Source organism: Ochotona princeps, chromosome 9, assembly GCF_030435755.1.
Source record: "Ochotona princeps isolate mOchPri1 chromosome 9, mOchPri1.hap1, whole genome shotgun sequence".
In the NCBI taxonomy this organism is placed as follows: Eukaryota; Metazoa; Chordata; class Mammalia; order Lagomorpha; family Ochotonidae; genus Ochotona; species Ochotona princeps.
In genome coordinates, this window is record NC_080840.1 from 1,786,649 (window position 1) to 1,857,178 (window position 70,530).

Genomic DNA, 70,530 nt, shown 5'->3' on the forward strand with positions numbered 1-70,530 from the left:
CCCTCCCTCGTGGCCACTCCCCGCAGTGGGTCGGGTCACCTCTCTGTCCCTCTGGAGGCTGCAGCTGCCCCTGTACTCTGACCTCCTCGGAGGTCCTGCTCTCATGGCCGGGCCAGGCAGGGGGGCCACCCCCATGGGCCTGTCGGCTCCCTCTCTGCTCCTGCTCTTGCAGGCTTCCTCTGCCATTCATGACCTGAGCTTCTGGCAGAGCCCTCATGGGCTGTGGCACCAATGCTGCAGGCAGGTGCTGTGGGAGGACCCCAGGCCAGACAGACAGAAAGAAACCCACGGCTCTCCCAGTGCCTCCTTGCCACTTGGGTGGGGCCCCGGCGACCTCTGCCTGGACTCTGTGTGGGGAACATACATTCACTAAGTAGGAAAGGGAGGTTGGGGGTGGGCACATCTGCGGCCCCACCGCCACCCTCCGAGCGGCAGGGAACGGGGCAAAAAGCTCTTGGGTTAAGCCTTGACGTCCTTGTACGTGCATCAGGTCCAGTACTCACAGCTGCTGTGGCACAGGTGCAGTGGGGAGAGGAGGGGCCAGGGCGGTGTAGGCGCCTCCTCGTGAGAGTGCCCTAGCTCAAGGTCAGGAGACAGCTCGCAGCTAGGGCCCCAGCATCACCCCTTCCTTTCCCATGCAAAGTGCTTGGGTCCCAGCAGCCCCTGCACCCACAGGTTCAGGTTTCCTGACAGGACCCACACGGGGTGCTCTGGGTGGCCTCTACCTGCTGACAGGCTCATGTACCTGTGTCCTTGCTCCTCGGCCACCTATGGCCCTGGGAGCAGGCTGACCCTGCCATCCCAGGGGCTGCTCCTCCCTTGTGTATAGGTGTCTCTGGTCTGGCAGGTGTGGGCCTTGCCACCGTGGAGCTGGGACACACGGGAGCACGTGGCCTCCTGGGCCTCTGCAATCTGTCCTGCAGGACCTACAGCAGCTGGGGCAGAGTCAACTGATGCTGGCTCGAACCCGCTTACCCACAGGGTATAGACCAGGCTGTCCCCTGGTCCCAGCTACTGCTGACAGCCTTTGCTGAGAGAGGGGCCCGCGATGTGAGGCTGCCTTCTTTGCATTCTAGGATGGAATGCAGCTGACTTGGCCCAGGGTCAGAGAATAGACCCATCCAGCCCTCCTCCTGATGGATTCCCCATTTGTGATCACAGTGCCTGCTGACTCCACGCTGTGCATAGCACAACCCTGAGCCACTGGCCTGGGTCCCAAACAGCAGCCTGGCCTTCTACATGGGCCATGGGACGGTCAGCCTTGTTCCTGGCTATTTGGGGATAGCAGGTGGGAGCATGACCCTTCTTGGAGAACACCGAGTCGTCCCCTGCCTGAGCTGCCTCTGGGGACTGGGATGGGTCCTTCCCGTTGGTTCTCTGGCCCAAGGCACTGTGTATATACATCTAGTGGCTTAACAGCTGCCCTCCTGAGCACCCTCACACCCTGTCTGGGTCCTTGCCCGAGTCCTTCATCCGGGCAACAACCCCTGACTCACGCAGAACCTTGGGCTGCAGCTCCAGCCTTCAAGCCCATCCCTGCCTCTCTTCACTTGGGGAGAGTAGGGATTGTGGGTCACCCTTCTGCGGATAGCAGCTGTAGAGGGAAGCCTTAGGGGCTGAGCGGCCACGTGCCTGCCGCTTGTGTGTCCCTGCAGACGTGCTGGTGGACGGACAACTGTGCGACTCGGAGGCAGCGGCCTGCCAAGTGGGCGACCCCGTACGTCTGGAGGTGCGGCTGACCAACCGGAGCCCGCACAGCGTGGGGCCGTTCGCGCTCACCGTGGTCCCGTTCCAGGACCACCAGAACGGCGTGCGCAACTACGACCTGCACAGCACCGTCTCCTTCGTGGGTTCCAGCACCTTCCACCTGGACGCGGTGAGTGTTTCCTCTGCCCCCTGCCTGTCCCCGGGCACCAGGAAGTGGGGGACAACGCAGCCTCCCATGAGGTCATGGGGCTGGGCAGCGGGACCTGTGGCGTCAGTCCCCACCTTGTTGCCCAGCCTCACTGCTCGTGCAAACTCCACCCATGCCCCCCAGTCGGGTCTCCCTGAGCCCCAGGACAGTTCAGGGAGGGGAGTGGCAGGGGGTTTCTCCTGTCAGAGAGGCAAACAGGCACAGAGAGGCCTGTGGGGGCAGCACAGGAGGGGCACAGATGCCACCCAGGTCCCCTGCTGGGCTGCGCTGAGGCCTCCTCTCCCCCCACCAGGTGCAGCCATCGGGCCAGTCTGCCTGCCTCGGGGCGCTCCTCTTCCTCTACACGGGCGACTTCTTCCTGCACATCCGCTTCCAGGAGGACAGCAAGAGCAAGGAGCTGCCGTCATCCTGGTTTTGCCTGCCCAGTGTGCACGTGCGCGCCATGGAGGCCCCGGCCTGAGCCGCCCTGCACCGCCCGCGGCCCCCTGCTGCAGTGACCAGGGTGTCCCTGATGGCTCCCGGCTCCTCCTCTTGATCCTCCTCCTCTTGGTCCTCCTCCCCCGACTCCCGCAGCCCGCAGCTTCTTCAGCCCCCCCACAGGCAGCCCCACCCTCCCCCCAAGCTGATGCTGGGGTCCCACCCCTGTAGCAGATGACTCCAGCTGCACCCAGGCCCAGGGTCCCCACTGCCTGCCCCCCTCACTCCCTTCCATTGGCCTCCCCTTGGCTCTGCCCTGTGGGGCTGGGGCGCCTTCCTCCTTGTCTTCCACTCACTCCTTTAGCCCTTGGCATCCCCCAAGGGCCAGTGGGCATTGTCAAGAGGACCCCGTCTCCCCCACCCCCTTACCCCTGCTGCCCATGGCAGGCAAACGTCCCATGTTCTGCTGCTGAGCTGGGCTCTGGATGCTGAGCTCGTGCGTGTGTCTGTGACGAGTTCCCCAATAAAGGGCCTGCCTCACCCTCAGCCACTCTGCTGTCTGCTGGCAACAGTCGGTGCCACGCCACCAGGGGCCGGCAGGGTAGGCCTGTTGTGTCTGTGCCTGAGAGTGCCCCACCTTCAGCTGCCTTGCCCCTTCACACCCACCTTCCTGCTAGAGGCTGTCTGGGCCTGCACCCTCCACATGAGACCCCACACCACGTCCTCTCCCCTCCGGCTCACACATCTGGGACTCTTGCATCCTTTCAGGTGGTCCACGGGCTGCGCTCTTACCTGCGCCCCACACAGGTGCTCACGGCGATGGCCAATACAGTGGCAGGTATCCAGGAAATCCAGCCCAGGTGTCCCCGGGTCTAGAACAGGCGACCCCAGCCTTGCTCCCTGCCGCATTCCTCTTGGAGTGCCCCTGCAGTTGCCACATCCCTTTCCTAGCCTGAGGGTACAGAGTGGTTCCGAAGGACCCATCACTCCCTGTGGAAGGGGGTGTGATGGGCACGGAATGGCACTGTGCCAGCATGTGCCTCATGTGGCAAGGCAGAACAGAGCTGTACCCACCTCAAGAGGCTGTGGGCCAAGGGAGCTGCCCAGGTACTTGCAACCTCAGACCTGAGCTTCCTGGCTGGAGCAGGGCAGTCCCGCAGCCCCAGGTGCGGCAGACCTGGGAGCGGGGAGTATACAGGTGCCCCAGCCTGAGGCCCCACAGGAAAACAGCAGGGGCAGGGCTGCCTGCGTTGGGCTCCTGAGGCCACTGGCGCCGCTGTACACCCACAACCCGCTGCAGAGTGGGTCAGCATTCCCACCTGCGGGCAGCCCCTCCACCTCATGATGTGTGTCCATGGGCCACCTGCTGCCACTCAGGACAGCACAGGTGACACTTCACCGTGTGAGGGAGTGAGGATGCATGTCCTGGACACTTAGTGATGCCACACTTTGTTTTTGAGAGGGACAGGTTGTGAAGACAAGCTAGCCCAGAAAACCCTGCAGCATGTGTGTCTGTGTGGGGAGCACGCAGACCCTCCTTCTGCACGGGGAGTACACTGGGCTTTCTTCTGAGAAGTCTCTGTGTTCAGTTTCCAAAAGCAAAGTGAGGAGAGGTTGAAGGCCACATGAGAGACGTGGATCTCGGAGATGAAGTTGCCTTCTCGGAGGAGAGGGTGTTAGAGCTGAGCCCTGGTGTGTGGGGAGAAGCCCGACTAAGGCCAGGCTGTCACGGGAGATGACCCTGAGCGTGCTCTGGCAGTGGGAGCCTGTGGGAGGGCTCTGGGGAGCCAGGGACCATTTCGGGCAGGGCTACTGTTTCTTGGGGTACATGAGGCTCTGTCATCCTGGCTGGGGATCTGTGACTGCACTGGTGGCCCCAAGATGGCTCAGTACCTTCCTGGCCCCCTTCCGGGGCTCCAGGCTCTATGCTGCTTAGTGATGGGGTCACATGGAGCTCTGGCCTGAGTCAGCTCAGGAGTCTACCCTGCCCAGGGTGGAAGAGGCAGAGGTGGACCCTGTCTGTTTCTCTTTGCCCACTGAGTGGGCTGGTTTGGCCCTTCACATTCCCTGTTCCTGTCGGCAGGACAGGCATGCCGTGGCCCATTGTCACTTGGCATTCACATCTCAGCTCTGTGGCCATGGACAGGCCTCTTCAGTAGGCTTTGGCTCGGTGTGTGCTGATCGGTCTCCTTGCTGTGTTTAGTGCCTGGTAAACACTGACCACCTGCTGCCCGGGATTCTCAGCAGGTGAGGCGGCTGTGTTCCCTTGGCCTGCCCAGGAGCTGGTCATTAGGCAGCTTGAAACCTCGCAAGGCCGAGCTCTCCAACAGAAATGCTTCTGTGGGGAAAGGAGTGAGCCCCAGGTCACCAGACGGATGCAGGCAAAGGCCTGCAGGTGGCTTCCAACACTGTGGCCATAGTATGGGGGCCTCCGAGCCTGTGGCTGCAGGAAACCACTGTGGGCGTGAGGCAGCCTGGCTTGCGACAACATTACCAAAGGCTTTCAGCGTGAGGGATAGGGACCCAGCTTCCTACTGCTAATAAGGACAGTCATGGTCATACGCAAGCAGCGTCTGAGAGGAAATACTTGGGGGGCCTGGGGATGGAGCCAACACACGAGCACCCATTTGCATGGGGACCCCCGAGAGCCTGCTCCCCACTGGTTATACAGCCGAAGGATTACAGCTCCAGCCAAAGGGGAAATCGCGGGATCTTCCTCCCACTCAGGAGACAGGGTGTACGGCTTCCCAGTGTGGCCCTCCCTTGAAGGCACAGGCCTCCTGACCACACTCCCTGGACACCTCCCTCAAACCTCTGGCTGCCAGTTAACTTCAGGTGGTCCTGGGTAGGTAACATCCACCCATGGATGGACAGACAGATGGACGCACACACACCCCTTGCAAGAGCAACATGTGCTCTCCAGAGGAGACCTGCAGGGAGGATGAATGACAAAACATCACAAATAAAGCCACTGAATATTAACGCAGGTGGCAGTGCCTCAAATTTGACAACCAGAAAAAAAAAATCAGCAGGTGCCAACTTGCAGAAGAATCAGTTACAGAACTTATCAGACACAGTTCATCCCAGCGAAAGTATGCTTAAACATTGTTAAAAGTGAAAGAGTATCAAAATGGGTCAAGAATTAGAATGTTGGCATCCCTTAGGGGTGCCAGCTTAAGTCCTGGCTACTCCACTTCCAGTCTAGCTCCCTGCTAATAGCCTGCGTGGCGGCAGACGACCCAAGTGGCTGGACCCCCATGTCTGCTTTGAAGAAGCTGTTGCCCCCTGGCTTTGGCTTTGGCCTGGCCCAGTCCCAGCCATTGTCGTCATTTAGGGAGTCAACCCTAGCAGGTAGAAGATCATTTGTGTCTCTCTCTGTCTCTCTAACTCTGCCTTTCAAATAATAAGCAAATTCTTAAGAAATAATGAGAATATCACAACAGAATCACACTCAAACTGGAAAACAGATTGGAAATAAACGATTTAATGAGTAAGTTGGACAGCCAATTAAACCCAGTCCAGAAAGAACAGTGAATGAAAGATAGAGGTTAAGGTTATCAAAATGTTATCAAAATATTAATCTCCCCTCACTGTCTTGCAAGTAAAACTAACATTTAATAATAATAATAATAATAATAATAATAATAAATGAGGCCTAGAAACCAGAGACTTGAGAGCGGTGGAGGACAGTGTGGGACACTCACACATGCGTATTTCCCTCGGTTCCTGGAGGAGAAGGTGAGGAAAAGCATTTAGGAAATCCTTGGCCGTGTTTCAGTACTAGCAACAAGTGAAAAGCAGGAAGCATCTGAACATCTTGGAAATCTCAAGGGTGAGAGTTCACGGACTGAAGAAACCGGGCAACTCCAGAACGCCATCCCATTTAGAACATACCCTTGGCCATCGTAACCCGGTCTCAGAGGGCCACATGCGAAGGCTACCATCCAAAAAGCATGAGGAAGACAAGCCACATTTGGGACCAGCAGCAGTGGGAGCCTATGTGGTGACTACAGTAGTTACCAGGGGCAACATTCGTGACACTTGCCTAGCGACACCATGAAACCTGATGAGAGGGATTTGAGAGAAGGAACTACAGCCAGAAGAAAACTAATGCCACATGAAATAAAGTGCATCTGGAGATAAGCTGAACGTATAAACAATTACGCCAAGTTATGGAGTCAAATATGGTAGGATTAACATGGAGAAATAGCGTAGATGCTGATGCAGGGACAGCTGGAACCAACGTGGGACCCTTTAATCTCTAAGATTCATAAGGTGGGTAAAGGCTTTGACTAGTTTGGACTTGGACTTCAATGCTGCAATTCAGGAAGCTTTGGTGACACATGGAACATGAACAATTTGTAAATGAACGAATCCCAAAATTAAAATAAGGAAAACATTCCTGCCGAAATGAGGCAAGCAAGGAAGGTACAACTAAAAGAAGAAATATAAATGCTAGGAAAAAATAAAGCCACAAACATAATGGTTTTACATACTAATAGTAAAATGTGTTAGGCATTATTCTAAGACTTTATAAAGTGTGTATAACTTCCTTAAAAGGTCTTTAAAGTGGATATTATTTTCCCTGGTTGCAGTTGAGGAAAGGGAAGCAGAGAACAATGAAGCGACAGACGGCCAGTCCTTGGAGTGGGTCAGCACTGGCAGTGACTGAAAACAGACTGAGGAGTCTGAAAAGGCTACAAAGCTAGCTTCCAGAGGTTCCCCGCTGATCTGAAAAGTTGGCAGAAAGTTTAAATAAAATGGTAAGAAAACGTGCACCAGAAAAACACTAATAAAGAGAATTCTAGGACAAAGCATAAGTTACACCGTGAGGATGGAGTTGACAACTCAGCAGGAAGTAGTGGTAATTCCAAATACGTGCACCACTGACATTACAGTGTCAGACACAGAGGGCAGAGCTGACGGAGAGCCCCAAGGGAGACAGCCAAGCATGGGTTGACAACGTCCTTCTCACAGCCAGCAAAAGGATTGATCTGGGATGTTTTTAAAATGCAGTGAATTTGGACTTAGTGGATATATATGAAGGGATCTTTGAATAGTTCCAGAAAAATGTGTGTTGTGAACAAGCTGTCCAGTGATTTTCAAATTGTTTGCATGAAAATAAACTTTGATTTTTAATTTCATTGTTCTCTGGGCTCCTTGAAGTCCTCTTGTGTAAAAGAGTACTTGCTGTTCAACAACTGAGGAAAAGACATTTTTTTTTTTTTATCAAGCACATAGGGTATAATTTTCACATTCTCTAAACACAATATGATTAAGTTGAAATCAGACATTAATTGGTAATTATAAGTCTTGCGTATTTTCAAACTAGAAGACTTCTCTACACAACTGATAGTTGAAAGCAGGAATCACCACGGAAAACAGAAAATGCTGAAAATGGATAACAATATGAGCGCACATAAAACCATGCATGGTGCATGTAAATCAGTTTCTTTGCGGAGGAAATTTATAGACGTCAATACGTATAATCAAACGATGAACGTTAATGAGTGAGGCTCCCTCCCTGGAACTGGATGTGATAACCTAAGAGAGCAAAGAAAGTAAGAGGATGCTATGAAGTAATATCATAAATTAGTAAAATCGAAAAGAAACACAAGAGCAAAAAGCCAAAGGTTATTTCTTGAAAAAAGCTAATAGCACAGGAAACCTCTGACTGGCTGAATTCAGAAGAGGACGAATAGCCACATTATAAATTACAGAGGGCACACTGGATACTGCTGACAGTAATAACAGGATATTATAAACATGAGAAGAGCTTATTAGGAAGAAGTTTGTGCCAATGCACTTGAAAACACAAATGAAATACACATTTTATGGAAAAAAATTAACAAAATTTTGTGATAACATCCAGGAAGACTGAGGAAGCCTAAGCTCATTAAAAAAGTAAAATCAGCAGTTGAAAGTCTTTTTTAAAAAAGAACTGCAAGCCCAGAAGATTTTTAACAGTGCATTCTAATAAGCACTCAAGGATTAAATAATTATAATGATACATGAAGTATTTCTAAATGTAGGAAAAGAATAAACACTGAAGTGTTTTTATGAAGCTAACACAAGCGTACTATACTAACCCAGCAAACAGCAAAGGAGACTGTCGCCTGTCAGGCACAAGTGCAGAACTGCTAATCTAAATGTTAGCAAACATGCAGTAAGGGTTGAAGGATGTGGGTGAGCATGGCTTCATACAAGAAAAGCTATTAATGCAGCCGTCAATGCAACCAAGAACAAACTCCTTTGATGGCACTTATAGATTTTTTTGGGGGGGATCCTTGATAAAAATCAATATTCATTCATGAATAGATAGCCCCCAAACCTGATAGAAATTCTCAGCAAGCAAGCTATATCTACAATTTTGTTCACTAATGACTAGTGTTTTTAAAGAGAAGCCAACAAAGCAAACCTTATCTCATTGTTGAAGTTTTGTAAATACTCTCAAGATTAGTAATACAAGAAGGGTGCAGTTTTTTTCCACTTCTATTCAACATTATATAAATGTCTATACCAGCACATAACGATAAAATAACAAAAGGTATGAGGTTTAGAAAGGAAGAAGCAAAATAATCATTATTTGTTTCTCATCAGTAACATAAAAATCCTGAAGCATCTTCAGGTTTATTAGAATTAGTAAAGGTTTAGAAAGTCCATTGTATACAAAAATCAACAAGCGAAATTGCACAGCATTTCTGTATCAGAGAAGCAAAAATTTTAAAACAGTAGCATGACACTACAAAAACATGAAGTTACAAAAACATGAACAGTTTGTAAAAAAAAAAAAAAATCATGGCACCCCAAGATGGCTTAGTCCTAGATCCGGTGAATATATTGGGCTATGTGGCAAAAGAAATTATGTGTACAGAAAAGATTAAGGTTGCTGATGACTTAACGTTCAGATAGGAACCCAATGTAATCGCTCCTGGTTGGGAGCATGCCTAGGCCTCAACCTGGCTTTGAAGAGGGAGGAGGGGACCTTGAGCCAAGGAATTTTCAACTCCGGAGTACATAAGAACCAAGGAAGCAGATGCTGTCTTGGAGACTCCACATGGAGCATCCTGCTGGTGTCTGGACACTCACTGCAGACTCTAGAGTTCTAGCTCTGTCAGATGATGAATTTATTTTGCCTTCTGCCACCATGTTGGTGGTAACTTGTTAGAGCATCCACAAGAGACTCATATAGAACCCAACAATATGTCTTTTATAGGGAAAGTTATTAAAAGTTATTGCTGGACATTGAAGAAGATCTTAATAAATAGTTTGGCAGACTGTCTCATAAATATGTAAATTTGCACCAAACTTGATCTATAGATTCAATACAATCACACTAAAAGTCTTAAACAATTTTTGGTGGAACTTGGCAAAATGATTCATGTTTATATAGAAATCCAAAGGATCAATTATAACCAACATCCTCTTGAAGAATAAGTGTAAATGTAACATCATGCCAAAGCAGTTAGACAACCTGAGTCGCCAGATGGGGATTCAAGACTTGACCATACAGACATGGACACTTGATGTGTGAAATATTACTGCTGCATCAGTAGGGCAAGAATGCATTTTCTCTCAGGAGGAGTGATGGAAGCAACTGTAGGGAAAGAGAGATGTTGTACCCTACCTCGATCATACACAAAAATCTACTGCAGGCAAAGACCAAAGCACGCATGTGGAAAACAATTTGAACACTTTACAGATATAATGATCTTGGCACAGGGTATGGATGCTCTAAATAAAGCACAAAGGCCATAAGTCGTAAAAATGATAACTCAACCTTATGAAAAATTTAAGACTTTCGTCATTCAAATTATGCCATAAAAATGGGGAAAGATAAAAAACGAGGAGCAATATGAGGAGAGTCTGACACGGTAATGAGATTATTCCACCTGGAACACTGCTAGCCACTTGTGTTCATTTTCTATGCATACCCCTCCTGGCTCACATGGGGCATGTCTGCCGTTGGAAGAAAGGGAGAATGGTGTGGTGGTGTGGAACTGTCTACCACTCCTAGGAAGGTTGAAGTGCTCATGTGATTACGTGCTGTGACCCAGCAGACGCATTTAATGCAACTGAAGGTCTTATGCAACGTGAGATATGTTCCAGAATTTTATTCCAGAACTGCTCATCGTTAATGTTATGAGAAAGGACAAAACTGAAATGCCATACTGAGAGGAGAATGGATAAATACATTGCAGCATATTCATATAGAATATTACACAATGGCAAATACACAGCCACCCGGATACATTTCACAAACATCATGTGGGAGGAATAAAGCAGGGTGCAGAAGAATATGTTCAGTATGATTCCAATTACAAGAAACACCAAAAGTGAATCAGTGTATTTATGAAGGACACACACACATGTCGTTTTTTTAAAGTATAAAGAGTCACGAGTGATTGACAAGGATTTCATATGCTGAATCTCTCTGGGGAAAGCAGCTTGTGAGGAGCAAATGGGGGCTTTGAAATTAGCTGATGCTTCATTTCTCCACCTGATCTATGCAAACTTAATTCTGTGTGCAAAACTGAGATGTCTAACTCAGGTGATGAGAAGTGTCAAAGACATGGCTTTTGGGGGGAAATGGAAAATCCTTTGGCATTGACTCAGAAAGCCAATAAAGAATTCTTCCTCCCTTCCCCTTTAGAATTGCGTTTGCCATTTCAAACTGCTGATTAATCACAGTATGCTCCTTGGCAGGCTCCCAAGCCAGCGTCTCTGAAAATGGGTAAAGCTCCAGTCCTTCGGCAGGATCATTGTCAGCACCGCGGACAGCTCCACTCAGCCCACCCTACCAGAGCAAGCCCTAGGAGGACCTTGTGGGCTTCTAAAACGCAGAGAGTCAGAGCCCAGCTCCCAAAAAAGCTGGCACCAGAACATGAAATAAAGCCAGGCCTCCTGACACCTAAGTTACTGCTCAGTCCGTTGCTCGTGGCTTTGGATAAAGGCACTGGAACTTCTCCATGATCTGGGAAGTCATCAGGGCCCTGCAAGACTTCCTTGTGTGCCTTGCAGAAACCAGAGCTTTACATCCAGATTCTGCCCTCACCCTCTGCACACTCCTCAAGTCCTGCACCCCTACTCTCCCCTCCCCAAGCCTCAGTGCCAGTGTATCAGAGTTGCTGAGAGAACTCAGTGACACTCGGTATGCTAAATGCTGGGTCCGACCATTGTGCAATTAAAACCCTGGAAAATTCCCCTAGCCTTTCTCTCAGTGCATTTTAAATGAGAAAGGAATTGGTTTTACCGAATGTTTAGATGCTAAAACAATGTTATCTTTTAGAGCCTGCTCTGGAAATAAACCCAGTAAAATTTCCATACAAAATCATGACAGTTCCTAGCATATATTCAGGCTCTTTTGGATGTCTCAATCCAATCCTTGCTCATTTGGGGTCCTTGCTGCTCTAAGACCATTACCTAGCCTGCTCTGACCTCTGTCATGGCAAGGCATGTGGGGAAAAGGGGGACATCGATATGCCTACAGAGTGCACTCAACTGCAAATTCCCAGAATAAATATGACCAGGGTCATGCACTGTTCTTTTGACATGTTTCTAATTTGTATTTATGTTTTGGAGGCCTATGTTCATAAATGTCATTGGGCTGTACTTCCAATGATTTTGTATCATTTGCATTAAAATATTCTAGAGTCTTAGAATTTATAAAGGGAAGCTTCTCTAACATCTTTTTGTATGGCTCAAAATAGTTGAAACAGCATCAAAATGATTAGTTCTTTAGAAGCTACATAAAACTCATTCGTCAGCCTGTCAGATTCCAGGATCTTGTCACTGATAGATCGCCAACAACCTGCCAGTATCTTCTATGGTAATTGGTCTATTAAAATTTTCCATTTTTCTTGGATTGATTTTGGTAATTTACTTTTTACTAGGAAGCCATCCATTTCCTTGAGGTTTTCATTTTGTTATCACAGAGTCGCATATAATATTCTCTCATAATGATTTTTATCTCCCCCGTATCTGTAGTTATATTGGTTATGTCTGCTGTCCCATCTCTAATCTTGTCTAATTTTATTCTCTCTCTTTCTTCACTCTCCATAATTGTACTCACGAGGGTTTTTTCTATTTTATTAGCCATTTCAAAAAGCCAGCTTTTGCATTTACTTATTCTTTCTTCATTTTTAAAAAACCAATTTTCCCTTTCATCCCTCGCATTTCTTGTCCTCACGAACTCCCTGTTTGTCTCTTTTGTTGTCTCTCTCTCTTGCTTCTCTAGACAAGTAGTAAATAGCAATAGCTCAGTCTCTCCTCATTTCTAACGGATGCGTAGGTGACAGGCTCAACTTAGCTCTCTGCTGTTAATAAAAAAGCCTTTCCCGAGCTCCTATTTTCCCAGATAGTATGTAAGTCCTCCTTTGGCTTTCTCTTTGATCCAACAGTCAGTTTGCAATCTTGTAAGAACTTTCAGACAAAACAGGGGTTTTTTTGGTCTCTCTTCCTACTATTGGTTTCCTCCCTGCATAGGGCATGCCCAGAGGATGTAGCCTGTGCAACATGCTGCTCTTGAATCTGATCAAATCACATCCTATTGTAGTCTGATTCTCACCAGCAGCCTTTACACACGTGAAAACATCTATTCGCTATTGTTTATACACATTTGGTTTTGCATTTTCCAGGTATGGTGTCATGACTGGGGATTTCTGCTTTTCTATTTTTGAAAATTCCACTTGTGTAAAAACAAAGCAGTGAGAGAGACGTTCAAGAACGTTATTAAAAATAAAATTAAAACCTAGATATATTTTTGTGCAAAAATGAAATCCCTTCACAGTTTTTTTTTTTCCTAAAATACACACTTTTCAGGGCTAGAGTTGTGGCCCAGTGGGTCAAGCTACCACTGGTGAGACGAATCATCCCAGATGGGCTCCAGTGCTCTGCTGCTCCGTCTCTACTGCTGATCCAGCTCCCTTCTAATGACTAGCCTGAAAAAAGCAGCAGAAGGTGGTCCAACCATACATGTGGGTCCTGCATCCAACGTGGGAGACTCAGAACTCATTTAAAAAATATTTGTTTTGGGCCCGGCGGCGTGGCCTAGCGGTTAAAAGTCCTCGCCTTGAATGTGCCGGGATCCCATACGGGCGCCAGTTCTAATCCTGGCAGCTCCACTTCCCATCCAGCTCCCTGCTTGTGGCCTGGGAAAGCAGTCGAGGACGGCCCAAAACTTTGGGACCCTGCACCCACGTGGGAGATCTGGAAGAGGTTCCTGGTTCCAGGCTTCGGATCGGCGCAGCACCGGCTGTTGCGCTCACTTGGGGAGTGAATCATCAGATGTAAGATCTTCCTCTCTGTCTCTCCTCTCTGTATATCTGACTTTGTAATAAAAATAAATAAATCTTTAAAAAATATTTGTTTTTATTGGAAAGGCAAATTTTACAGAGAGAAGGAGATACAGAAAGATCTTCCATCTGCTAGTTCACTCAAAGTGAACTTCAAAGGCTAGAGCTGAGCCAATCTGAAGCCAAGAAGCGGGAGCTTCTTCTGGGTCTCTCACATGGGTGCAGGGTCCAAGGCTTCTGGCCATCCTCTACTGCTTTTTTTTTTAAAGAAGTATTTATTTTTATTGGAAAGACAGCTTTTTTTCCAAAGATTTACTATTTTTATTGGAAAGGCGGATCTATAGAGAGGAGGAGAGACACAGAGGAAGATCTCCCACACGGGTGCAGGGTCCCAATGCATTGGGCTGTCCTCGACTGCTTTCCCAGGCCACAAGCAGGGAGCTGGATGGGAAGTGGAGCTGCCGGGATTAGAACCGGCGCCCATATGGGATCCTGGCGCATTCAGGGTGAGGACTTTACTCGCTAGGCCACGCCGCCGGGCCCGGAAAGACAGCTTTTACAGTGAGAAGGAGAGACAGAGAAAGCCAGTAGGAATCCTGGCTCCTGATTTTCATCAGACCCAGTGAGGGCCATTGTGCCCACTGGGCAAGCGAACCAGTAGCTATTAGATTCCCTCCCCCTCCCCCACTCCCTCTCCACCTCTGTCTTGCTGTAACTCTGACTTTCAAGATAAATGAGTCTTTTGTAAAAAAAAAAAAAAAAAGAGAGAGAGAGAGACAAAACGTACATCCTTCATAGACTTTTCGAAGTATAATGAACCAAGATCCAATAACTGCACATTTGGTGGCACTAGAGTTTACAGGTGTCTGTGAAATCCCGTGCTTTCCCGCGTGACAGCTTCCTGTAGGTACAAGTCACAAGGATGTCCTGGGATCACCTGAAACTGTATTGGAATTCATCCAAAAGCCTTAATTGTCCCTAACATTGTGGTTTAAATCTAATTTGATTGAACTAGGATGCAGTCGCGGCTCCTGTGGTAGGTTGCATGTATCTTTAATGTCAGATACTTTTATTAATTCCTGGTCCTCCTGGTTGTCTTCCACTACAAGTACTGTATCAGCTCCCATTTTTTCCATATAAACTTTTATGACCATATAATGTGTTAAATAATCACATTTAAATTCACAATTTTTTGAGATAAATATTTGCCAGTTCTGGCTTACGTTCAGTTTCTTTATTCTTTTTCACCGATCACTGGAGTGTGTCTCTAGCAAGGCAGCTTGGTACCGGCCACAGGGCTCCTTGAACCTGGTGGGGCTGTTTTTCCTGGGAAGATCTGTGGGTTCTTTTTTTCTTTTTAAAAAGATTAATTTTTAAAAAGATTCATTTATTTTTACTGAAAAGTTGGATTTACAGAGGGAAGGAGAGACAGAGAAAAAAAATCTTCCTTCCACTGGTTCACTCCCTAAGTGGCCACAATGGCTGGAGCTGAACCATTCTGAATCCAGGAGCTTCTTCCAGGTCTCCCACACGGGTGCAGGGTCCCCAGGCTTTGGGCCGTCCTCGACTGCTTTCCCAGGTCACCAGCAGGGAGCTGGATGGGAAGCGGACCAGCTGGGACACAAACCGGCGCCTGTATGAGATCTCATTGAATGCAAGGTAAGGACTTTAGTCACTAGACTACTGCACCAGGCCCCTGAATTTTTCTGTTACAGATGTTATCTATGCTTATTTAGTGTGTCCAAGGTGGGGCCATGTTTTCTGTGGTTGACAACATATTTTGTGTCATTGTTTTGCTCCTTTTCTCTTGGTTCTCTTTCAAGTATACTGCCCTTCCTCCCTCCACTTGCCTCTCTGGAAGTTCCTGCAGTCCACTTGTGCTGCCCCAGGGACTGTTTCCTCACTGCTTCCTGAGCCTCGTGCACACCTATATGCTGTGAGTGAGAATCGAGATCCAACCCTGTCCCTTTAACTACTCCTCAAACCTCCTGGGTCTGAAAGACAAGTCCTGTTGCTCTTCGTTCCTGTTCCTCCTGCCCCTTCCCCAACCCTTGGGGCCCGGGGGGCTGAACCAGGACTTTTCCAGAGGCTGGCCTTAGAGTTTCTCCTTGGATTGCACTTCATGGGCTCTCACTTGGCACCACGTAGGACAGGTTGAACTGATTCGTTTCGGCTTGAGTTCCACTCACCCCCCATCTCATCCTTCTCCACTCTCTTCTTCTGTGGACTTGCTTCTGTCTCATTGGTTCTTGGGTTGGAGCTCAATGGGATGTGAGAGCCTGTGTGGAAGCAAGGTTCTGCAGTCAAGGTCATTGCCAGACCTGCAGTCACACTGCACTCACAGGCCTGGCCATGGGACACGACACAGCCATGAAACGTGATCAAAAACCACACAAGGAAGAAGCGTTAGGTCCTACCCTAAACCTCATGTCAAAGGGAGCCTAGCTTGAACCTTTGGGGGACCACCTTAAGCTGTCACCTGTTCACTCACCCGTGCAGGAACTGCTGGTTGCTGCCATCGGACTTCTTCCATCCCACTGACTGAGCCGTGATGGGATAAAGCGGAGACCGTTTCTCCGTGTGTGATGTTTCCCTTTGCTGGCCCAGGATGACCCTGGAGACGATGCGGCTTGTCAGCTCTTGAGGGCTCCTGGATGATTGCTGACGCCCTACATTGAGATAGTAAGATCCAACTAAACTGAGAAAGCTTTGTTAGGGAAGGGCCCTGTGAGACACAGCAGGGAGGTTGGGAGAGCCATCCCGTCACAAGGCACAGCTGGTCCAGCAAGAGAGGTGCCACAGCTGGCCTCTGGGAGCCATTGCTGTCAGCCTGACCCCACCTGCCCCTGGGAGCAGCCTGGCGTATGGAGGGGATTGCCCAACTGCATGCCGCAGCCTCGGGGGGCTGGCGACAGCAGCTGAGCATACTCTGAGCTGTGTGTTCACAGTCATCAGGGTTGCTGGAATTATTGGTTTAATTGGTGGCCCATTTCTGCAGGTCCATTTGCGGCCAGAACGAGAAGCCCTGGGGGAGAGCTCCCCTTCTCCTGGGGCTGAGATGCCGGTAGGGATGGGGTCCTGACCCCAGCCCCAGGGAGCACGGGGTGGGTGTCTGTGTCTGCGGGGTGAAGCCCTCCTGGGAGCCTCTCGTCTCACCAGCCAGCTTCCCACATCTGCTCTCCTGCTCTTGCCCAGTCAAGCCAAGCTCCCTCTGCCATTGGGGCATTGGCACTAACCATCCCCTCTGCCTGAGGGTCCTCCCTCCAGGGCAACCCATGTCAGCCAAGCCTGTGTCCAAACACCATCTTCCCTTAGGGTGATCCTAGTCCCACCTCTGCCCTCTGCTTTATCAGTTCCCACAAGCACTTGTCTCCGGCTTCCTTCCACTGGGCAGCAGCTTCTAGACTACCTCTCCTGCTGGGCCCTCCTTCCATAGGAATGGGGCTTTTGCCATCTGCCCCTGAGTCCCCAGCTCTGGTCTTGGCCCCTCATGGTTAGTGCACCTACCAGCCCAATGGGAAGAAAGTGATCCATGACTGGGGCCAGGATGCACACCAGACACATCCCAGCAGCCTTGACAGCCTGGGTCCTGACCCTCTGCCGGTCAGGCCTCTGTCCACTCTGGTCTGCCTTCCTGTAGCTCCTATGGCATCTGAGGACCTCTTTCTCATTGTGTTGCTGGAAGCTGGTGTAAGGGACCCAGAATGACCTAGAGGCACCCCTTCCTGGGCCCACGAGGGAGGAGAATGCAAGGGGGAGGAGCAGGCTTCTGAGCCCTCCCCATCCATGCTGGGTGCAGGCAGACCTGCCCTTAGCAAGCTCTGAGTCTGGGGTGGGGATCATGATCAATGGTGCTAAAGGCAGAGGCTTCTTCTTCTTCTTCTTTTTCTTTTTGGCATTGGTGATCACTGAGGACAATGGAGCTGATCTGATTCTGGGGGTCCAGGAACTAGAGGGCCTTCAGAGGCCTGTGGAAACACCCATCTTCTCTTCCCGTTTCCTCTGGCAGTTGACAATGTGCAGCCGTAATCATACAAACACGCACCTGTACATCCCCAAAATAGCAGCGGGGTGTGCAGGGACGCCGTGTCACGCCGCAAAATGCTGCCACCTCCTTGGCTGTGTTTGCAAAAATACCTTCTGCCACGCAAAGGTGAAACTGGCAGAGGCGAGCACCAGCTTCTGAAAAGGGAAAACAGTGAAACACCTTCCACTCGGCTCAGGCACAGCTAACACACCATGTGACTGGGCTAAAGTTAGCTCGCCATCGGCAGGGAGCTGGCTGCGGAGGCTCTGCATCACGCGTGCACTGGCGGTGGCTGGCACCGTGCCCTGGCTGGCCGACAGGTAGGGTGGCATGAGGAGGGCGGCATGTCTTTCATACCCAAGGGTGGTGGACTGAGCGCTTGCGGGGGTGCTGCTGCGTCCTTGGCCAGAGCCAGTCCATGCCCTGCTCGCTCTTGTGGGCAAGCAACGAGACGCAGAGAGGCTGCCCCCACTTTCCACCCGTGTTAGCAGCAATGCAGGGATCTGAACTGGCTTGGCACAAAAGTCTTGCTTCTTCTTTAGCCTGTTGTGGGGCTCCATCTGGAAGTTGGGGCTAGGGTGTGCCCTTCAATGGGAGACTAGTGCTTGTGGGGAACTGGACGCCCAGATGGAGTCCCCAGTTTGGACCCTCACTCTGCGAGGAGCTTTCTGGGTATTTTATCTAATGATTGTTCTTGGAGGCAAGTCCATGCCTCACCAGGTGTGAAGGATACCTGCTTGCCAACTTCCCCCAGTTGTCATGCCTAATGAGTTCTCAATGATTGCTTTTGTTTAAAGAACAGAAGAGTTGTAGCTTTCATTTGACTTTTTAATTCATTCATGTCTCTCTTCAAGGAAGCAGAACAGCTGAACAGCTGCCAGCCAATGTCCCTTTGCCATGAATGTCTCTACGCTTTGCCACACGTAGAAAGGCTGCCAAGGCCACTTCCTGACCACAGGTATTCTATTGCTCACCTCAATCCCCCAATCCTCCCCCGCACACATACTCATCTCTGTCCTGGTCAGAAACTTTCCAGGAGCCCTGGGTCTGCGCCAAGTCCCGGGGCATCACCAGTAGTAGAAGCCAGGGACAGGACCTGCCTCCTGCCAGCCGAGGAGCCTGCTGCCCTACAGGCTCTGGGCCTAGCTTGAGAACAGCCTCCAGAGGTGTGTCCCCTGCCTCTCTGGCATCTAGCAATGAGACCTCCATGGCGGACATGGGGCCCAGCAGCCCTGCAGCCCCGCTGGGGAGCTGTCAGCTGGAGAGCCTCTGCTGAGTGTCCTGGGCTCCGTAGGGAACGCTGTGCAGCTATTTATGGATCTGGCGTGGAGAAGGCTGGTGGTTCAGGCTGCATTAAGGAGTCTGACATTCACTAATCAGATTCCCTCTGGTGAGCAAGGGCGTGGGGATGCATGGAGTTGGCGAGGCGGAAAGGAGAGGGGTGCAGAGGGGCTTGGGCGGGCGGCGTGGCCTGGCTGCAGAGGTCATTACTGTCACCTTCCATGTGACCTAAGCCACAGGATGCTTCGCTCAGCATCTCCCCTGTTTTCCAAGGCCTGTAACAGTGGATCCACCCCTCCCCCACTCTCCTTCAGCTGGGAGTGTGGCCCACATGGCCTCCATCAGAGATGTGTCGTGCACTGTCCATGGGCACTGTCCAGAGTCCCAATGCCCACGAGCACTGGCCTCATGCCGGCATCTCCTCCCCTGTCAGTGCAGGCATCTCCACAGAGGGTATGGAGGTCTGGATGGACCCTGCTGGCCCACCTTGGGAGCATTGTTCCCTGCAAACTGACACTGCCTGGGAGTCGTGCCAATACCACTGTGAAGAGTTAGGTTAGGAGTGGAACCGCTCTGAGCAGACTCAACAGAGGGCTCCCCTCTGCCACATGGGGATTCCTGGTGCCTCGCCTTTCCCATCTGTTTTCAAAGAAGTGGACACCAACGCGACACAGCAGTGTGAGCAGAGCCAGTAAGCGGCTGTGCTCGGAGCAACTGAGAGCCTTGGCAGCTGCCCAGCTGGCAATGTCCACTGGGGCCCTGCAGGCAGGGCCGGCGCATGATGCGGCTGGACCCAGACACGGCACCTGCCTGCTGTCAGTCATGCCCTTTCCCTGGACGCAGGGATCCTGGAGAAGAACTGACTTGGGAATTGATATGGCGACAGGGTAAACCACCAGGCTTGCTGGCTAATGTGCTGGGGCAGCAGGTCGGGCCTTGTGTAAGGAAAAGAGCCCAAAGTCGGCAGTGCTTGCAGCCGTAAAGCCACACAAGATACATCTGCGTTAGGGCCTGACCAGTGAAGGGGCATCGCCAGGTTGTGACCTCGGCTTGCAAACCCCTGAAGGCACCGTGCGGGCTTGGGGTCAACTCCCATGGGCCTCAAGCCGCGAGTTGCCATCTGCTCACTCAGCCTTCTGACACTGCCTGCAAGGAGGGACTCCAGGGGTTGGGGGTGGGGTCTGCCCTTCGTCCACCTCTGAGTGAGGCCCTGGCCTCTCTCACAGAGGGTTTCCCCGAAGTTGTGGGGAAAGGCTGCCATTGGCTGAGAGGTGGACATGTGAGCTACGGCCAGCCAATGCCGGTGGCCCTGGGATACCCACGGCCTCTGATTGGCCGTACCTGAGCTCCACATCCTTGTCCAGGCTGAGATGGCCTTGGGAGCCCCCCAGAATCCCTACAGGGGCAGCAGGGGTGGTGCCAGATTGTCACATGGTATCAATCCACGGACCCATGCGGCTGCCCAGCTGTGAGCTCAGGGAGGGGACCGTGTCCAGGCTCTGCTCTGGAAGCCCCGGGTCTACCTGCGGGGGTGTGTGGGGAGACCCTGCAGACATGCCCTCTTTTCCGTCCCCTTACCTCCTCCCCGTCCCTACCCGGCCCGGGACCTTGGACTGCTCCTCCTGAGCCTTCCTTCTGCAGTCCTGGGGGAAGGAGGGACCGGAGAGGCCACCTTGGAACTGGAACTCAGGGTCCAACACCGAGCATCTGGGGTCGTTGTAGGAGCACCGGGCAGAAGCCAGGGCCGAGGGTCCAGCTAGGGAATTGCTGCGTCCTGTCCAGGGAAGTCTTTCCATCTGTAAAACAGGGGGTGGGGTGGAGTCGCTTGTCTTGGGGGTTCCCACTTGCACGCATACAGAGCGCTGAGGCTGTAGGAAAACGCAGGTTCAGCCTGGCGCCATGCCTGCCTAAGGGAGCGCACCCCACCCCCGCTGCCCGGGGATCTGCGGGGACAGCCTGGCCTTCCGGGGCCACCCCGTGGACCGGAGTCCAGCGCCCCCTGCTGGCGTCCAGGCGGGCCGGCCTCTGAGGACCGCGGCGCCCGACGGCTGCGGCAGGCCGGGTTGGGGCTCCTAGTGGGCCGAGGCTCAGCGCGCGCTAGTCCCAGCGGCTGGGAATCCTTGTCGCCTGCTCTCTTGCAGTGAGTCACCCGGCAGCCGGGCTCTTGCCTAGCTCGAGGGCCTCGAATTCCAAAATGAATCCTGAGGACAGCGCGGGCTGGGGGTGACGGTGGGACTCTCCGCTGCCGAGCTTCGGGGTGTCAGAGACCCTGCAGGGACCCGTACGTCTTCTCCCTCCCAGAGTGGCCCGCAGCGCGGAAGTCCCTTCCCCAGGGGACTCTTGGAATCGGGCGAAGAGCGTCCTAGCCCGGAGCCTCAGTGACGCACGCGACGGGCTCGGCTGGGCTCGGCTGGGCCGGCTGCGCACCAGGCGCGAACATGGCCCCAGGGCACTCCCAGAGCGGACAGGTTCCCGGTCCGACTCCCCAGCCCACCCCAAGTCTGCTCGGTCAGCTTCGCCCTGGCTGGGCGTTCCTCTGCGCCCGCGGACCAGCTCCAAGCTGCAGGGGATTAAGGAGGAGGCAGTGTGAGGCAAAGCCCCTCGATCACCCAAAGGGAGCTGGGGGTGGGGGATGCGCCATCTAAGCGAGAAGGACACAAGGCTCCAGTGTGAGGGCCCTCTCAGGACGTAGAGTGGGTCTCCTGGCCTTGCGCCCCTTCTCCAGGCTGGTCCGGAAGGACTGCCAGGCTCGCTGAGCGCCCTGCGCCGGACGCGGGAAACCCAGGAGTGCTGCTTAGAGAGATCCCGGGAGGAGGGAGAGCGCCCTCCTCCCACTGCGGTCCCAGCTTTGAGAGGTACCGGCAGGTGCTGGCCCACTGGGCATGGCCGCCCTGCAGGGGCTGCGGAAGCCCTTAGGGACTGCCACTGGCTGAGGCTGTGCCCCTGGTCAGCAGCGCGGGGCTTTTGCGCCAGGTGTCCGAGGCCGCCGGGGCTGGGCACACTGCGTACTGCCCTTGCGCTCCCCGCTCGGCCGGCTCTCCCTCTCTTGTAAGCACTGTGCCTTCGGGGACTGAATCCCATTTGTTCTCCTACCCCCTGGTCTCTCAAACTCTGAGCCCGCCATGGCTGCGTGCGCTCCCCAAGAGCTGGTTTGGAAAGACCTAGGCTGGCTCCCTGAGCCTCCCATCCCCCCGACCCCCAGCCGAAACCGGCTGGCGGCTCCTCCCCAGCTCCACTTTGGCGGCGCCCGGTGCTCCGCCCTCCCCCTCCTCGGCGGCTCTGGCCGCCTCTGCCGGGCTCCCTCCGCGTGTGCCCTGCGCCGCGCTCGGTCTGCAGTGGGAGCTGCCACGGCCGCCTCGCCAGCTGGCTGGGTACCAGGCGGGAGGTGGCGCGCCCTGGAGGCTGCAGGAGGGAGGGAGGGAGCGAGCGAGGGAGGGAGGCCCGGTCTCGGCGTATCCCGGCCCCCGCCCCCCTCCCCCGCGGCCCTCCCGCCAGAGCGGGGCTGTGAAGCGCACACACAGCACACAGACGCACACGCACACGCACACACAGATACATACTCCGGCTCCCTCCGGCGCGCACGCACACTGCGCCCTGGGCAGACCAGCGCTGCAGCCACCTCCTTGGACTCTTGGACTCCGGAGGACCCCGACTGCCTTGCTGCTCCTACGCCCGTGCCCACCCTGCCGCTCCGCTAGGTCCGCGGGACCATTTCGACCGCCGCCGCCACCACCGCCACCACCAGCATCGCCGCCGCGTCTGCCGCCCCCGGAGAAGCGGGCTGGGCGACCGCCGCCGCGCGGTTCCTCTGCTGCCCCCAAAGCGGCTCTGCCGCGGGGCTTTGCCGTCTTGGGGCCGCGCCCCGCTCCCGCACCTAAGAGACTGAGCCGAGCAAACTTCGCCAAGCTGTCAACGTTCTGCAGCGACCCTCCTGCGTCCTCCAGCATCTAGGTGGGCTCGGGGAACTCGGACCTCGGGGCCCTCCAGCTGCGCTGCCTGCTGCACCTGCTTACCCCCCTCCCTTCCCGTTCACGGGGGACTCAGGAAACGCGGACACTCGGCAAACTTTTCCTTTCCCTAATTGAGGGGGAACGAGAAGGGGTAAAAGAGAAGGCGATCCCAGGGGGCGTGCGCGCACCTGCGGGTTCCTAGCCGGGTGCCAAACCCAGAGGGGCGCAGCCCCGGCTCTAACCCTCCCACCGCACTCCTGCCTCCCGTTTCTCCTCTCTCTAGATCTTGCTCCCGCCCCTGCCTTTCCGGCGGGAGCGGGGGGGAGGGAGCGGGGTGCGGAGGGCAGCGTAGCCCGCGCGGTGTTCCTTGGGGCCACTTTGCATGGCCCTGCGCAGTGGGACGGGTTACCTTGGCCGGCTCTGGCGCAGGGTGTCCAGATTACGGAACAGCTGGTCCCGGCGCTCTAACAACGTAGTGTGCCAGTCAGTCGTTTCCACAGAGCCCCTGCCCCGCCAGCACTGGCACAGGGGCCCCCGCCAGCCTCCCCGCCCCCCTCCCCCTGGCTGCTGCTGCTACTGCTGTTGCGGTCGCCGCTTACAACTTGGAGGCGGCGGCGGGCGGCGCGCGCTGCAGTGGGCCGAGAGCGGTGGTGGTGGTGGTGGTGGTGGTGGTGGTGAGCCCACGGGACATGCCCCCCGCGCCGGCTCCCTGCTAGCAGCCATGAAGAGGCAAAACGTGCGGACTCTGTCCCTGATCGCCTGCACCTTTACTTACCTGCTGGTGGGCGCCGCCGTCTTCGACGCCCTCGAGTCCGACCACGAGATGCGCGAAGAAGAGAAACTCAAGGCAGAGGAGATCCGAATCAAGGGCAAGTACAACATTAGCAACGAAGACTACCGACAGCTGGAGCTGGTCATCCTGCAGTCCGAGCCGCACCGCGCCGGCGTCCAGTGGAAATTCGCCGGTTCCTTCTACTTTGCCATCACTGTCATCACCACCATAGGTAAGGGAGGGCCGGGGTTGGGGGGCGCCCCGGCCGGAGCGCGCGGCGCAGGGCCAGGTGCGGGCCGCACCGAGGGCGCTGGCGAGGCCGGCCCGACGCCTTGGGGAAGGGCTGGGCGGGGAACCCGCTGGCTGTGCTGCACCTCCGCGGCTGTATCACCCCTGAGGCTCCGGCCCGCCCGGTGTGCTGTCTCCAGAGCTCCGGTGTCTGGGACCGGACGCGCCAGCCCGAGAGCGAGTGTGTTGGAGCCTGGAGGGCGGAGGCGCCACTTTTGCAAGAGTGGAGCGCTAAGAATAATCCCGGAGCCGACACCCACCCACCCACCGCCCAGGCGTGGGCTGCGCGGCGCCGCGCGGGCTTCCAAGCCTTGCACTTCCTACCTCTCGCGGGGTGTGTGTGTGTGTGTGTGTGTGTGTGTGTGTGTGGTGGGCGTAGTTGGGAAGGACTGGCGTGTACAGTGGTAGGGGGCCTGGGGTAGGTGGCCCTGCCCTCACCCCCAAAGCTCTCCCTGTGCCCAGGTTAAAACTGTCTAGCCTCCTGGCTCCTGCAGCTTGAGTAAGTGGGGCTCCAGATGCGTCAAGCCCCTGGAGAGGAGGGGTGTGCGGTGGGCCCGGTAGCTGGCAGGGCTGCACTGGGATCCAGGGTAGGGACAGGCACGGAGGTATCGGCCCACCCTCGAGGCTGCACAGGAAAGAAAGGCAAGTTTGGATTTTATCCAGAAGCTGATCAAGTTTAATGGCATCTGGGGTGAGGGTCCATCCAGTTGGGATACTGCGGGTTTGTCCCTCGCCCAAGGGCATGGGCCACAGAGGAGGAGCTTCAGTCAGCACCCAGGGCAGTGCCCCCAACTGCGCGGGCGGGAACTCACATCCTGCTTGGAGACCTGTGGGAGTCAGGCAGGTCTGTACATCCTGGTGGCGGAGGTGCGTGTCCTGCTAGCAGGAGAAGGAGGGGTGGGGTGGGGGCTCTGCAGTGCTGCCGCCCTAGGGCCGGCTGGCTGTGGCTCCTGGCCCCCCGCCCGTGAGCCTGGGGAGGAGCCGCTCCTCTGCAGTGCCCGTGGACTTGCCCCTCTAGTGCCACCCCAGTCCCCCACCCTGGTGTTTTTCTTTGTCTGGAAAGCGCTCTGTGCTTAAAAAAAGAAGAAGAAGAAGACGAAGGAAAAGAAAACAGAAAAGAGAAAAAACCACAGCTTTCTCTGCGTGCCATATGCAACAGGAAGCAGCAGCACAGCACGGCTTGTCTCTGATTCTTGGTTGGAAAGACTGTTTCAGAGTCATCTTGTTGAAAATGTTTAATTCATTGCTGCAGGTTTTTGCGCTGGGAAAGGCACTTGTCCTTCTGTTATCGACACAGCCAGCCTTGCTTCTTCTAGCCTTGCACCCTCTGCCTGCCACCTGAAACACTTGGCCACATAGTATCCCCTGCATGTGTGATGGCCAGTTGGACACGGCACTGCCCTCACTCCTGCCTTCTGATGTGGCCATGGCCAGGGGGTTGCTTCTTGAAACAGATGCCTGTGTGCTGCAGAAGCGGAGAGCAACAAATCTGTGTGTGCAGCTGCGTCCCCTCCCCCACACAGCAGGAGAGGAGGCTGAGCCCCAGCCTCGCAAGGTACCTTCTCTGGTCTTCATGAAGGCAGGTGAAACTGGCCAGTGTGCTGGCTCCCACTGGGTCAAGCAGCACATAAAATATTTGGCTGCTTCCAACAGGTGAGCTACACCAGTTGAAGAAAGGATGGGAGTTAAACGCACATCCCCAAGGTTACAGTTTTCCTAAAATAAACAAACCAACAACAACAAACACATTACATTTAAAAATCTGGGAATGCTATTCTGGTTGAGGTGTGTTTCCATGATTGATTCCCAGTGAACAGTAGTATGTGTGCCTTCTCGCATGGCCTGAATCCCAAGGAAGATATGGGAGGAGTGCTGGGGACACAGCTAGCTGCAGGCGTGGGGCGGGGGATACCGGGGACAGGACTGCGGGGTCTCAGTGGAAGTCTTTTCACACTTCCCTTTGTTGGGGTTTCCTCTGATTTTCTGCAAAGGAAGGATGGAATAATTGCCCATGCACCAATGTGTAAGTGCACCTGTGCACGCATACACACACACACACACACACACACACACACGCACGCGCTAACACAGCTGCCCCACTGTGGAAAGACTGTGAATATGGGTTGTACAGATTTTACTTGGAATCTGACTCCTACCTTTCGGTGAGACCAGCAGCAGGGCATCTCCTGACCTGCTCGCCCACCTGTAGAAGGGACGTTACACAATAGGCAGGTGGGGTGGAAGCCCAGGCGCCCCAGTGCTGTACGCTGAGGGCCACGGCTCTGCCCCAAGAAGCTGCTTAGCTGAAGAGCTCTGAGTTTGCAAGAAACAAAGCACCTTTCCAGTTAATTCTGTTTGTTTTCTTCCTCTTTTTAAATATATAAATGCAAATTAAGGTGCTCTGAGGTCAAGAGGGGAAAAAAATAAGCAGCGGCTATCGCACCCTCCTGGGAGCTGCCTCCCCTGCGCTGTGCAGCTAATGAGGGGGGCTATTGGTACCCCTGCTGTGCTTTCTCTAAACTTGAGCCATGTCTGCATAAGTGGGCAACAACTTTGCACCTGAGTCTTGGAGGCTGTGGCAGAAGCTAAGCTTTTTTTCCCCCCTCAGAGGCAGTTATTTGCTCCCTCTGTGAAATGGATTTCGAAGACCTCCGTTATGGCCACTTGGCCATGCATCTGTGGCCCCGCATTTGTGAGAGGCTCTGGAGGGTGTTACACTGACGCCTGCGTGGCTCTCTGGGGAGCCGTGGGCAGTAGCCATCCTGACTCCTGGGAAAAGCACACTTCCAGCCAGGCTCAGCTCCATCACTGAGCAGGCTCTGCTTTCTAGTCCTCTCCTGTGTGCACCACTTGCGGGTTTTGCAAAGGGGTCATGTTGTCAGCATTTCGGAAGCCCTGGCCCTGCTGTGCAGTTGGCCATGCTTGTCTGGTCAGTAGGATGCCTGAGCTGACCTCAATATCCAAAGCAACATGCTGTTGAACAGATAGGAAGGCGGAAGTGCTGGATGGCGCCCTGGTGCTTTTCTCTGAATCTGCCTGCTTGGTGTGAAGGCCTTGGGGCCTTCCAGGAGTAGGCGCTGCGGGCTGCTGGCCATGTGACAGTCCAGCTGCCCCCACTGTCCATTGCTCTCCTCCTCTCCCTGCCATGTTTGTGATCTAAGTTGTTGCCCCCTTCAGGACCCTGAAGCAGGGGGCGTTGTGTATCACCTCAAAGAGTGCAGGTGACTGAGGTCGTTTGGACCCATTCTGCTTTGCTGGAAGGGAAGGGGCGGGCGGGAGAGTGGAGTGCTTCCTGTGCCTCACAATGTGTGTGTGTGTGTGTGTGTCTGGGTGAGCCAAGATGTATGGGAGAGGTAGTGTGTTTTCCCTTGGGGATCATCCCCGGCCAGGCTGATTGCCGCCGGGATCAAAGTGGCTGACTTAGGACCAGGGTTTGCTGGCATGGAGGGCACACTTGAATTCCTCCCATTTGTCTCTTGGGCACAGCCCTGAACCTGCTAGAAATACAGAGGGTGCTGCGGAACCTTCTGTCTGTTGTTCATGAACACAACCTTCAATGGTTCTCATGGACTGGATGGCATTTTCTGTTTCTTATTTTTTTCCTCATGTACCCTTAAGGTGTAGGGTTCTGACACACAGCTCCTGCTCCTGTGGGTGCCTGGCCCTGCCTTACCTGTGTAGCTCGCTGCTGAGCTTCCGGGGACAGTGTAGATGACAAGATAAGGCCTGGCCTTGAGGCAGCTGGAAACCCAGACTGCTGGCTGCAGTTCCGGTGACAGGCAAGGACAGTTAAGCCACCACCCAGCCTGTGTCACCCGGCTCAGCACACGGAGGACCCGTGCCTTGATGGCCTTGTGAATTATTCTCCTAGCTCCTCAATTGCCAGGGTGTGCCCCCAGCCTCCTGCTGTGGAGTTTGGTCAGGGCTGGGCCTGTGGTGTCTTCCATCTTTGTTTCTTTTAACTCCACCTAGTCAGACCCTGGTGAGGGACCTGCCCACCCAGTGTTGCATGGGCGGACCAAGGAAGAGGGGACCTTTTTGTCCACTGTGGCTCCTGGCCATGCAGCGCAGCCCCTCCTCCCTAGATTGCTCTTGGACCAGGGCTGGTTGGACTTACTCTGGACCCTGGGAAACATGGCCTTCTAATGTCTGCCATGGAGGGTAGGGGCATAAGTGGGATTCCATCTGATTCCAGGTGTCACAGAGGTAATGTTCCCTGGGGATTTGGAGGTACCCAGCCTAGCCCTCTGAGGCAAGGATGGGAGTTGGGTGAGATCCAGATGCCAACTTGCTTCTCCAGCTCGTTCTGGGCTGTACTCCCCAGCTAAGACTGACGAGGTAAGGGCGGGGGCAGAAGGTGAACCACACCATGCGGGACACCTCTTAATCCACGCACCTGCTTGTTCCTACCTCCTCCACACAGTCCCCAACCACTCACTTGGCCCTCTACACGCACTCCTGTTCATAGGTGCTCCTATCAATCATTGTACACTTAGTCTATCACACCCATTCATTCCTCTGTCCGCCATTGTATTATTTGGTGATCTACATACCTGCTCATTCATTCTCCAATAGACTATTGAGCTATTTGGACCTCTGTGCACCTGTTTGACATGCCTCCATCCACACACCTGCTCAAACATGCTCCTATCAATCATTGTACACTCAGCCTCACATTTCCTATTCGTTCCACTGTCACTGTGTTATGTTGCCATACGCACACCTGTTCTTTCCTTCATCCCACCATAACACTGAATCTTCCACATACCTGTTCACTTATTCCTTTTTCCCAGTTTTATCACTTAACCCTCCATGCATCTATTAATGTATTCTCCTATCCACCACTGTGTCACTCTGCCCTTCACACAACTGCTCATTCATTCCTTGAACACAATTATATCACTTGGTCTTTTGCACATCTGTTGATAATGGGCCTATACACTGTTACATCGCCTGGTCCTCCAGGCACTGTCATTCATTTCCCCCTTGTGTCGTGTCTCTCTGTGCACCTGTTCATAAGCTTCCTCCTCCACAGTTACATGACTCGGTCTCCATCACCATCCACTCAGCCCTCCGTGCGCCTGTGATTCAGCTCTCCATCTGCCATTGTATCCTTCAGGCGACCATGTACATTTTGTTTCCCCACCATGAACTGTATCACATGACTACCACACACCTGTTCATACATGTCCCTGCCTGACCTTGCACAACTGATTCTCCACAGATCTGTTCATACTTGCCCCTGCTGACCATTGTACCACTTGGTCAGCCACACACTTCTTCATACATTGTCCATCAGCCATTGCATCACTAGCCACTGCGCACACCTATTGCGACATTTCCTGTCTGCATTTGTCTCGCCTCATCCTTCCTGCACTTGTTCATGCTTCTCTCATCTTCCATTGCTCTTATGTGTATACATGTGTTAAAGCCCGCCCCACCCGATCTCTCTCTGGATCAGTTGATACAGGACACATTGGTGTTTTTGTTCATCTACAGCTATGTTACTTGGTTTTCCATGTGCTTGTTAATATGCGCAGTTGCCTACCACAGTACCTTTGTGTGATTTGGTCCTCTCCCACAGTTTTGTAATTCCCAGGACAACAAAAACACTTAATTCTTAGTACAACTGTTCATAACCCCACATCTGCCATTGCCTTATCAGTTCTCAATGCACCTGTGTGTTCATTTACCCCCACAGTTATATTACCGGATCCCCAAACACCTGGCTGCTGTTCCACACTGCACACTACTTCCACATTGTATCACTGAGTTCTCCCGCCTTGTCCCTCATTCTCCATTGCCACTGTGTATCACTCTGCCTTCAGTACACATATTCAGTACATTTCCTCATCTGTCATTCTATCAATTAGTCTTCCACACACCCGCTCATTCATTATCCTATGAAAATCACATCACTCCAGCCTCCATACACCTGTTCATACCTGTGGCCTTCATAACTGTATCACTTGGTCCTTGATACGTTTGTTTGGACCTACAATTTTCCCACATCCTACACTCCAGCATCCGCGTGTTCGTTCGTGCAGCCACCCACTATTGTATTACCCGATCTTCCTCGTACTTATTCATACCTTCCCTTATCTGTCACTATGCCATTCAGTCTCTCACAACCTGTGGATTCATTTCCTCATGCAGAGTTGGGTTGTATCACTCTGTTGTCCACATACCTTTTCACATCTACCTCATCTTCTCCTCATATACTATGTCTACAACACACCCCTGGCCACCACCTTATTCTTCCCAGCCACCTGTTCATACACTGCACACTAGTTCCCCACAACCTGCTCGTGTACCCCCGTCCTCCAATGCATCATTCAGGTATCAACACATCCGGTTATTCACTTTTCCTTCCACAGTATCACCCGGTCGTTACACACCTGTTCATGCACAGCTGCAGCTCTCTGTCATGCCATCACGCACCTGGTCACCTCCCCTCTATCCATCGACACTCGATTCTGCCGCTGTATCCTTCAGTCCTGTCATCCACTCGTTTAGACTTCACACTCATGCTGTGGCCATGCACAGGGGTGGCTTTAGCCCCGTGTTTACCTTTTACATTGTCCAAGAGTGCTCACTGTTTTTCTGGATTGTGTTCAGCTACTACAGTGGGGGACCCAGCTTAAGAGTGACCTGAGCAAACAGTTCAGCTTCTTCACTTAGGAGGCCTGGTATAGACTGATGGGCAGCACCATAAAGGCATGGCTCCTTTTATCTTTCTGCTCAGCCATCTTTACTTTACTTTCAGCTTCAGGCCAGTGTCTCTTGGTGCAAAGATGGCTGCCTGTTTCCAGCCTCCTGTGCAGGAAGGAGAGGAAGAGCAAAGGAGAGTGTCAGTAGAACATACTTCTTTCTAAAGAGCTTTCCCCACCACTCATTCAGTTCCCACATCTCATAGACTGGGGCTGTGTACTTTCCATTTTAATAACTTACTCATTATAGATAATACTTTATTGGTCGTCTCCCTTGTGTGTTGATTCTGGTAGACCCTCCCTTGGAGGTTTTCTGTAGGTGGGTTCCTGGGTCAGGGAGCACTAAGTGCCTGGTGGTGGTGCAGGGGCTTCTGTGGTTGCCACTGGAGGCGTCTGGAGCATACCACCCCCTGGACACCATGGAACTGAGTGGAGTAAGGGCACCTTAGCCCAATTCCTGTCTACTGGCACTGGTGGCTGCCAGAGCTTGTCTTTCGTAACTGTCATGCTGACCCACTTCTTTGGACTTTGTGCAGCGGTTAGCTAATGATGCCTAAGAAATTTCCCACTAACATGGACATTTCTAGCTGTGGTCACTACCTTCTCAGTCTTTTTCAGCTGGGCAGCTTCTTCTCACTGCTGGTCCACAGGTGAGTTGGGATCACTCTGGTCCGAGATATTTTGTTTTCCTCTGAACAGTGGCGGAAGGCATAGGTGGGTAGTGGAAGCAAGTGAGGCCCCTTAGGCCAAGACTGTGGTCATGCTGTCATTTCTTCCATTATACCATTGGGCATAGCAAGTCATATGCTCAGAGGCCAAGGTCAAAATGCCTGTCCATAACAAAGTCACCTGTCCATAACAAGGCCACAACAGTTGTATAGCTTCTCACAGAGCCCACTGACAAAAAACCAGTCCAGACCTGTTGCTGAGTCCTTTTCCACTCGCTGACCAAAAAGCGGTCCAAAGCCCTGGCTGAGCCCTTCTGCACTCGCTGACCCAAAACCGGTCCAACGCCTTTGCTGAGCCCTTGCCTATCCTCTAGCTGTCTGATGTGGTAGTGAGAACATGGCTCTAATCTCTTGCTCGCCACTCAGCAGAGTGCAGATTGAGTCACAGGCTGGAGCTGGGTGTCGCTAAATAACCACCCCTGCTCTGACTGGTTAGTGCATCTTCTTGTGTGTCCCCAGGGATGTGCTGGTTCCATGCCTGTCCCTCTGTGTCATGCCAAGCACTTCCTGGCTGGCCTTTGTCTCCAGCCTCCAGGACCTCTAAAGGTGCTGTTGGTGTTTGTATTTCCTGGAGGCCTAGGAGCTCCACTGCTGGTGTTTGGATCCAGTCAGGCCCTTGGAGAATGCGAGTTGAATGGACATAGGCATGTAAGTGACACCTTTCATGAGAGCTATATTTAACAGTTCTAGAGTATTCTCTAAGTCTTTCAGAAAAGCAAATCCTCAAAAAAAAAAAAAAATAGCAGCCCACGGATGTGAACGGCAGGTGCTTGCAAGAAGTGTGAGTGATCTGGTTTCGTTGGGGGAGATGGTGGAGGGTGGAGTCAGTTGTCCAGAGATTCAGGCTTTCTCTGGTGCCCTTCAGCCTCCCTGCTCAGCTCCAGGTGCCTGCAGACCTCTCTAAATTGCCCCCAAATCCCAGGCACCCACAAGGCCTGGCCTGGCTCCTGTGCTGGCACTGGGCACTCCTACAGGCCTGGGTCACGGGGCCCCTTGATTCCTATCTTTCCTTTCTGGAGCTTTGGGAACTGCTCAGCCTCTATGGCTTCCACCAGCCACCAGTGAGTTAGACAACCATGCCTGTCACAGGCTCTGTCCTTCCTCAGCAGGGCAAAGGGCACAGGTGGTCAGTGGCCTCTGCTGTGTAGTCTGCTGCCTGGGTCCCGTGTCCTAAGTCCCCCACCCAGAGCCCTTGGGGTGCTGAGAAATGGGCAGGGTCAGGTCCTCACTACTGAGCTGTGTGGACTTCCACAGCCGACTCCCCTAGCTGCCCTGGGGGAAGCTCTGGGCTGGTTCCTCCATGGTGGCAGCTTCTCTCCGCACCTGCCATAGGTCACTCCCTCTGTTGGTTCCACTGTATCTTCTTCACCAGAGGGCCTTTGTCCAGAGTGTGCAGAGATGGGAGCCTGGCCCCTGGCTGAGCCAGCTGTGGGTGCCCTCTCTGGAGGACACTGTCCTACCTCCTGCTTTTGTGATCTTGAAGAGACCACCCAGCTCAGAGCCCAGTATATTCATGCATCAAATGGGTAGAGTAAGGGCTGCTTTCCGGAGATTGTGTGGGAATGAACCAAGATAAGACAGGTAGAGAGTTTGGCCTGGTATGAATGAATAGTGGATGATATTATTAGTGCTATTTATAATTTAAAAGTGCATTTATTTGTTTGAGAGGCAGAGATACACACAGAAAAAGCCTTCCAATTTGGTGGTTCCCAAAATGGCTAGGACTGGTTCAGGGACCTTATAGGAACCAGAAATGCAACCTGGGTGTCCCACATGGGTGGCCAGGAACCTGACCATCTCTGGTGTCTCCCAGGCACTGGTGGGCAGGAGACTGGGCTTGGGCTGAAGCCAGCTGTGAATTCCAGGTACCCTATTGTGGGCTGTAGACGTACCTGGTACAGACTGCCCTGCAGTAAGCATCACATTAGCCTGTTTTGGGTGAGATACTGCTAGGTGCTGGAGGCTCAGTGAAGGCCATCTGAGTTTGAAACAGTGGCCGAAGACACAAATCTGAAGCCATGGGTTGTGGGAGAGGAGAGGCTGGGAGGAGGCTTAGTGTGGGAGTGCCCTGAAAGGATGGCCAGGAATTCGGGTGTGAAATTGCAGGTAGCCTGGTTCTGGAGCTGGGAGATGAGAACACCTGGGTTCCAGTCTTGGTTTGGTGGTTTCATAGCATGTGTGACCCTGGATAAGCCACTTCTCTCTTTCCTCATTTCCTCACCTGCAAAGTGGGCTCCCAGACTGCAGCAGCCCTAAGGGTTGGCTGTGGATGCAGAGAGAATCCAAGGGCAGCCAGTGAGTGCCCACCTGAGCTGGAGATGCAGGCCTGCTTCCCTGGTCAGGCACAGCTGCTGCTTCTGCAGGTGACACTTAGGGAGAGGCTGGGTGTGGGGTGGTGGTGTGGGAAAGGGGTCTTTGCTCACATCCTTTGTCCAGCCCCAGGACTGGTCCTGAACTGGTCCTCAGTGCCCTTCACCAGGACTGCAAGACCTGCTGGCCTCAGGAGCTGCCACCTTGCAGGCTCAGGACAGCTGTCTGCCTGGCTCTGGTTGGGGGGCAGGTGAGGTGGGGCAGGTGAGGTGGGGGTAGGGACTTGGAGGCAGGACAGGGCCTCCATTGCTGAGGAAGGCTCCTAGGTGAAACTGGCTCCATCCGCCCCTGTGCCACTTGCAGGACCCAGGCACTGGACCTGTTGGCCAAGGCTCAGCTGAAGTCTGTACTTGGCTTGCTCTGGGCAGAGGCGCTGCTGCCAGGAAGAAGGGAAGCTGCCAGCTCCCGCTGAGTCCCTGCAGGCATGGGGGTGGGACCAGGTGGTACAGGAAGAGACCGAGAGATGGGAGCCTAGGCACCTCGGCCCCGCGTCCCAGGAAGGCCGGGTGAGTGCTCACCTGACCCGTCGTGCACCCTCACTCCCAGGATAATTGGGCTGCGCTATGGAGTAGGGGTGTTTGGAGAGAGATGCAGCCACAAAAGGACGGTCCTCGCATCCCCAGGATCCCCAAGCCTCACCTACTGCTGAGCTCTGCCTCACGCTCTGTGAAGGAGGAAGGAAAGACTTGGGTTCAAGTCCAGACCCTCTTGCTCATGGGCTGTTTGCTCATCTCTCCCTGTGTGAGCACCCGTGACAGTGTGCACGCCTGGACACCCTGGCCCCAACCATCATTACCTGCCTCAGCAAAGACTGTGCCGACTCATCAGAGGATGAACTTGACCCCAGTGGCTTAGCTGCTTCAGGATCTGCCCCATAATGGGGAAGTAGGGGCAGCTGCAGGTCAGGCTGGGGTGGGCCCTGGAGGCAGTCCCCACAAGCTCCGACCCCTGGCAGCCTCCTGCGCTTCCATCCATGGCTTCAGCAGTTTTCACCTGCTGTTCCTCATCCTGCCTTCCTGGCGAGGAGGAGGAGGAGAGGCACACAGGCAGGTGCCAGCTGGGCCTGCACCTGCGTGTCAGGGACTCAGGCCTTCCCCCAGAACTCCACCTGGCATCGACTTCCGCTGGCCGTCATTGGCCAGATCCATGACACGTGATCAACCCTGTGTATTTTTAGCTGGGCCCATTGCCGTTCCAAATAGAATCGCAGTTCTCTTGCGGAGGGAGAAGGGAGTCGGGCTTGAGTGGGTCACCTGAACCCTAGCCTCTACCCAGCTGCCTGGTCTTGCCTCTATGTGGATGGAGGAGGGCTCTGGCTCCACTGTTGTCTCGTTGCCTGGGAAGAGAGACAGCATGGATTGCATTCTCTGTAGAGAGGAACTTGGTGCTGACACAGGAGCTGAGGTGCCAGAGGTGGGACCTGCCTAGGGATACTAGGACTGACCGGCCATGCTGCTGGTCGGCTCCGTGTGGCTGCATCAGGGATATCTTCTTTAGAGACGACCCTGGCTGCTTCCAGTCCGCAGGGGCACCTGGGTCCAGTCAAGCAAGTGCTGGCAGGTGGCTTCTCCAGCTTCAGGGTCCCTCGGTGGGTGGTGCCAACCCCTGTCTTCCCAGAATCGTCAGCTGAGGCTTGGCAAGGGCACCGGCAGAGGTAGGAGGTGGGGGCTGCCTGGATGTGTCTCTTCAGCAGGCAGTAGTAATAAATATATCAGTGCAATGCCTGGCCACCCCTGAAAGAAGCAGCCGTATCCTGGAGCCTGCTGCCGGCTAGACACCAATGACTGACAGCGTTGGTGCTGGTCACGTGGGGTGAGCTCCAGGGAGCTGGCCAGCACATAGGAAATTCTGACCCCTTGGGAACCAGAGGCCCTGTTCATTTTCCAGGGAGCCCAGCTCGGAGAAATGGGGACATGTCCATCAGGCAAAGTGGATGCCTGCCTGTGCTGTGCCAGCCCAGCTGCAGAAGGAGGAGTGAGAGTCACAGCTTGTCACTCAGACAGCAGAGGAGAGAGACAGGTGCCCAGCTAATCATGCCCACAGGGGAAGCCCCAGGAAAGAGCCACCTGGACATCTAGGATGCTGGGAGAAGAGGGACACACGCATCCCAGGGACAAGGCTGTAGTGTGCAGCCCCCCTTCTCAGCGGCTTCCAGAACACACATTTATTTTCTTCCATATTCTTGCTGGGGGTTGGGGTGTCTGAGGCCCTGCTTCACCAGGTCATTTGGGAGACCCTGGCCTCTCTTGCGGCCCTGGCCTCCTGCTTGGCTTAGCATCCTTGCCCTCCAGCTAGGTAATGGGGAAAGAGGGCCTACAGGTGTACATGGGAGGGGTCTAGAAAAACACACAGTCGCATGACCCTACCTAATTGCCAAGACTTCTGGGAAATGTAGTCCAGCTGTGTGCCTGGGACAAGAGCTGCATGAAGTGTGAAGGTTTGCCTAGGAAGCCTCCAGAGATGCGGAGGTGGATCATGCAGGATGTCTCAGGTGGGGGTAACAAGACATGAGCTCTAGGCTCAGGTCAGCGATGGCAAGGCCAGGACTGAAGGGTTCCTCATTGTGGCTGCTATGAGAAAACATGGAAGCCAGCTTCCATGGTTGCAGTGTAGCAGCTAATTTCTTATGTTTCTGGAGGGCTGGACATCTGAGGTCAGGTCAGTGACAGAGTCAGGCCCTTGTTGTTTTGTAACTCCACAGGGCACAGAAGCAAGGCTGGGTGGCTGTCACCTGGCTGCGAAGGCAGACAGAAAGCCAAGGCTTTGGGCAAGCTCAAGCTGCTGGGGCAATGGGATCTTTGGGTGGGACACTGGTGCAGGGTGGTCCTGGGATGAACTCTGTAGGGACTGGGGTATAGCAGCACCCCAGGGCCCATGCATAAGGAGAAAGGGCTGTTTGTCTCTTGGGAGGAATTCTTGTAACCTGGGAAGGGGCTTTGCCCACTGTATGGCACTTGTCCCTGTGCTTATGTGTATGCATTCTCTTCCCAGTAACCCATGTGGCCCTGGGAAGCCCCTAGAAGTCTCTTCACCCTAGTGTTCCCATCTGCCAAATGGGCTCATAGGGCCTGCCAGGACAGTTTGCTAAGGATGGGAGAGGGATGAAGGTTGGCAAAGGGACAGGTGGCACGGCGTATTCACCTGGCATCCATCCCTTCTGATGTCCCCCTTCCGCAGGGGGCTTGGGGATCTTCTCTTCTCCTTTTCACAAAAGCCATGCCCTTTAGTCATCACCCAGTCCCCTCCCACCCTGGCCCTGGGCCACCACAAGTCCACATTGTCGCTATTTCTAAGGGACAGGTTTCCAATTCCAAGCCCTTCCTGTGGGTGCTTATTTGGAACTGGGGGCAGTAGGCTCCCTAGATCGCAGGCCAGGCTCTCTTGTCTGTTCCCCAGTGCCCAGGTCCCATTCTACATGATGAGTCTCTGTCAGTGTGCTGTGCAGATTGCTGTGGGGCTGCAGCTCCCCTCCCCCAGCACTGACTACCCTCTCAGCTTCCTGCTGCCTGGCTCAGCTTCGTCTGTGAGCGGGCTGTGGAAGAACCACTTCGCCAGGGGCCCTTCCCAGCCAGCAGCTCCTATAAAAAATGGGACCCCCTCCTTTTCCCCTCTGGAGCCCCAACTGTGGACACCCAGTCTCTCCCCAGGGAGGACAGCGCCTGGCCCTGGCCCACCCCATTATGCTCCCTGCTACCCTGGAGGCGGCCCTCAGGCGCGGGCTGTTGCCATGGGAATTGTGTCTGGGAGTCTATTTTGAGAGCATTTTGCTGGTGTGATTTTTAGTTCTGCCTGGTGTTGACTGTCGGTTCTCCACGTCTGGCCGAGTGAGCGGATTTCAGCTGGTCAGGGAGGTTGTGCCGTTCTGTCTTCAGATGTGGCGTTGCCTTGGATCAATGGGCAGCAGGTGGCAGGGGCCATGGAAGGCCCCTCCTCAGGACCGCTGGCCCATGTGTGGAGAGCCAGGGGCAGCACAGCGCCCAGCTCCTGGCCTCTGCTGGCCGGTGAGGGCAGAGAAGCGGGCATGTGTCCTATCCCCTGGCCCGAGGAGCCACTGCAGGGCTCTACAGAGCCAGCTGTGGGGTGGGCAGCAAGGGGGCCCGTCCTGAGCCTGGGCACACGCCCGTGGTGAATCCTGCTATCAGCACTGGCTTTGCTGGTGCTGCCTGGTGAAGGTTCACAGCTCACCATTAGCTCTAGGTTTCCTGAGCCCTGCTTGGCATTCAGTGGAGTGTGAATTGTGAGTGTTCCACCCACTGGGCTGCAGATGGCCCCCAGGATGGGTGGGCAGGCTCGGGGAGGGTCAGTGTGGAGCTGATGATGTCTCAGGATGGACCAGAAAGCGTGTGACCCATTGGATGGCTGAAACTTTTTTGGAGTTTGTCTTGGCACCTCTCTTCCTTCGCTGACTCAGAGACAGGATCCAGAAGGGGTTAAGGAATGGTCTTGTTCAGGGATTCCAGCCATGGAAAGGCACCCCGCCAGACCTGCTCTTCCCCAGCAGCTCAGCAAGGGAGCGCGTGAGTCTTATGCAGGTGAGGCACCTGCAGGTGCATCTGCTTTGCATCTGGACCACCTGAGAGCACAAGTCCTGCAGCAGGTACGTGAGCATGCATGGGGCAGGCAAAAGGGAGGGGAGGGTGGAGGGCAGGGTCACTTCTCGTATGGGCCTGGGCTGGTCACTTCCTCCATGGAGTCTTGGTGTCCCTTACAGGGTTTGAGAGCTCAAGGACAGTTTTCAGGGTTGTCATGCCTGACACAGGTGAGAATCCATGGGGTGGATTCTCCACCAATTGCTGAGGGTGGTCCACACCAGCTGGCACATTACAGGGCCCTGCTGCGAAAAGCAGGCCTTGGTGTATTAAGCAGGGCCAAGGGATCAGGATGGAGGTGGGGATGGTGTGGGGCATATGCTTGGACACTGGTTTCTGGGGGCCCTGTTTCTCCCCAGAGAAGCCAGAGCAGACACGCCCCAAGAGCAGGTGGGACGTGTCTTCACTTGGGGTGTCACTCAGTGACTCTCAGGGAGCAGGCACCGTATGGGTCATGGCCTTGTCAGCTTGTCATCCTTGGAGCCCAGACAGGTGGGGCTGTTGCACAGGGTGGGGTGGCGTAGGGAGAGAGGCCTGAAGCTCAGTCTCACCTGTCCTGGGAATGAACAAGTCTCTTTGCCTGTATGAGTTGTAAGGGCCTGGTTTTAACAGGTGCCGGGACCAGCATCAGTGCCTCTCAGGCCAGAGATCCCAGAAAGTGCATCCCTTCTGGGCTGTGCCTGAGCTGGATGGGGCAGATGGCACAGCCAGCCTGGCAGTGACCTCACATATAGCCCCTTGATGCTGCCTCAGTGGTGGAAGAGGGAGGGGCAGGACTCCTTGCCAAAGCCAAGGGCATCAGCGCTGGGCTTGGGTTGTGGCTTGAACAAGGTGTCTTGGGGTTGAGCCACAGAAGAGCTAATGTGTAGCAGACTGAGGTGGGGCTGGATGGTTCTCAGACAGGGACCCCGTCTGTCGGTGGCTCTTTGAACACCTGCTAGGTCTCATGGGCTACACTCAGCAGTGATATGATATGATGGCTGTGGATGCAGACTGGAGCCAGCTGCCTGAGTTCAAGTACAAGCTCTTCCAGAACTTGAAAAGAAGCAGGGAGATTTCTATCTGAACCTGCCTGCCTTGGCATGTGGTTTTGTTCCAGAAATTTGAAAGAGAAATTGTGCTGGGGTAGGAAAAATCCTTAGGTGTGGTCCCATTGGAGCTGGCCCTAACCCATAGGAGGCCTTCGGGTGTCAACCCCCCCCCTCCCCCGTCACAACTGTCCCACCACACAGGGAGTTTCAGGACACAGGTGTTTCTTGCCCCACAGTTTGGGGCCTTTGCACATGTTTGGCTTTCCACTCAGAATGATTTTCTTGATAACTGTCCTTGACGTAAAAATTTGAAGTTTACATGCATGCCCACTCCCATCTCAGCTGCTTAGGGGCTTCCTTGGAAAACCTTAGCCCTCCCAGGTCCCTGCTGAACAACGTGTGTGCACTAGGGAGTTTCAGCACTGTGGACAGCAGCCAAGGCAGCTGCATCCTTGGAACTGGCTCCAAGGGGGATGGTAGAGTTAGGGGAGGCAGAGAGCACCTGTTAGGGCACACAGTTATGGGGATGTGGGTCAGGGAGCAGGGTTTCTATGTGTGGAGCACGCCCTCTGCTCTCAACAGCATTGCTGAGCACAGGAGATTGAAACGGCATCAGGTCTTGTGGTCACATCTGATGCTCTTTGCTGCCCATCCCACTCCTCTCACTCCCTGTCTGCAATCAAAACCTCACTGCCCGAATCAAAACCTCATGGCTTCCCTAGCTCAAAAGGCAGCAGGGAGTAGCAGCAAGCACAGGCCCCTGATTCAACCACCTCCACCCTCTCCCAGAAACAAGGCCTTGGTTCTGGCTGTTATCTCCTTTTTGGGTCCTTAGTGGGTCTGGGGACTCACTGATGACGGCAAAGCTCTGAGCTCAGGGCTTTGGCTCTTTCCATGTTCTCACCTGGATCTGTGGGTAGCTGCAGCCTCCTATGCCCCTTCCATCCCCTGCCCCCACATCAGCTCAGGGCCTAGAAAGGCTGCCTTGTCAGGTTTGCGTGGGGGAGAGCCAGCCAGCCAGCCAGCCAGCATGTCTGGGTGGTGAGAGAGGCTATTTTAGGAAGGAGTCTGGAAGGAGTGTTTTGTTTTGTTTGTTCCTCATGATGACAGGGGGAGGCAGAGCCATGCTCTCCTTTCCTGGTCACCTGGTGAGGCCTGGGCAAGGGCCAGGGCCAGGAAAGAGAGACACAATTCTTTGTGAGGTGGACTGTTAGACATCCCGAGGGTCTGCAGCCTGCCTGTAATCCAGGGTCCTTGAGATGTCTAAGAGAATGGGGGTGGAAGGGGCCTCAGTCAACTAGGGGACACCATAGAGTTTCATTTCTGGTGGCCACCTGCTCACCTGTGTGTGTTCCCACTGACCCTCCTTTCACCATTCATCCACATCTCTCTGTCCTTCTATCATCATGCATGTGAGCAACTATCTGCCCATCCGCCCATCTGTCCATCCTTCCATCCATCCACCCATCCGCCCATCCGTCCGTCCACCCATCCATCCATTCATCCATCCATCCGCCCATCCATCCATCCATCCGTCCATCCGCCCATCCATCTATCCGTCCATCCACCCATCCATCCATCCATCCATCCATTCATCCATCCATCCATCCACCCCTCTGTCCATCCACCCATCCGTCCATCCATCCACCCCTCTGTCCATCTGCCCATCCGTCCATCCATCCATCCACCCACCCATCATTTTGTCTGTTTGAATTGTCTTCAGCTAACCATTGTATCCATCCATCTAGTTGTCTGTAAGTCCACCCATTTCTTCATTTGGCTATCAGTCCACTTCTGCATTTGCTTATCTATTTATCCATCTGCACCCTTCCATGTGTGTGCTTGAAGGTGCTTCTGACATCTGTGCTTGGTGGTACACACCATGATGGCACAGCAACAAGCTGTGCTGCTTCCTGTCTGTTTCCTCAACCCAGAGACCATGATCTGGCATGTATGTGTATTTGTGTGTTGGGGGGTGTGGTGGAAGTTGCTAAAGAGGATTCTGAGATAGAAATACACAGGGACCAGCATGAAAGACTCCTACAGGATGTGAGATGTCACCTTTGACCTCCAGGTGGTCTGGGAGTTGGCTTGTCCCCTGCTGTCATGCTGCTTGCAGAAAGGGAGGAGTGAGCTCCGGTCAATGGCCCTGGGAGACTCACCTGAAAGCCATGGGGTTTAGCTCATTGTGGATGGAGGGGCTTGGACAACACTGGGACCTGAAGGTAGGTGTGCCTTTGCCCATTGATGGCATCTGCAGGGTGCATGTGGGCCAACCCAGTCAGCTCTGGTCTCTAACTGGGCAGAGTTGTGTGGACAAGGAGGGCTGGCCACAACTGGACACTGAGAGCTGGTGTCCAGTGGTGTGAGTTTTATGTGTAAATGCTGAAGTGTCCTGGAGAAATAGGACATTTGGTGCAGTGGCAGCTTTTCCCAGGTTGCTGCTGGTCTGGAACAGAAGGATGCCCTTGCCGCTGTGCAGGTGTCTCATCCTGGAAGGTGCTCAAGGGGACACGGTCTTGGGTGTAGAGACCAGCATCTAGGCCTGCACACCAGTTTGCTGTGTGGCCTCTGAGCTGCTGGCTTGCTCACTGCAAGCTTCAGGCGACAGAGAGGAGCTTGGAGCCTAGGTCCTCTGTCTTTTCTCTGATATACTGGGGTTCTCAGGAGAGTGTCTGATTTGGCTGGCATGGGGGTTGAGGAGATGAGCCACTCCTAGGCCTCTGGGAAGTGTGGAAGACGGATTTTTCTTGAGCTGATAATGCTGCCTCATGTTTAAAGAGTGATTTATGGGTTTGAAAGCACTTTTCCTTGTTTCATGGGGCTTGAATATTGAGTGTCTATTAAGCAAGCATTTGCATATGGTGGACCGGAGATGCAAGCCCTAGCCAGCCCAGTTTAGGGAGAGAGGGAGGCAGTGAGCATAGACCCCGTAAGAGAGGTTCACTTGCATGGCAAAGGGGAGGGGCCAGAGTAGGCAGGTGCTCCAGGTTGGGAACCTTGGTTTTGCTTAGAGTTGTAGGGGATTGGAACCCTTTTTTTCTGCCTAGGGTCTTTTGGATAGCTGCCATTCATGGGCCATGTACAATGATCAGCTTCAAGATGGGCCTGCTGTGGATTTATTGGCGTCTGAGTCTCGCCTGTGTTTCCCAGGACCTGGTGTAGCCTGCAGACCTCCTATTCCCGGTCCCTGATTTAAAGCATTCATGGCGCAGCAAGGCACAGCATCGCTCAGGTGCACTGTGAACATGTGTGAAACAGGCTCCTAGTACTCCTTGTTCCCAGCCACACAGTTTGATATCTGTTCAGAAATGTTTCTTGGAAAACATGGCATCTACCACTTGGAAGCCTCCAGAAGCTTCAGGCACAGCGAGCCCCGCAGAGCAGTCACTGCTCTGCCGAGTCCAGGCCTGAGGCATGCCCAGAGCTTGCCACCTGCTACCCGGCACTCTAGGCCGCCAGCAGCTGACAGCATTTGGCTGCGCAATGCTTTCATGTATTTATGGACCCATAAAATATTAAATCCTCATCACATAGCACTTTGTCTCCTGAAAGCCCTTTAAGGCCTATATTTCCCCCAGTTGGAAGGCAGAACAAATAACCATTTAATCAGCTGCAAGTTTCTAGGTGCAAGAATTCTGCCCTTGGAGGGGCTAACAGGCAGGCAGACTGCCTCCACCCAGGGGCAGCTTGGGTCTCCTGCTGTGGAGCCCCACGTGTGCCCTCAGCACAGAGTTCTGGAGTGTGGGTCCCTCCTGTAGACCCAAGGCTGGCTCCCAACTGAATGACGGTGTGAGGGCGTCTCCCTTCAGGAAAGTTCTTTGAATGTTGACTTTGGTTCTTTTCCCCAGGGTGCAATGAGTAGTCCAGTCCCCCCTCCCTATGCCAGGCAACGGGAGCCCCTGTAGCTCCCAGACAGCTTGGAGGCAGACACCTGAGGCTCCCCACGTGCTGTGTTGTCAGTGTCAGTCGATACAGGAGTTCAGTGTCACAAGGGATTCAACTCTTGGCTGGAGAATGTCCCTGGCGCGGATGCATTGACCCCCCTGTAAGCAGATGCGAGTGACCCTGGCATGTGTAAAGAGGGTGAGCTCGACTGTGACTGAGTTGGCTGTATTGGGTGCATTTTTCATGTAGGAAATTTTCCACGTGACTGAGTTGTCAGGATGTAATCCACCGAGGAGGGCCGAGGAAGAGGATCTGGGTGCAGCAGAGGATGGGGGATCTTAGAGACAGGAGCAGGGGCATGCATGATCCCACCTGCAGTGGTGCATTGGGAAAGTCAGCCCGTGCCCGGTTCCGGGCTGTGTCCGAGAGGGAGAGCTAGGGGCTCCATCACTGCCCCTGCCTGTGCTACAGCTCACCTCATCTCCACGAGCTGGGGGTTGTACACCACCCCTTGTGAGAGCATCGAGGCTGAGGATATCTGAGATGCTGGCTGTGGCGAGAATTGACGAGCCAGGGAAGTCTAGGAGCAGGGCTGAAGCTCAAACCCTGTGGTGAGATGGAGCCAAGAGGGAAAGGCTGTGGGCAGACGATGTCCCAGGTGCTGCAGCCCTTCCTCGGGGACAGGAAGCAACCTGGGGGTTGTAGTCGTTGTCTGGCCTCTTGTAGAGCCCAGCCTTCTAGTGGTTTCTGGTCCCTGCTTGTGGGGCTGAAGGTGACACAGCTGGTTGTCAGCAAGGCAAATGGGCATCCACAAAGTATCTCACTTAGGGAGAGGCATCTTGGCCTGCCTGCTTGATGCTGATAAATTTATAACAAATGGTGTTTATGAAGTTTTTGATGGGGAGTATTATAGCCCAAGCCTTCCCCTGCAGGAGCAAAGCCGGCTGCATGCTTGCATGGGAGGAGGCAGGAGATACCTCCTGGGTGGGGCCAGATCTGTGTCATCTCCCTGGAGCTTTGGATGTCAGTGGCACTTTGTGTTTCTCTTCAGGGAGCAAGCATGCGACCCAGCATCGGCCAGTCTCAGAGGTGGGGAGATCGTGAGGGCAGGCCCATGTGGACTGGGGTCTGTCCGCCCAGTCTCTTGAGACGGGGCGCGGGGCAGCAGGAGCCAGGCCCCCTGTGACCGGGAGAGTGGTTGGGACCATCGTGCCTTGCTCTTGGCGATGCCAGGTGCCCGTACTGGCGGTGTCTCATCAAGCACTGGGCTTGAAGAGGATGGGCAGTGACAGATGCACAGGTGTCCACCAGTGACCATCAGCCCAGGCTTCTCAGGAAGGGAATTCAGGGCAGTGCTGTGGCCAGGCACCGTCCTCTCCTTCCATCCCACCCTGCTTTCCAGCTTGTCGGGTGGGGCCATGCAGCTGCCACCTGAGGGCCTTGCCTTTGGCCATCTTGAGGGGTTCCTTCCACACGAGAGGCACCTGGGATCATCCTGGCATAGTTAGGTGATGCCATGCAGCATTCATACCTGTTATGTACCAAGGGGACAGAGGACAAGTGAGTCCCAGTGAGAATGGAACCTTCCTGTGTCCCGACCCTGGGCTCTGTGTCCCCTGCCTCGTGTCTCAGGAGTACCAAGTTGCTGGGGGGATGGGTGAGGGGTGGGCCTCACCCACAGCAGCTGCAGCCATGGAGCCAGTTCCGCCACCCTGCGTCCCCCTCGTAGGGCATGACACTGTGCAGGCTGCCACCCAGCTCAGCCTGGGGCTGGGGTGGCTCTCTCCTATCCTGGCCACCCAGCCACTAACAAGACATCCATGGGTCTGCCCTGGGTGAACCAAGGGCCATCCCTCATCCCCACCAGTGGGGCAGCCGCGATCTTGAGAAGGCTGGGATGGGTAAGTGGGCAGCCTGACTGCCCCCTGCTAGCTGGGCACTGCAGATGCGGTAGGCCTACATGAGAGCTGTTGTCTCCCAGCGTTGGTGCACCTGCCCTAACTGGTCCCAGCAGCTGCCCAGGCAGTGGGCTGAGCCTCCAGGAGGTACAGAGCTGTCACCCTGTGCAGCAGTATCGTTGTGGCTGCTGAAATGGCTAACGGGCCCCTGTAGCCTCGCTGCTGTTCTCTTCATCGCTTTTGCCATTGCTGTTCTGGGCTGCCCAAGGCTGAACGTGGGAACTGACATGGACAGGTGCCCTGTAGTTACCTGGGAGGTAAGCCATAGCTGGAATGTACCAGGTGCTGGGAGTTGACCAGGTTGTAGGAGACAACAGCAGCACCCTTGTCACCCTGGCTGTTTGTCTGGGGTCACTTGAGCCCGTTGGCCCTGGGGTCCTCCGTCTACCTCATCTCTACCCCCGTGCACCTTGTTAGGCAAGGCTTGGTTCTGCACCTGCTCTCCTCAGGGTCTGCTGAATGTCACATGCCCATCTCTGCCCCCACCCCGGCAGCTGGATGACCTTAGGGATGGGGTTGGGAGCAGAGAGGTCTGACTGTGAATCTACATTTTGCTGTATCACCAGCTTGGGAGTGAGGACCAGGTGCTAGTGCCTGCCTCAAGTTTGCTGACTGACTTCCCAGTACAGCACTTGCCACAGGCACAGTGGTGTGTGTGGCAGGGTCTGATCATTGTGCCCTACTAGTGTCAGGGTTCTACTGGGGAGTGGAAGGAGGGATACATGAGGCCATGGTGGAAGCCAGCCTTAGAATGGGCTGGGACGTGGCCCTGTGACAGTGGGCCAGTTCTCCTTACCTCTCAGGAGTCCCAGTGTCCTTGGGGCACCATCCAGATTCTGGCTTGAGGCTGCCCCTGGGGTCCCCATCACCCTTCCATCTAACGTCTCCTGCCCCTCTCCTTGAAAACATGGAAGAGGATCCCTGGCCCCCTTTGTTTTCATTTCCTTTTTTTTAAAATGGACATTATCTACATTGCCCATCACACAGCAAACCCACTTGTGGAAATGTCCTGGGGAGCGCCTTGCCCCTCTCGGTGAGCCCAGGGGAGCCATGAGTGTCATCTGGGGCGACAGCCAGGCAGGTGTTCCTGAAGCCATGTTCAGCCTGGCTTTTTCCATGCTGCAGTCTGAGACGGCTGGAGTCGCTGCTATGTAAGGCAGGGCCTGGGAGAGCAGGGGCTCTGGGCAGTGTGTCCGTCCAGTGTGTGTGGGAGGCATGCCTGTGCATGCAAGCATCTGTCCAGATGCTCACTCACCTGTCAGTGCTGGCTGCGGGTGTTCAGGGGGCAGCCCAAGCAGGGCACGAGGAAGCAGTCCAGGTGTCCAGCGAGAGGTGAGTCTTCCTAAGCCCAGGAGGTCCTTATATTGGATCCTTGGTTTGGCAGCAAGGGAACTAGGGACAGAAAGGCCGTGCACGGCTGGCTCTGAGCTCACTAGGAGCATGTGTGGTCAGCACCTGTTGACCATTGACAGACCTGGAGTAGAGGCACTCTTGGATCCTGCTGTTTTGCCTTGACTTGTTTGCTGATGCAGCAGAGCAGATATGTGGTACCCAGAGCAGGTGCATGCGTGCGAGCATGGATGCACATGTGAGGGTACATCAGAAAGCCGTGCAACAGTGCATTTAAAGAATGTGTATTTTCATGTGGACAACTTTTGAAATGCTTTTTTTAGAAGGTTCAACATCTGCCTGGGTTTTTAATTTTTTTTTTTTACCCAGACTCTGTAAAACTCCCCTTTTTTGCACAGATGTACTGAAGTCTCATCACCTGCAACTGTGTGTCTGTGCATGCCTGTGTGTGCAAGGGCACACACACCGTCAGCATGGGCAACGAGGGCACACGCACCGTCACCATGGGCAACGAGGGCACACGCACTGTCACCATGGGCAACGAGGGCACACACACCGTCAGCATGGGCAACGAGGGCACACACACCGTCAGCATGGGCAACGAGGGCACACGCACCGTCACCATGGGCAACGAGGGCACACGCACCGTCAGCATGAGCTGATGGCAGAAGAGGGACCACTGTACAAGTTGTTGAGGAGTGGGTGTTAGATCCTAGCTTGACTTGTATTTTTTTTAAAGATGTATTTATTTTTTTTTGGAAAGTCAGATATACAGAGAGGAGGAGAGACAGAGAGGAAGCACTTCTGTCCACTGATTGACTCCCCATGTGGCCTCAGTGGCTAGAGCTGAGCCAATGTGAAGCCAGGAGCCAGGAGATTCTTCGGGGTCTCCCACACGGGTGCAGCGTCCCCAGGCTTTGGTTGTCCTCGACTGCTTTCCCAGGTCACAAGCAGGGAGCTGGATGGGAAGTGGGGCTGCCAGGATTAGGACCACCGCCCATATGGGATCCTGGCATGTGCAAGGTGAGGACTTTAGCTGCTAAGCTACCATACTGGGCTTGACTTTATATTTTCTTATTCTATCAGAGACTTTTAAAAAGTCGAAATCTCATCCTCTTTTCCCCATGCAGTTTTACATGTAGATTTGTTTCTGCTTATTTCTCTGTCAGTTTTATTTAAATTTGGGGTGCATGGAGATGTCAGTGGTGGGGAGGATGGGAGAGAGGAGGCTTTCATTGAACAGGTGGTCATGGAGACAGGGAGGTGAGACAGGCATATTGTGCCATCTGACCTCCTGGTACCTATGGGTGGGGCCAGAACCCAGATCAGCTCCATAGGGGAGGGCCACGTGACCTGCCTGGCCGTTCCTGAGAGTGGCACTTACCTGGCTATGGACCGCCTCTACACCAGAGTAAGGCTGAGTATTTTAGCTCTATTTTGACACTGGGGATGTATTCTCAAAACTTCGGTCTCATGTCATGACCACTAGTATAGTTGTATCTTATCATTGAGAAAATTCCTTCGGTTGCTGAGGAAAAAAAAATTCACCATGTGACACACATACACAGCTATGGAAAATATGATGCCTGTGGGCAGGTGGCCTTTGGGCTTCTGCAGCCAACTAATCGCCCACCAGAGGGCACCCTTGTATCTCCGGTCGCTGGTCCTGGGCAGTGAAGCCCAGGGCTGAAGGCGTGGTTTTCAGCAACGCCCCTTTTGGCAGCTGCTAGCCTTGTCCCAGAGCAACTGTGTGTGGAGCACGGGTGAATTCCTTCCTGCCTCTTTCAAGGCTTCTGTGACTCCAACTGCAGTGGGGGCTGCTGGCCGTAGGCTCTGGGTGGGAGACTGGAGGCAGACCTGCACACCCGGGCAGATCTGTCCCCCGCAACCCCGCAGGCATCAAGGCTGGATGACCCCTTCTCTCCAGACCCCCTCCCTGGCTCCACTTCCTCACCTGCAGGATGGGGAGAGCTGGGCTTTGCAAGTGAGGATTTGTGTAGTTAACCAACACACTTCAGTAGTTGGGTGGCATTTGGTGCGTTTGCTGGGTTGTGCAGCTGTCCGGCTGCTCCCTCCAGCACCTGGGGGGGGGGGTGGGATGCCCAAGTTCTGATGGGAACAGAGGAGAGAGAACGACTCGCCCTTAGCCAGAGTCAGAAACGTATGCCAGCTCGCATGTTGAGAACAATATTTTTAGGTTTGTGTTCTCCCTTAAAATCTGAATGAAGGCACACTGAAAGAGGTGGTGATTCTTACTGTGTGTGAATCTCTGAGAAGCTAGGGAGGAGCTTGCTTTTGCATGCAGTCCCCAGGTTGCCTTCCTTCAGAAGACACAGGGACAAACTTCGGGCTGTCCGTCCCCAAAGCCTGGCACAGAGGGCGGAGCACGGCCCCTGCCATGCCACAGGGAGGCACACTTCAGCACTGCACAGGACGGGGCTGACCTGGCCACAGGTGCACAGGCTGATCTCTGTTCACTGCCTTTCCTTGTGCCTCTGTACAATGGGACCCAGCTGGCGCTCCTTGCCCGGGGCCTCACAGGGGTGGAGGCGAGGTGCATGGGAGGGGAGCATGGCTGCTGTCCCTTTGTCATCTACTTGTCTCCCTTTGGCCTTTTCTGTGTGGTCTCTATGCAGACTGCCTGGGGATGGTGGAGTAAACAATTATATATCACATCTTAGAAATCCTGAATTCCAGTCCATTTAAAACTCAGAAAGTCAGGGCAGCTGGGCCCACTGCGCAGGCCACAGTTGTTATGGGAGTAGATGGGCTTTCTCTCTGACCACTGGCTGCCCTCAACCTCAGTCCCCTCCCCTGGACAGATATACAGTGCAGGGGCTTGAGACCTGTTGAGCACTAGGCCAAGGAGACCATCCATGATTTACAGTGCCTGCCCGGGTGTTAGGACACTTCCTTTGTAGCACTCGTCTGGCACCTATAAACCAGACTGTGAGGCCGGATGATGTACCGGACGAGAGGTCGGGTCTCCCGTGAGCACGGCTGGTTCTTGGAGGCTCAGGTGCAGCGGGAGTACGGCCTCTCAGGCTCTGATATCAGTGGCATTCTTCATGGCCGGGCTAAGGGCCATGGTGGCAGAGTGACCACAGAGAGTCTCTGGGACCCCAGGAGACAAAGCTGGCCATGCAGTTCTGGGCTCGGGACTCAGACCCGTGTGGGAGAAGCCCACCCTCCTGATTTTCAGGGAAAGCACGGCACAGCATCTGGATTTTTCTGAGCAGTGTTCCCTGCTCTGTCCTGTCTTCCTCCAGCCAGGGGAGAGGACACAGTGGCTGTCCTCCAGGTGACCCTGGCACACAGCTGGCTCTCTGAAGCTCTGTGGGCTTTATCTTGGTGGGGAGGCAGCACTGGCCTGACTTTGCCAAGTTGTGCAGCTGCTGGCAGAGTTGTGGCCAGTCTCAGAAGTGCCCAGGGGTGACTGTGCTGGCCACCATGCAGGCTGCACTTGTGGAGTGGCACACATGGGTCCATCGCTTTCTCAGAGAGGCATTTCCCCTGGCAGCTGGGGGCGGGGACTCTGGTATTTCTCTGAATCCGAAGCGCCTGCTGCTAGCCTCCTCCTTGGCTGATGGGACCAGCCTCGCATCCTGACCCTAAAGGAGCAACTTGTTCTGAGGAACTGGCTCCACTTCCTGCTTGGCAGTGGCAGAACTGTGATGCCCTGCGAGGGGACTGGGGAGGTGACGGGGTGTGGAGGTGATGGACAGGAGGCAGTCTGGTTTGCAACGGCTTTCAACCTTGGGCTGTTGGCTACAGTGGGCATTTCCTGTTTTCTCACAGCAGTTTGGGTCTCTGGTGGCTTTCACAGAGCAGCAAGGATGCTGTCTTCTTTTGAAAAGTTGTGTGTGGTTCCTCAACCCCTGGCATGCCCCCAGGTGACTCTTGGTGCCCTTCACACCACCCCCATCCTGGTCACAGCATGCTTGGCCACCCCTGTCTGCTTGGCCCACCTCTGCACTGGAAGCGCTTCAGACCACTTGCACATGCATCACGCCAGAAACCCTGTGCAAATCCAAGACTCACTGTGTAAGCACACAGCCTGGCGGTCATCGTCTAACACACTCGTTACCAGTTTTGTGCACGGTTCAAGTGGAGTTCCCCACACAGGTCATGTCCATGTTCTGGGTGGCTTGGATTTAGGGGACGATCCACCTGTGTCCCAGGTCCTTTCCTATGCTCAGGTGACCAAACCACCTTGTTCTTCTCTGCCCTTCCCTTTCTGGGTCCTCAACCTCATCTCCACACCCCATCCCCAGGCCTCAGGCTGGGCTCTGATCATTATCCCCGCCCTCTTGTCGTCCACGTGCAGGTTACGGACACGCGGCTCCTGGCACGGATGCAGGCAAGGCGTTCTGCATGTTCTACGCGGTGCTGGGCATCCCGCTGACGCTGGTCATGTTCCAGAGCCTGGGGGAGCGCATGAACACCTTCGTGCGCTACCTCCTCAAGCGCGTCAAGAAGGGCTGTGGCATGCACAACACCGACGTGTCCATGGAGAACATGGTGACCGTGGGCTTCTTCTCATGCATGGGCACGCTGTGCATCGGGGCGGCCGCCTTCTCCCAGTGCGAGGACTGGAGCTTCTTCCACGCCTACTACTACTGTTTCATCACGCTCACCACCATCGGCTTCGGGGACTACGTGGCGCTGCAGAGCAAGGGTGCGCTGCAGAAGAAGCCGCTGTACGTGGCCTTCAGCTTCATGTACATCCTGGTGGGGCTGACGGTCATCGGCGCCTTCCTCAACCTGGTCGTCCTCAGGTTCCTGACCATGAACAGTGAAGACGAGCGGCGGGACGCCGAAGACCGGGCGTCTCTAACCGGCAACCCCAACAGCCTGGTCATCCACATCCCGGACGAGCCGCCTCCGCGGCGTGGCCGCTCCCGCAAGGGCGAGGGGCCTGAGCTGCAGTCCGTGTGCTCTTGCACCTGCTACCACTCGGTGGCCACACACCAGAACTCTTTCGGTGCCAAGCTTGCGCCCCAGAACTCGCAGTCCAATCCATACAAGCTGGAGGAGATCTCCCCCAGCACGCTCAAGAACAGCCTCTGCCCGTCGCCTGGAGTGCACAGCTTCTCTGACCACCGCAGGCTGATCCGGCGTCGGAGGTCGGTGTAGCTGCGGGGAGGGCGCAAGCCCCGCCAAGTCCTTTGTCCTAGCTGACGTAAGTCCCATCGGCCCCCGACTTGTCTCTTTCTTATTTATTTGTGATTATCCTTTGTTAATTATGGCCATCGTCATTCCTTTCTCTCCTTCCTCCTCTTCTCACTTTCATTTTCCCCCGTCTTCTCACCCTCTCCGCCGCCTAGTCTAGCCAGGCAGAGCAGGCTAAGGGGAAACCAAGACTCCTTCTCCTCTGACACCGGTTCCTGAGCTTACAAGCGTGCAGGTTCCTTCTCAGCAGAGTGGAAGGCTTTTGCTTCCCTGTCCGCCCCCTGGGGTGCTTCCTAGGCCAGGTGCCAGCCCGAGACCTTGGAGCCAGAGCTCAGAGAATGTCTACCCCTACGGTGCACGCCCGGCTGAGAGCCTGTCGTCCGCCTGCCCCTGGCACTGTCTGACCAAACCCCTTTCCCTTTGTCCCCCAAGGACCGAGTGTGTATGTGTGTGTGGGAGGGGTGGGAGGTGACGCACACTCATGCAGCGTGAATGTGCTTGTGCGAGAAGGACAGGATGGACAGTACAGATACTTCTTCCCCGTTATTTTTCCCTTCAGTCTTGTTTTGCAGCCTGCCTTTGGCTGCCCCAAAACCAAACAGCAGAAACAAAACTCCACAGATTTTTTTTTTGTTATGATTTAACCATCGTTGCCAACCAATCCAAGCATGCTCCATGAGCGGTCTAGCCCAGACACATTCTTGACCATATCTTTTTAAAAAATGCTGGGCTCTAAATTATATTAATGGATTTTTGGGTTTGGGGGGAGGGAGGGTGGGGTGGGTGGGTGTGAAGACTTTAGCTTGCCAGTTCAAACACTTTAAAAAATAAGCATGCACTTTGTGAAACTGGTATGCATTATCGATTAGGAGAACAGTACTTAGCGATGGATGGAACAGTCCAGAGCCAACCCTAAGGAGCTATCACAGACATTTTCACTTCTGTCCCCTCTAGCTCCAACCCTTGGCCACCCAGCTGCAATTGCCAGGGCACTGTTGGAAGCCCCTGCCCCGGGGGTCTCACCTCCCACGTGTTGGTGACGATGGCGATGGTGATGGCAGCTGCTTAGGTGCGGCCGCTGCGGGATGCTTGGATGAGAATGGGGCTGTGGTCTCTTAGGAGGATCAGGGCTTTCTTCCCACAAATATGTTTAACTCTGTATTTTCAGGAAGATTGTCTTGAGTTGCATTTGATTTGTGAATAGGAGAGAGTTCTGTTGGTCTCAGGAACGGTTCAGAGGCTCTGTTTGGCCTCCTGGGAACTTGCTGATCTCAGGGGACAGATTGTTTGGGGAGTAGAGAAATCCCTGCCCCCACCGCACTCTCAGTGGAGGGTGACCCCGAGGGAAGCTCGCTCATCCCTTAGGGGTAGCATAGAGCGAGGCATGCACAGGAGGCCCTTGCCCCGGCTGGGGTCAAGCCAGCTTCCCATCCCCATCCTTCAAAGGGTGCTCTAATTTCCCATATCATCATCATCTGTGCCATTTCTTAAAAACAAACAAAAAAACACAAAACACAAAAAACAAATACCCAAATCCACCCATTACCCATCCTCCCACTCCTTTTCGTGTAAGCTGGAATTCATGGCTCTTGGATGAAAATGGGCTTTGGTTGTACTGCTCAGAAAGACACTTGACTGGCCTACAGGATTTCTTAAAGGAGACAGCACCCAATGCCACCTGTCCCAATGGGCTGATGCCGGCAGCACCGAAGACTGCTCTGAGAAGGCCGTGTGTGCACTTTCTCGCCATATCCCTTGCTGAAACCTCCCTTCCGCACAGGACAAGGACCTGCGGAAGGAGTGTGTGCACCTGACTCCCTAGGCCAAAGTTCACAGTCATCGACCCTGACGGTCTAGCTCGGTTCACTTGTCTGTAGGCTCTCGTGTTGCCGAAACGCTGACTTAAGGCACCAAAGCCTGCTCAATGACTAGGCACAGCTGCTGCCCTCCCTCATTCCCTCTTGGAAGATGGTGGGCTCTAGAGGTCGTAGGGGCCGCAGACCACCAGCGCCTGCCTGCAGAGTGCACTCTGCCTGGATCACCTGAGGGTTGCCGTGGAAACCCGGGTCACGTTTGTGCTGCATGTGTGTCGTTGCTGACCTGCCGACACACCGAGGCACTCACGGATATTTTTGTTCAAGGTCACAGAGTTGGTGCTTGACACGACTGAGGCAGTGGTCTCAGGCCAGACCCGAAGGGTTTCAGGGAGCTGGTGTCCCCTTCCCTGCCCCCAGTGAGGGAGGTGTGTCTGCCCTGGTGTGGGGACACACGCCAGGCCCTTAGGGACCCAGGATCAGAGCAGGATCCCCTGCTCTAGTGTCCCCCCCGCTGTGTTCCTGCTCGCTCAAGGGCCAGGGCTCTGCTTTCCCCAGGGAGATGTTGGAAGCTTTTCCACCAAATTGGCTCTTTTCTGGAAGAGTCTGGGTGTAGGATGGAGTCCTATCCCTGTATCAGTTCTGAGTCCTCCCTGCTTCTTGGCTCTTGGCCACCGGTCCAGCTCCCGGAAGGATGCCTGTCTCATCTTCTGGGGCCCAGTTCCAGGTCCTGGCCAAGGCTCAGAGTGGCCAGGCACGGGGGCAACCCAGGACTGCCTCCCTTGTGCTGTCCTTCCCTGCCCCACTACATCCTGAGGTGTCCCCACTGGGGAGTGTCTCATTGCAGAGGGCAGGGAGTGTAGGGCGGGGCTCCCAGATTCTCTTGATGACGCGGGGTGTCTCCCCCTAGGGTTCCACTCCTTGACCTGCAGGAGGATGGAGCCCAGAAGGAAGCCCAGGCCAGGAGGGGTCGAGCCTGTGTGCAAGCTCACATGGTGCTCCGGGTGCTTGTACTTGTTTCTCTTGCCACTAGTGTCGCTGTTGTCGCTTGTAGCTGCCTGGTGATTCCTTGTTGCTGGACTTGCTGTGTCTCAGGCCCAGGCCTCCCCTCCCACCTCTTGCAACCTGGTAACTTGTTTCTTTTGGCCAGGTATTCTCCCGTCCTTCCGTCCAGCCATGCTCATCCAGTGAGGGGGACCAGAGTGACAACAGGCTGTTTGGATTTAAGGTTCAACTTCTGTTAGGATGAACTTAAGGAAGAGCTGAATTCTGCCAGAGTTAGAGTAGATTGGCCCACCATCTAGCCATCTTTCTCCCTTGCCCCATGCCTTGTTGAAACCAAAAGATCTTTCCAACTCTCACTTGAACTCTTTTCATCTATAAACCCTAAAGATAGGACAGAGGTGGGTCTGGGTAGTGGTGTACTCCAAGAATCTTGGGCTCAGAACTTTCTAGAGACTTCCCATGTTACCACCAAGACCATCCATCCTGGGTGAGATGTACCATCTCGGTCATCAGCCCAGCAGACTCTCTTTCAATCTGCAGTAGAACCAACCTCTCTGGGTTGGGACACATCCGGGCAAGCCCTAGAGTTAGGAGCAGGGGGCATCTTGCAATCGAGGGGGGTCAGTCAGTTTCTTCTGCCTCTGTGCTCTCAGGAGGTTCTGTGTGCAATTGGCCATTTGAGCTGGGTCATGGCAGATCAAGCCCTCGAGAGCCTCCTGGCCTGAGACAGGGGAAGAGGCTCATCTCGGCTTGCCTGCTCGTCTGTGCCCAGGCCATGCTTGAGCACACATCCAGACTGTAGCCAGGACACCCAGGAGGGAATGGGAGATGTGTTTCTTTTCTTTGCTTGTTCCTGGTCTGTGGTTCCCAGCAAGCATCCTTTGTAGCTGGAGAGGGTGGTGCTGGACTTCCCTTGTTTGGCACAGTGCAGATAGAGGAGGAGATGATCTTGGGAGGAGAATCGCCCACTGCTGAGGCTGGTGGCCCCATTCTGGGCCCCCCAAAGTGCTGGGTCGAGGCTCCATGCCACAAGGCTCTTCCCTGGCCATTACTTGATCAGGGCCAGGAACCCTCCACCCCCATGTCCCTGCTGCCAGCTCTGTTTGGAAAATCCCAGAGTTACCCAGGAAAAAAAAGATGAAAGAATAGCACAAAAGCCCCTTTCCCCAATCCCGTCAGCCTCAGGACTACCCTGCCCACTCCCCTCTTGCCCCACACGCTCATCGTCTGAACCGTTTGCAGGATATAGTTGGTAAAGACTGTGGTTTTTGGTTGGTTCAGCCAAAGAAACCAGTGTGTATTTCCCTTGAACAAGAGTGTTGTCCTCTGTCACAGTCCTACCCGCAAAGCAGCTTGGCCTCCATGTGATACTACGATGCGACCAGTCTGTACGCACAGTCCCTGTCATCCCCAGCTGTGCCCACCCTTGCCTGTCCTGCCGTCTCCCCGACCCCCACTGTTGTTCGTCATGACGTTGACATTTTCCCAAGAGTGCAGGCCTGTTGTCCTGAATGCCTTGTGAGCTGCTTCTATCTGCTTGTTTCCTCAGGTTAAAGGAATTGTTGGCAAAAACCAAAACCAAAAACTAACAAAAAAACAAAACAAAAACAAAAACAAAAAAAAGAAAAAAAACCCCCTACAAAACAGAAAAAAAATACATAGTTGATGTTGTGTGTAGCCCTGACTTATGCACTTGATGTTTGGCGCTCTGGGGACCTCTGTGGTTACTGCTTTTGTTGTGGATAAATAAATGATATTAAATGTTGTTTTCCTCTGTTAGGGGAAGTAACTGCAGCTTCGCAAGAGGCACCCCGGATGCTGGGTCTCCCTGCCGACCTCGTCCGTGCTGGCCGAGCGTTCACACCCTTGTCCCAATCACCCGTGGCCAAGGGCCAGTTCTCCCCACCCTCCGGGAGCCCTCTCACTCACTAGTGGCCATTGGAAGGACTGGCCGAGTTCTGGCTGTGTCCTGCTGCGGCTGCCAAGGGCTGTAATCTGTGGTCTCTGGCCAGTTCTGTCAAGCCTTCCCAATCCATCCCTCTACTCCCATGCCAAGAACAGGTGCCTGAGTGGGTCCCCACCTCCACACCCTTCATCCGTGCTGTGCTGGCTGCCCGAGACAGCATGAGGGTGGAGGAGGCTGCAGCTCGCTGTCCCACCTCTGTGTCCCCTGATGGACTCCCCTGGCCCAAGACAACCCCCTCTCCTAGCCCCAGCCTTAGGGACAGCATGTGCCACATGCCCCATACACAGGAGGATGCTAAGAGAATTGGTTTTTAGCACCATGCATCCATAGAGGTGAGGCAAGTTGTCACTCACCTGGGTGGAATTTGGGGTGGGATTCCTGGAGGCCCTCCCCCAGTGCATGGGGCTCTTCCCTCCCCCAGCCCACTACCTGCCAGGCTATTCAGCACCACTGTGTGATGAGTTGAGTGTGCAGACCCTGGAGCTGCCCTCTTCATAGCTGGACATTCTCTACAGATCATACTGGTGACCCTTCACCTTGCTGTGTGCAGGTGCTGTGTCAGGCACATCAGCAAGGGCTTGGCAGATGGCCACTCTCACGGCGGTGTGTCTGGTGGAGGCTGAGTGCCTGGGACACATGCATGGCAGGTGATACGGAACCCTGCACCTGCCACTGCTGGCACCAGGACCCAGGAAGACCCCCAGAGATTGACTCAATGACAGGCAGTTGCTCAGCACTGGCCTCCCACCCTGCCCCATCTTTTAGCCCCAGGACATATCTCTGTCTTTCCCACGTGGGTGGTGGTTTTGCCTCTCCCAGCTTTGGTAGCCTGCCTTTCACTTGAAGATGACTGAAAGCCCCTGTTACTGCACCGGGGCCAGTAAGGACCAGAGGTACCATTTACCAGATGCCTGTTGTGTACCAAGCACTATGCTGGTATTCTCCTTGGTAGCCCCCTTCAGGCCAGCATGGGGCCTCCCCCCAGGTCAACTTGTCTTTGCTCTTAGGGGGCTTAAAGTATAATGGGAGTTCTAAGCCCTGGGTAGAGTGCGAGGGAAGACACTACCTCTCCTATACACTTAGCCTGTGCCCCAGTACCTGTACCTGTACCTGTCGAGGGCCCATCCTCCAGCTCCTGGGGAGGGTGTATGACTGGGGAGGGGAGCTGGGATGGGTGGGAGTGTTTCAGCTTGGTAGACATCAGAGAGAGAAGCTTCCACGCCAGCCAGGGACGTTTGCTGCAGTTGTCTGTTCCCGCACCTGCTGAAGCCAGCTCTGCCCAGTGCCCCGTGGATGGCGCCGCCAGGACAGCCATGTCCAGTGGTGGTTACTGACCAGGCTGACCTTGGTCCTTAGGCTTCATGCCGTCCCTGCAAGCCCAGAGAGCTGACAGAGCCTTGGAGAGCCTGGGCTGGCCGACCCAAGCAGGGTCCCTGCTGTGGGACCTGGGATGGTTCCTGTTCTTGGAGGGGGTATAGACTGGAGAATGTTTTCATGTGTTACCCGCAAGCACATTCCTCTAGGAGCATGCATTTCTCCAACTGTGAAGGGTCTGGAAGGTGGTGGTGGGTGTTCTTCAAGGGTTAGAGGAGTGCTGAGGGGATCTGGCCTTGGGCTGGCTGGTTCCTCGGGGCCCTTATGAGGCACAAAGGTTGGATCCTCAGTGACAGTGGGCTCAGGAGGATGGTCAAGTTCAACTTGGGGAGGGTGGAGGTGAGGGGAAATCAGGGCTGAAGGGGGAAGGAGAAAGGAAGCATTCAAGAGACAAGGAGGCCTATTGGGAAGTTTCTGCTCTTCCCATTGGGGCATCTGGAGAGTGAAGTCTTCGCCCCTGGAAGTGGTGGCTCTCAGCCTCACCTCTTGTAGATGTCACACTGGAAGGGGAGGAGACATGGGGTACCCTCCCACAAGCCCAGCCCTGGCTTCCCTTTCTTATCTGTAATCAGACCACATGGCCTTGGTAAGTCCCTTCTCAGTCTCTGCTGTGAATGAGGGAGCAGCCAGGTGAGAGGCAGGCATCGTCCAGACAGGTAGAAGTGGAGATGGAGACAGCATTCCTTCCATGCGGGACTCTCCACGACTACCCAGTGTCACCCCAGATTATTCCAGCTGCCAGAGGCTGGGCTTCAGCCCCCTGGAGACTGACTCCCTTTAAGAGGTCAAGGTGTCCTGGAGGCATTTCTCACTGAAGTGTTGTACTCCCAGCTGGCCCCAGGAAACTCTCCTTGGCTGAGCTGTTGTGTTAAGAGGGATTTTGAAGTTTTGTGCCCAGCTGGATTCCCAGTGAACCAGATGCTTAGTGAATGGGATGGAGTGGAGTGGGGTGGGATATTTGTCCTGGGAAAAAGGTAGCCCTTTGTTCCAATGAACTTGTGGGAAGGCACAGCTTTCCTAAGTGGGCCATAATGCCATTACCAGAGGGAGCTGGAAAGGGGGCTCCTGGAGGCTCCCTGATGTCCCCATGTACACATCTTGCTGCAGACTCATGTGCCTGTCCAGTCATTGCTCCCTGAACATAAAGAACCTAGGTGAGGGGCTGGGGCAAATGCCATGGTCAGGTCACCACTGCCATGGAACCCACACTCTAGGCTGAATGCACTTGGGAACCCCAAGGGCTTGGGCCATTTTTCATTTTCTGAACTGTTAGAGCTGGGCAGAGAAGCAAAGATCTAATGGAAGGAACAACACAGTGAGAACCCATGCAGCACACCCAAAATCAACCAGGTTCCTCTCAGACTGGATGGCTCCTCTGAGAGTCCCGCACACACTTCTGATAAGGGCTAATTACATATTCATTTATTCAACACCGAAAAGCATTTTGACATCTACGTTTGAGCCAGGAGAGCCCTTGTGGGATGATTCAGTTCACCTCTGCTGTAGCAGGAATCTCCACCGCACATACCACATGGGGTGGGGCAAGTTGATGCTATTCCCAAGTGTGGTTTAGACACAGTAACCAAGATGGGAGACTTAACCTTGTGACATCCAAATTTGTTTGGTAGAAGGTTTACTGTTAAACACACATAGGAGACCAACAACATCCAGCAGGATAATAAGTGGAATGCCAGCGCCCGTATCGAGAAAGGATGTAGTGGGCCAGCAAATCACTCTTAGAGGTATAATTTTTCAACTTAAGTCAACTGTGCATCCTTGTATTTTCCAACAAAGAAAAAATTCACCTGTCATTTGTGATCCCAGGCATAGAAGAAGTTATGCTTGAATTAATTCAGAACTCATACCCATCAAAATGCTTGGTGTACGCTTACAGGTTCATTGGAGGGAGGGGAGGGGCATGGGGATGGGGCCTCATGTGCATTCACTGGTGATCTCTGGGCCCTGGGTTTGGGTAGGTTTCTTTCCCCAATCATTGCAGTGTGTACCTGGATTTGGTTGTGTCCTGGTCATATCACTAGTGGCGGTCAGGACATGCCCTGGGTGGGGGAGGGCGGGCAAGGATGCTGTACTGGAAGTGGGGCCGGCTTGTCCACATTCCAAGGGGAGGGAGTGGCTGCCCCCTCCCTTTCCACTTTGGCCAGTGTGTGTTTGGACAGCTTTCTTGAATCAGATCAATGTTGTTCACCTTCAAGGGGTGGGGAGAAGGTGTGTGTCCAACATGACAAAGCCAGGGATTCCAGCTTGACTCCAGACAATCCAGTTCAAAGAAGCCACCAGATACTGTGTGGACCCATGGTCGATCTTCCCACCTGCTCATGCATGGAGGGGATAGCCTTACCCACAGCCTTAGAAAGCCCTTCTGAAGCCTCACAGGATGAGACAATCATCAACTATTAGATGTATTCATTATTATTGCAGCTTATCAAGAATGAGAACAGTAAATTCTGTATCATCAATGTTTACAAGTCCAGGTAGATAGCCTATGTAACATGTAACTTATGCAAGAGATCATATCTGTCTTTTGTAACCAGTGCACTCAACAACCCTGTACATATTTTACAATGTCTTTATGGATGGAGAAAGTATTATTCGCTATCATGTTGTAACAATGCATTTTTCTAAATTTTCATTAAAATCTCTATGGCATCTTTGCAAATGTGTCTTGGTCTTGCTTTGGGAAGAAAGTGAGTACAGGAGCTGTTCCGATGCAGCCTTCAAGCCAGTCTCCAAAAGTAGGAAGCCAGGTGGGGACATGGTGGGGATTTGGTGGGGACATGGTGGGGACATGGACATGGTGGGGACACAATGGGAACACCATGGGGACGTGGTAGGGACATGGTGGGGACATGGTGGGGATGTGGTGAGGACATGGTGGGGACATGGTGGGGATGTGGTGAGGACATGGACATGGTGGGGACACAACAGGAACACCGTGGGGACGTGGTAGGGACATGGTAGGGACATGGTGGGGATGTGGTAGTGACATGGTGGGGACATGGTGGGGATGTGGTGAGGACATGGACATGGTGGGGACACAACAGGAACACCGTGGGGACGTGGTAGGGACATGGTGGGGATGTGATAGAGACATGGTTGGGATTGGTGGGGACACGATGGGGACATGGTGGGAACATAATGGGGACTTGGACATGGTGGGGACATAGACATAATGGGGACATGGACATGGTGGGGGAATGGACATGGTGGGAACACAATGGGAACACAGTGGAGATGTGGTGGGGACATGGACATGGTGGGGACATGGTGGGGACATGGACATGGTGGGGACATGGTGGGGACATGGACATGGTGGGGACATGGTGGGGACATGGACATGGTGGGGACATGGTGGGGACCTGGTGGGGAATGGGAAATGGTGAAGACATGGACCTGGTGGGGACATGGGCATAATGGGTACATGGACATGGTAGGGACATGGTGGGGATATGGACACAATGGGTACATGGACATGGTGGGGACACGGTGGGGATATGGACACAATGGGTACATGGACATGGTGGGGACATGGTGGGGACATGGTGGGGATATGGACACAATGGGTACATGGACATGGTGGGGACACGGTGGGGATGTGATGGGGACATGGTGGGGATATGAACACAATGGGAACATGGACATGGTGGGGACACGGTGGGGATGTGATGGGGACATGGTGGGGACATGGACACAATGGGTACATGGACATGGTGGGGACGTGATGGGGATGTGGTGGGGACATGGTGGGGACATGGTGACTCCTCGTCTCCCTCAGGGCAGAGGCCTTTCCTCAAAGTTCCTGGAGAAGAAAGGAATTTGTCTTAAGTAGAACAAAAACAGGTTCTGCCTGTTGACTTGGTGGGGGTTGGGAGGATGGGCTTCGTTCCTGGAACCAGCAGGTAGATGTGTTTTGTCCTGAATAGCAAGTGAAGCCCAATCGAAAGGAGACATTGACATTAATGTGTGGAGCTCTGCTTAGCTGGACTTGCATTCTTTCCCGGCCAAGGGCTCTTCGTTCACTACTCCTGTTGCCTCTTTCTACCTGTCTGTGTGGAAGGGAGTATGTATATGGGATCCAATTGGTGCCACAAGCGTCAGGTTTCCAAAGTAGCACAGACTCCCAGCCTCCCGGGAAAGCCCAGCAGACACAGTACTGGTTCTGGGAGATGTTCCAGGAGTATGAAACCTTGGGGATAGGAGTCAGGGGTTGGCTTGGTAACATTACTGGATCTTAGGGTCATTGATGGCTGTTTTCTGGCAACTGAAACAGCTATGGTTTGGCCCAATTATGACACCTACTGCATTCTCAGCTCTAGGTTCCTGCTTGCCTCTGCATGTGCCCAAGCACATGAGGAATGAGGAATATTTGGAGCTCATGTTTTAGTGTGCATTTCTACTCTTGAAGCTCTATGTTGACAATAAGTTGCTGGAGTTTCTATCATTGTCTATACCTACAATGCCATGATACACTTGAGAATGAGGGACTTGTGACTTGCTGGAGGACTAAGCTATTGTAATAATATAGGAGAAAACACTGGCAGGAAGAAAAAGGGGCCTATGGAGCTGCATCATAAAAATTAAAATAAAATTCTGCTCCATTGATCTTCCTCTCTATCTTTGTGCCAGTACCAGGCTATTTTGATAACCACTGCCCTGTAGTATGTCCAGAGGTCCGGAACTGTGATTCCCCCTGCTAACTTCCTGTTCTTCAGGATGGTTCTAGCTATCCGTGGTTTTTTGTGCTTCCAGATGAACCTTTGGATCATTGTTTCCAGTTCCATGAAGAATGTTTTGGGCAATTTGATTGGGATTGCGTTGAATGTATATATTGCTTTTGGCAGTATAGACATTTTAATGATATTGATTTTACCTATCCAGGAGCATGGGATGTTACTCCATCTTTTGAGGACTTGTTCAATAAACACCAGAAGGAAACCCACACAGATACAGCCAAATAATCTTTGACAAAAAGACAAACGACAATCCAGGCAAATGGGAAGGTCTGTTCAATAAATGCTGTTGGGACAACTGGTTGATAGCCTGCAGAAACAAAAAAATAGATCCACATCTCTCACCATACACTAAGATCAGATCTAAATGGATAACAGATCTAAACCTACATCCAGAAACCTTCAAACTTTTGGAAGAAAATGTTGGAAACACACTGGAACACTTAGGGGTAGGCCCTCACTTCCTAAAAAAGACTCCAAATGCAGTAGAAATCAGGACCAAAATAAACAATTGGGACCTCATCAAACTAAGAAGCTTCTGTACAGCTAGAGAAACAATCAACAAAGTAAAAAGGCAACTCACAGAATGGGAGAAGATCTTCGCACACGACATAGGTGATAGAGGGCTGATCTCCAGAATATACAAAGAGCTACAAAACAACCAAAATGTCAAAACAAACAAGCCACTCAAGAAATGGGCATGGGAAATGGGCAAACACTTCACAAAGGAACAAACCCAAATGGCAAATAAACATATGAAAAAATGCTCAAGTTCCCTGGCAATAAGGGAAATCCAAATTAAAACATCAATGAGGTACCACCTAACGCCAGTAAGACTGGCCCACATGAATAAAAGCACCAACAACACTTGTTGGCGAGGTTGCGGGGAAAAGGGAACCCTACTCCACTGCTGGTGGGGCTGCAGGCTGGTACAGCCTCTATGGAAATCAGTATGGAGAATATTCAAACAACTCAAATTCAACATACCGTATGACCCAGCAATAGCACTCCTAGGAATATATCCAGAACACTTGTTTTATGAGAAACCAACATGCACTCCTATGCTCATAGCAGCACAATCAGTAATTGCAAAAACATGGAAGCAACCAAAATGCCCATCAACAGAGGATTGGATAAGAAAGCTATGGTTCATCTACTCCATGGAATACTACTCAGCTATTAAAAAAAACAAAATGCAGTTCTTTGTGGCCAAATGGGCCAAACTGGAAACCATAATGCTAAGGGAAATGAGCCAATCCCAAAAGGTTAAATACCACATGTTTGCCTTAATTTAAGATGATATGATGTTATGTATAACATGTTATGTTTTGAATGTTATATGTTGTGTATAAACTAAAATTGAAGTATAGGTGAGGTGGTCACAGAAGGTGGCTGGGAACTCGCATTTACTTTTAACATATTGGTTACTCATTACTATGTCAATTAATTCCATAATGATGTAAATTTTTGATGATGGTATGTTGGAGCTTTCAATTGACTGGGATGATACTCTGCTGGCTCTGTCTTCAGACCAGAGAGGGTATACCTAAGAAGCCGTTGAACTTGACTGGACAATAAGATGCTGGACTCTATGTTTGGTATACGCTTGCAATGGGGGAATCTCAACTGAACTTGAGCTGTGGTTATGCAACTAGGTGGAGGAATCCACCATGGTGGGAGGGTTTGGGGAGGGGTGGGGAGAACCCAAGTATCTATGTAATTGTGTCACATAATACAATGTAATTACCGAAGTTAAATAATAAATAATTAAAAAAAAAAGAACCTCAAAAAAAAATTAAAATAAAATATGAAAAAAGACTATTCGGACCTCAAATCCAAAGTCCAGGACACACCTGAGAAGCTGAATTTGGTTTGCATTCACATGAATGGAGTAGAATCATGGTGGCCATTGTGGGGCTGCTTGGGGTGGGTGGGTGGTCTATAGCAAAGAATTCTGCTCAAAGAACATCACAGGCTCTGCCCCAGCAGAGTCCAGATCTGGTGGGCATGTGGCATCCCCATGGAGGCTGAAGCTACTTCTCATTTGCATCAGACAGAGCTGTAGGTCCAGGAGAAAGAGGAGCAGCTGGTGTTGCCTTAGCCCCATTGCTGTCTCTTTGCTTGACCTTGGTTGAGGGCCTCTGTGCAAGGCACGTTGTCTAACCTGGTAAGCCAAGGTCATGTGGGGAAGGACCAAATAAGACACCTGGCCCTGGCTAAATGTTAAATACCAGAGAATTCATGATTCATGGGTATCAGATTTGGCTCTGTGGGTAATTAGCACTTGCCTAGCCTCGTGCACAGAAAAGCACAAGTTAGTGCTTCTAGGGGACCCACAGAGGTAGGCTCCATTGTGAATTGTTTCCAAGAAACTCAATTCATTCAAGAGACAGGCATTGTGATCCCGTGGCTTGAGCACAGTTCCCAGGACTTGGGTTTCCCGAATGCCTCTAAGAAGCTTACCTTGCACGAGAGGATGACACAGGAGACTCACAGTGTGTCTGAAAGCGCCAGGAGACACAGGAAGAGAACAGCAGAGGGAAAGAGAGTGAGGAAGAGGTGGCCCCTCGCCGGAAATGGGGGTTTTGAGCCAGGACTTTCAAGGACAGGAGTGAGCCAAGAAGATGGGAGGGGCCAGACAGAACCAAGGCCAGGATAGCAGAGGTCAGCAACCCAGGGACTCTTGTGCCCAGGTTCCAGTGTGCTGATTGTGCCTGCTCCATGCACAGAGTGAGGCTCCCATTCTATGACTGTTCCCGTCCCCCTGAGCCTCATCTGGGTCAGCCACAGTCTGGCGCAGCAGGTAGCACCTCGGGCAGAGCGGGGTGGCAAGCAGGGACATCAGGGTTGTGCATAGGAAGAGGCTCAGGGACAGAATAGCTTTCTTCCTGCCTAACTTCCACCTACTGGCTCTTCCTTCTTTCCCAGATTCCAGGGCTCATGGTGGCAGTAGGTGTGCCACTCACACCAGGAGGCGAAATCACTGGATTTCCCTCTTGCAAGGTTGCAGTTAAAGGTAGAGAGACAGTGAGCTTTGGGGCCTTGGGGCAGGGCTGGTGCACCTGCATCTGAGGTTGGCAACCATCCCTGTGGGTTGCTTTCTTGCCTGCTGTAGGCGATAGCCTGGAGCGATAGGTGGCAGTTGTTGCTGATACATGTGACTTCGGAGTCAGCCAAGAGTCCCTGGGCTGCCTGGTGGGTGACCTCGCCTCATATGGCTGGGCAGTTAACTCCTATGTGGCTGGGACTGAGGCAAGGTCACCCAGGGCTTTGCTCTTTCTGTTGCCCTGGGAAGGGTCACCCAACCTGTGCTCCCTTCAGTGGGTAACGCCTTCCCTCCTCTCTTGCCCTGGATTTCAAGTACAGGATGAGAACTGGAGGTTTCCTGCACTCCTCTGGCCCCCAGCCAGGGACTTGGACCTAGAGGCTGGATCTGGGTCCAGAAGGAAGGGAGGGAGAGAGGGAGGGAGGATCTGTGTTGGCTGCTCAGAGCAGATGGCACTAGCTCACCCGGCTGCCCGGCGAGTTTGAACTTACCACCAAACAATCTCCTGAGAAGCCAGTCTGCCGGGGGTAGGGGAGGAAGGAGGAGGAATGCTGCTTTACCAGTTGGTATGCAACACCCCAGTGCAGCACTAGGAATAGATGGTTTTTGAAGGTGGCAATATCCTATTTAAAAATGCATATTAATGAGTTGTGAGTGAGGGGATCGTCTCTGGGATTCTAGAGCAGGTGCAGGGCCTGGGCTCTGGTCCCGGTGTCTGACACACCCCAGGGCTACTGCCAGGGGCTCTGCCTTCTGCAAACATTTTACACCTGCCTGGAGTATAGTCTTAGTTCTTGGTACAATAAAGGAGGTAGAAAATTCAGATGCAAGACAGAGAGGAGTGGGAGGCAACGCAGCAAGGTCTCGTGAGACAGTACTACTAGCAGAATAATGGGCAGCTGTTCAGACAGATCTGGAGGAAGCAGGTAGGGAAGCTCAGTGGGCAGCTCAACACACCTGACAGCCCAGATCTGAGAGCCCAGTTCACATCCAGACCAGGGCTGGTAAGGGAATGGGGTCCAGGTAGTCTTAGGTTCTGGACAAAGGATTTGGTAGATTAGAAATGGTGACTTTGCTTGTTTTTGTATCGGTTGCTATCAGACTAAGTTTTCCCGAGGATCCCAGTCTGTGGTTGCTAGTTTAAGTCCTTTAGTTCCATGTTGCTGGCTTCTCACGATCTTGCCGGAGTGCAAGACAGCCTCAGGCCCTACCCCTTCTTCCCCAGGAGCACTCTGACCCCTCGAGGCTCCTTGGCTGGTGAGGCTGCCTCTGTGCTCCTCTGGCCTCCAGCAGTCTACCTGGAAGCTTCTCTTGTGATCCTCATTTACCTAAGAGGAAACTAAGTTACTTCAGCTAGATTGCCCAAGAGCCTGCTGGCACAAAGAGGAAAATAATTTGTGCCATGCTGGCACAGACCTATGAAACTCAATCCTAGAAGACATGAAAGTCCTGTGAGAAATCCATGGAAGCCTTGCATCACCCTAGTGATTCCATTTCCCACTACTCTGACTTTTCTTTGTATCTTCACTCATCCCTTGCCCTCAAACAGGCCCTTCTGCGTGTGCTAGCTGCACTGAGTCCTCAGTGGCCCTGCAGGTGATGCCATTTTTGTGTGATAGCCAAGGAGACGATCCCAGACCTGTGGGCACCAGGCCGTGCACTCCTGGATATCTGGGATCTTAGGAGGAGCTTTGCTTGGGCTGTGGGGCTCTTGAGTGCCAGCTCCTTCTGATGGCTTCTTTCCAAATCACTCTCCAAGCCCAACCTGCCCCGAGCTGTGCTCTCTCCTCCAACCGAGGCCAGTTCTATAGATTGCAACATTCAGGCTTCCTCTGGCTTCTCATTGGCCAGTGAGAGAACTTGGTAGACGATGGAAAGATGGGGGTTAAAAACCTCACCTGGGGAGATGGGACTAGCTGGTCAGAACAGGGCCACTAAAGCCCCTGACAATGGATAGGAGTATCTGGCATGAAGGCAGGGTCAGGGAGTCTTGGCTTGTCTAGTACGCTTCTGGCTTTCAAACTCAGCATACAAGGCTCTCAGCACTCCTCAAGTCCTAGAAGGACCAGGATAGATGGTCTCTGGAATCTGGTCTCTACTCTTGCTGCAGAGGATGGTTCAGCCTTAGAGATGTTAACAGCCACCAGCAGTGGGCGGTGCAGTGGTTCAACTGGCTCAACCTCATGCCACGTGGGTGTCGTTTTGTGTCCTGGCTCCTCCACTTATAGTCCAACTCCCTGACTATGTCCTGGGAAATCAGCATACGGCCCAAAGCCTTTGGACCCTGAACCTACATGGGAGACCCAAAGAGGCTTCTGGCTCTGCACTGGCTCAGCTCCAGCCATTGTAGCCATTTGGGGAGTGAACTAGTAAGTGGAAGATTTTTCTGTCTCTCCTCCCTATAAATCTGCCCTTCCAATAAAAACTAAAAAACAAACAAACAAACAAACAAACAAAAACCTTAATAATAATATAAAAATGCCACCACCAGCAGCTTTGATCTGGGTGGAATGTACAGCCTGAAGCCAGGCTGGGCCTCTCCTCCCTGCCTCTCCTTGGGGCTGAAAACGTCCAAGTCACCCAGCGGTTCCTCTTCCAAGACAGATCACACCCCCGAGGGCCCAGCACAGTGACCATTTCACAGTGTTTAAGCCACAGGGAGACAAGCCTGTCTGCTGTGTCTCTCACTGTGGGATCTGCACTTCCCTAGGTATGCTTGACTGCAGTGATGACAACATCCACACCCAGGTCACCTGCTTTTGAGGCAGTACCAGGATGCTGTGCGTCATGAACACTGTTAGCTAGGGCTGCGGGGCCGCATGCACCTGACTGTCAGGTTCCAATCCCTTGCTTTGCATAGTGTTCCTGACCTCACTGTGATAGCAAAAGGGCCTGTTGAGTGCTTGCATCATGCCACTGTCCCCAGGAGCTGGATAGAGGGCACAGGATCAAACCGGAGCCTCTGCCTGCGAAAGGACAGCTTTTTTGATCAACAACAGCTCCCACTATGACTAGGATGCTATTGTCGTAAGCCAATGAGAAGCCCCATGTGAGTTTCAAGCAGGGGAGGCCAGTGTCCAAATTATTCATAGACTACAAGACCCTGCCACCTCCTCCACTTTCCCTCTTGGCTCTCTCCTCGGAGCCTTTGGGGGAAGCAGTCTTGGGCCCTTCTCTGTGGTCTGTTTGCCACCGTTCGCCTCTAGGGACCCGATCAACTCCTGCTTGTCTTTCACCATAGATCCCGCTTCCCTCTGAACACTCCCACAATGCCCGAGACTCTCCCTCCTGTAACATTTGTAAGGCAAGATTAGCCGAACAATCAACAATCGGACAGTGCCATGAAGCTCTCCGCATGCTGTGAGCTGAGCCAGCGACTGTCATTCCTTGGTCTTCAGGGCTCAGTGCCAGAGCCCCTGCTCCACGGCTGGCTCTGAGCAATGATTGGCCAGCTAGACGAATACATAAATGAAGCCAGCATGGCTTTCCGCTGGAAGGAAACAATGGGCTTGGGAGAATTTTCTTCTCTCCTGGCCCATGTGCCTCTACACGTGTCAGAGGAATTCTGCTTTGGCACTACCAGTATCTCGTGTCATCTCATCTGAGGGTGGCAACTTTCTGAGGTAGGTCCTGTCACGATTTTTGATGGATAAAGGAGGAAGTTGGTGCAAAGTTTACTGTAAATGAGAAGGCTGTGCGAGTCCACACGGGAGAATATGGCAAAGACATGAGATCTCTGCTTCACAGTGACTACAGTTCTGAAGATACGCTATAGAGAGACAGTGTAGGAACATCCAACTGCACGCACACATCTGGTTATTTCAAGAATCCAGGCATTTTCATAGCTATCAACCTGCTTTTTTTTGTAGTCATTGAAGGCAAATCTCACGTACTTGTTTTCATTAGAAATAGGAAAATGTAAATCAAAAATGTAAATCCTTGTGATTGAAGCATTTTGGTTTATTTTCATTTTATTAGAGGGAATGAGAATCTTTCGTTTCCTGGCTCACCCACTAACTACCTGTAATGACCAGGGTGGGCCAGCTGGAATCAGCAGCCCAACTCATTCTAGGCACTGACCACGTTCTTAAGCCATTACTGCTGCCTCCCACAGTGCACATCAGCAGGAAGATACGTCAAAAGTGGAGGAGCCAGGACTTAAACCGGGCACTCAATGTGGAATGTGGGCACCCCAAGCAGTACATTAACCACGGAGCCAAATGATACTCTTTCTCTTAACTTGATGAAACTCTTAGGCAAATTTTAGGGCTCAAAGTTAAAAATTTTTAAAGATCAATTTATTAGAAAGGCCATGGGCCAGGGAGAGACAGGGAGAGGGAGGAATAAAGGTAGACAAGAGTATTCCTTGCCTGGTTTGCTCTCCAGACAATTACAATGGCCAGGTGTGGGAAGGTGGAAGCTAGGAGCTGGTAACGCCACGTTGGCCTTCTACGTGGGGACAGGGGCCTAAGCACCTGGACCACACTCCCTTACCTTTCCAGATGATTAGGTCCAGGAAGATGGGCCAGTAGTGGACTAGCCTGGACTTGAACCAATACTCTGGCACGGAAGGCTGGCATTGCAAGTGGTGGCTCAACCCACTGCCCTGCAGAACTGAGCCCTCAATGACTAAGTATTTTGAAAATATAATGAAGCTGCTCATGAAAGTGCTTTGAGAACATGAAGTTCAGGGTTAGCCACTCACTAGCTTTTGTTTGGAAGGAAAGGTAACAGTGCCAGCAAAATCTATGCCATCAGCATTGCAACAAAGCATCATGAACTATGCATTTTATCAAAAGATTTTGAAGAAAAGTGTCTTAAAACTGAATTTCGCTTG

General features: G+C 53.3%; 2 protein-coding genes across 3 annotated transcripts in view; both read left to right on the forward strand.

Moving 5' to 3' along the window:
- The window catches only part of TRAPPC9 (trafficking protein particle complex subunit 9), a 358,840-nt gene extending 356,256 nt beyond the window's left edge, over positions 1–2,584 (forward strand). For both annotated transcript variants that reach the window (XM_058668446.1, XM_058668447.1), the window contains 2 exons: positions 1,656–1,876; positions 2,208–2,584. In XM_058668446.1, coding sequence (XP_058524429.1) covers positions 1,656–1,876; positions 2,208–2,375 — 389 coding nt within the window. In that variant the 3' untranslated portion in view covers positions 2,376–2,584. The remainder of the gene's footprint in view (positions 1–1,655; positions 1,877–2,207) is intronic.
- Positions 2,585–23,551: 20,967 nt separating this feature from the next.
- KCNK9 (potassium two pore domain channel subfamily K member 9) lies at positions 23,552–51,704 on the forward strand. Its single transcript, XM_004580743.2, has 2 exons — positions 23,552–23,888; positions 50,896–51,704. Exons 1-2 carry the CDS (start codon positions 23,606–23,608, stop codon positions 51,702–51,704), a joined length of 1,092 nt encoding a protein of 363 aa, XP_004580800.1. The 5' UTR covers positions 23,552–23,605.
- The last annotated feature ends 18,826 nt before the right edge of the window (positions 51,705–70,530 follow it).

Excerpts from the sequence above, each read along its gene's own strand:
- KCNK9 (XM_004580743.2), top strand. The coding sequence starts at position 23,606 with ATGAAGAGGCAAAACGTGCGGACTCTGTCCCTGATCGCCTGCACCTTT. Across the intron at positions 23,889-50,895 it reads CACTGTCATCACCACCATAG|GTTACGGACACGCGGCTCCT; the intron begins GTAAGGGAGGGC and ends GTCCACGTGCAG.